Source organism: Neomonachus schauinslandi, chromosome X, assembly GCF_002201575.2.
Source record: "Neomonachus schauinslandi chromosome X, ASM220157v2, whole genome shotgun sequence".
In the NCBI taxonomy this organism is placed as follows: Eukaryota; Metazoa; Chordata; class Mammalia; order Carnivora; family Phocidae; genus Neomonachus; species Neomonachus schauinslandi.
Window position 1 is genome coordinate 114,895,759 of NC_058419.1, and position 52,199 is coordinate 114,947,957.

At 42.2% G+C, this 52,199-nt stretch overlaps 2 protein-coding genes across 4 annotated transcripts; both read left to right on the plus strand.

Moving 5' to 3' along the window:
• The first annotated feature begins 493 nt into the window (after positions 1-493).
• PIGA (phosphatidylinositol glycan anchor biosynthesis class A) lies at positions 494-11,030 on the plus strand. The gene is made up of 6 exons (XM_021680761.1): positions 494-550; positions 2,503-3,277; positions 7,554-7,686; positions 8,454-8,586; positions 8,741-8,947; positions 10,669-11,030. The coding sequence occupies exons 2-6, from the start codon at positions 2,560-2,562 to the stop codon at positions 10,933-10,935; spliced, it is 1,458 nt and encodes a 485-aa protein (XP_021536436.1). The 5' UTR covers positions 494-550; positions 2,503-2,559; the 3' UTR covers positions 10,936-11,030.
• Positions 11,031-15,570: 4,540 nt separating this feature from the next.
• ASB11 (ankyrin repeat and SOCS box containing 11) lies at positions 15,571-46,448 on the plus strand. 3 transcript variants are annotated; one of them, XM_021680736.1, is made up of 7 exons: positions 15,571-15,751; positions 23,962-24,041; positions 27,439-27,546; positions 31,166-31,316; positions 34,174-34,308; positions 35,853-36,044; positions 46,324-46,448. In XM_021680736.1, exons 1-7 carry the CDS (start codon positions 15,571-15,573, stop codon positions 46,446-46,448), a joined length of 972 nt encoding a protein of 323 aa, XP_021536411.1. The 3 variants fall into 3 exon arrangements, with proteins under 3 accessions (XP_021536411.1, XP_021536417.1, XP_021536424.1); XM_021680742.1 differs by having other exon boundaries at positions 27,490-27,546; XM_021680749.1 differs by lacking the exon at positions 15,571-15,751 and adding an exon at positions 16,698-16,815.
• The last annotated feature ends 5,751 nt before the right edge of the window (positions 46,449-52,199 follow it).

Genomic DNA, 52,199 nt, shown 5'->3' on the forward strand with positions numbered 1-52,199 from the left:
GAGACGCTGTAACTAGGTAACCAAGACGCGAACCCACTCGACCTTCCGCAGAATTCAGGTTTAGAAGTGCGGTGCATCCTGGGAGTGAGTTTTCTAAGTTCGGCTTCGCTTCCAAAGGCCACCAGACTACAACTCCCAGCAGCCCTAAAGGCTCGCTGCGAGTCACGCTGGGATTTCTGACTTTACCCTGAGGAAAGCTCCTGGTAGGCTGCTTGTGTCAGAAGAGACAAGGGACGGTTTCTAGAGATTCGCGACACTAAGAATTCATCTAAAAGGTTAAACCGAGGATTACTACTTTCGATGCAGAGAAAACTAGTCTTCCCGAACATTGCGAAAACATGTGCCTACGCGCGCTGACGTTACATCCCGCGCTGAAGGGTGGGGACTGAGCGGCGCTCCTGCACGTGATGCCAGCGCATCTTTGCGATTGGCCGCCTCGGGGGCGCGGCGCTCGGGCGCGGACGCCTCGGATTGGTGTTTCGGGGTAGCGGGGTGGGACTCTGGCTGCAGCCGCGGGAGGTCCGGACACTGGCGGCCATGGGACTCGCCGGTAAGTGCGCGTCTGACCCTGCGCCGGCACTGTCGGCCGCTTCCGGATGGGACTGGGCTGCACCCGTGGGAGTGTGGCCGGCGATGGAAGGGGCGAACCTGGCGAGGCTTAGAAGCTCGGAAGTCAGGGTCGAGAGCCTCTGGAGTCGAGTGGGGCTGAGGGGCGCTGGGGCGGCCGCGCTGGAGCCGGTTCCGCCCAGACTGAGGCGGGCAGGGTGAAGGGCTCTGGGACCCCCAGCCTCAGACCCCTGCCCACTGTCTGGCCATCCTCCTCCTTTTGGGCCTGGCGAGACCCTGCTTGACTCCAGCGGGGTCGCCGATTGAGCAGGGTCGTCCCTTCCTTGGCCCTGGCGCTCTCCGGTGACCTCTCAGTGAGTGAAGCCGGGGAATTGCCCAGGGTGTGGGTGTGGAAGCACCGTCCCCTTGACCCACGCCCCCGCAGGGTCTCCCTAAAGCTCTTTGGGAGCCTCTGCTGCTGACTGCCCAGGGACTCGTTGGCCATGGTGGGTGTAAATTTACGGCCATCTCGCATTTGCCACTTTAGTGGCTGGGTGGAGACCTTGGGCAAATCGCTCAACTTGTTCGGCTTCTCATTTGTAAAGCGAGGGAGGTATTCCTGGATCTCCAAGCCTCTCGTCGGCTTTAAAATCTAAGATTCTATGGTTGTTCCGTTTGTTCAGCTTTTACGCCATAAAGATGTTAGGTGTGATAACCCGATGGAAGTAGGCTGACTCCTCACAGAACGTTTGCAGGTTAATGACAAAACTTCAGATAATTTCATGTGGTTCTTTACCCCTTTTTTTTTAATCACTCATATTTTTAAATTGAATACAACCGGAAATTCATGTTTAGGTGACAAACCACAGTAAGAAAATGTTACTGAAACCACTTAAAAGTACAAAACTGAAGAATCGCAATATTTGGTAATCTTGAATCTTAATTAGTAAATTCAGGTCAACAAACACTTATTGAGTATTTCTGAGAATATATTTAAAATATAGATGATTTTGTTGGCAAGAAGAGATAATTAAGGGTTTACACAGGCTGTTACTTTGCATTTCCTGAGTTTGCAGGTGAAATCAGAAACTCAGACCTTAGGATGGCTTTCCATTGTATAGTTCAGTTTCCGGAAGTGTGGGGATCTCGTTTGTCAATCTGAGGAAGATTTTCACTAGCTTTCCAGGACACGCTTTAGCGTGATAGTACTGGGTACTGAGTGGGCATTTTGTGCTGATGAGGATCTAGAGGACCCCTGAGATCAATATTTCCTACGTTAGATGTAGAAAATGGCCCCAGATCCACTCCATCTCGAATTGAGCCTTTATCTTTAGACTTCAAACCAAAGAGAGGGACACTTCTGGAAGAAAGGCCTACTTAACTGAAAGAAAGGTTAAGAAAATGAAAGCAGTTTATTGCCATCCTTGAATAAGGAAGAGGAAAACATAGATGGGTGTCAGCAGCATGTGCTGTAGGTGATACTTGAAAAAGCTACTGTCAAAAAGACACTTCTAGCTCCAGGTATATTTTAGTATAAGCCACACAGTGAATAGCAAAATTGTATGAGATTCGTTGCATCAATGGCTAAGCTCTAGAGCCGGGTTGGCAAACTTTTTCTGGAAAGAACCATATATTTAATTATTGGAATGAACTGGTTTGTTAGCATAGCACATTCTTCTGTACTGTGATGTAACAAACTAATTTTTAAAAATTATGTGTAGCAGTATTTTTAAAGCAAAATGTAAGGGCATTGTGCAATCTAGTTTTGTTGTATAGCACAGAGTAAATACTAAGCAAGTAAATGTCAGGTGAGTAATTTCATTATATGCTTGTGTTTTATTTCTCGGGGGAAAGCTAGCAAATTTACATTAGCATAAAACAGTGTTTGTATCTGGATTTGGAAAAGGTAATGTATTTTGTCTCTGAGCTGAGATCTTGTTTTAATCTCTCTTTCAGGTACTAGACGACACATAACCGAGTTGCACTGAGGACAGATGCCTAAACCATCTCAGCATGGCCTATAGAGGAGGACGTGGGCATGGCCAGCCTCCCTCAGCTCTGCGCTCCCGTGTTAGCCCTGGAAGTCTGTCGACATGTAGGACCCGCACCCATAACATATGCATGGTGTCGGACTTTTTCTACCCTAACATGGGAGGCGTGGAAAGCCACATTTACCAGCTCTCTCAGTGCCTGATTGAAAGAGGGCACAAAGTGATCATTGTCACCCATGCTTATGGAAATCGGAAAGGCATCCGTTACCTCACTAATGGCCTCAAAGTCTATTACTTGCCTCTGAAAGTCATGTACAACCAATCTACAGCCACGACCCTTTTTCATAGTCTGCCGTTGCTCAGGTGCATATTTGTTCGGGAGAGAGTCACAATAATCCATTCACATAGTTCTTTTTCTGCCATGGCCCATGATGCCCTCTTCCACGCCAAGACAATGGGGCTCCAGACAGTCTTCACGGACCATTCCCTTTTCGGATTTGCTGATGTCAGCTCGGTGCTCACAAATAAGCTTCTAACTGTGTCTCTTTGTGACACAAACCATATAATTTGTGTCTCTTACACTAGTAAGGAAAACACTGTGCTAAGAGCAGCACTGAATCCTGAAATAGTGTCCGTCATTCCTAATGCTGTAGATCCTACTGACTTCACTCCAGACCCATTTAGAAGGCATGATAGTATAATAACTATTGTTGTTGTCAGCAGACTTGTTTACAGAAAAGGTAATGAAATGATAGCTACAATTGCACTGCACAGACTTTTTTTTTCTTGTAGAAAGCTGTTGAATACTTGAATGTAATGATTGTTTGGCTTTTCGTTTTGTTCTATGGTTTTATAACTACTTCTGCATTAAATATAGCAAAGAAAGGTCTAATATTGTCTTATACATCCAAAAAGAAATTTTTGGAATGGTGGTGAATGCTTCCCGCTCCCCCCACCTTTGATGCTTTAATAGTTACTTAAAAATAAAAACCGTAATCTGATGTTGTTTAATAGGTCAGGTCTTTTTAAAGTTAAAACAGCCGTGTAGTGTGGTAAGAAGTAAAAGGCTGAGCCCACCATGTAGCCCTTTCTGATGGCAAAAGTCATGTCTTTCATTGCAGGTATTTTAAAAACTCAGAAAAAGCACAGGGGTGAAAACTAAAATCAGCTGTAACTGTACTATTCAGGGATGACCCTTAGGAATATTTTGATTTACAATTCTCCTGTGTTTTATGCATATCCTCAAAATCAATGAGCTTGTCCCACACATGGCTGTTTTGCGGCTTGTCTATTTCATTTAGTCACAGATTGAGACATTAAGAACATGTAGGCAAGTAAGTAGTGAAGGCAGGGGGATTAGACAGCCTGGAGTCTGATCCTGGCTGCATCCCGTTGTGTGATTGAGGACAAGCTACTTAACGTCTCTGAGTCTCAGTTTTTTCCTTTGTATTATTTGGGCAACAAGGGGAATCTTGTAAGGGTTCGGTGATGGTTCCTCTGAAGTACTTAGGCCAGTTGGTATTTGATAAGTGTCTGCCGTTACCAAGAAGGATTTTTTTTTTTTAGTGCCTCCGCAGCACTTACTGGACACCGCAGTAGCATTCGTAGAGCCTCGGGTACTAGAAGCTTGGAACAGTCTGATTATTCAAAACCTAACTGGTCTTCTGGATGGTATTTGAAAACCTGTCCAGTAATCAAAATTGTCACTTCAAGTAGGGAATTATTAAAAAAATAACATGTACCCTTCCTTAAATACTTGAATTTGACTCAAAATGTTATTAACGTGCACGGAGTTGCCAACAGTCTGATGTCGGCTTGCAGGCGTAAGACTACTGGTCTACCACTTGGAGCTGCGTCAACTTTCTGGCACAATCTCCTTCAAAAAGCATAATTTATAGTTGCCAATTTGGGTTTTTTTTTTTTTTTAAGCGGGGTGAGAATGTAATGGTATATGAAATAATGTACTTCTATTTTATACAGTGGTTTAAGATACCCCCTGATCTGACTAGAGCTTTTTTCCGTAACCTTGCTTTGTTGGATTTTTCGAACCATTCAGCTTAGTTTCATAGAAACTTATTCTGTCAGTTTATGTGCTGTTTAACTAAATTACCCAATGCAATAAGAAGTGTAACTGGCATCAAACACGTGGACAAATGCAGCTGATTGTTGGTAAGCGCGAAGCTCAGCGGTGGGATCAGCAGCGTCCCGGTGTGTTAGGGACCGGCCTGAAATCCACGCATGGGCCTTGGTCAGTAGGCTTTATATTTGGAACAGAGCCTTGGTTGATCCAGCAATCCACTTAAGCAGAGGTTGGTGGGAAAACTGCTGAACTGCATTTTCTGGGGTGAAGGCATGCTCTTGTGATGTGCTTTCATTCCTGAATCAAGAAGATGTGAATGGACCAGCGTTCTCTGTTTGAATCCCTCTTGGGATATTGGTGATGTGTTTGTTGTAACTTAGAAAATGTGCCTAGTTTGTCTCTTAATCACACAGTATACCTTCGTGAGATAGCTAGCCGAGCAAGCGTATGATGCACGCATGGTCGAGGATCAGAGCAAAATGAACAATTTGTACAAAGATTAAACCTGTTACCTTTACTTCACTAGTGATGGTATTTTAACCAGCTGAGCTAACCACCAGCCACAGAGTGAAGGTATGGCCTGTCATGTTCTCAAATTCAGTACTTTGACAAATACTGAACCCTCTCCATATGCCAGGCACTGTGTAAAAAGTAACTTTCTCAGAAGGAACGGCCACATCCGTAGCCCAAAAGTGAGTAGCTGTATTTCTGGTCCGTTACTTATTAATTAATTAATTTCCTTAGGAGGTGTTCCTTTGGACCAGTTCTCAAAGGCCCACTGCCACGTATTGAGAGAGAGGATAAGTCCCAGTTCTTATCCCCCAGGTTTTCTGGCTACCTTCCTCCTCCTCTAGAGCCTGTTTTGCTCTCAGTCAGGGTTTCCCAGTGCCCTGTGCATGCGCAGGCACAGCCCACTTCCTGCTGTGGTGGTAATGACAACTTCCATTTATATTCTGCAGTTGATAAAGCCTGTGCATGGTACAGTACCTCACTTGACCCAACAACTGTAGGGTAGATGTTATCTGCATGTAACAGACAAAGAAACTGAGTCTCAGAGAGGGTAAGTAACTCGCTCAGGTTACACAGTAAGTATCAGAGATGACAAACATGAGTTCAGCTCTTGAGTTAAGGTCTCCTGTTCCCCTCACCTCTGGCCCAGCCTCTAGGTATATGTAGATTGATTAGATTCTATGAAATACTGTTAGACTGAGCTTTAAAAGCAGTTTGAATCATGATTTTCCTTTGTCCATTATTTTGTGTGACTATGGCAATTGAAAGCCCTTTTGTATGTTCCATTGTGTTAGACTCCTCTTAGAGGCAGGAGAGTATCTTTTATTGTTTGGGAAAACCTTTTATTCTTAGAATAATGTTATAGATCATTGATAATATTAATCACTTCTGTTTCTTATAAGGTAGTTGTCAGGATTAAATGACATAATGCACTTAAGGGACATAGCCCGATGTAGTAACCACTCAGTAAATGTTAGTTGTTATCAGCAGTTATGATTATTACTCTATATGTGTTGCATTTTTCATTTGAAGAATGGGTTCTCAACCTCTGTATTAGAAGGGAGAAGGAAAGGAAAGAAAGAAAATGAAAGAATTAAAGGAAGCTAAATGTTAAAAGTCATTAAGCCACCTTCTGGTTTATGTAGAAATCCAGTTGATGGATTTTGTAATTGTCTCGAAACAAAGATAGCTAAGATTTTAATGAGAAACCTTCACAATTCAGAAAAGCTGCATGTGAATTTATGTTTGCTAATGCAATCATATTTTGAAAATACTGGCCGAGTTTACTTAAATCCTTACTTTGAATTATTTAATAAAAATGACCCCGCATAAATGATTTCTCCCACCATCTTTTTTTATAATTCATCTGCCTGTACTTGGGAAGATTGATAGAAAAAGTGCAATTCTTATGTATGTGCTTGTGTATGTATGCATTTCTTAATAAACTTTTAACTGGGTTATTTTACATTTACTTTTACTTTTGAATGTGTCCAGTTGATAGTTGTTACTGAACTAAATTCCCAAATAGTGTCAACATTGCTGTCACTTTAGATAGCCACTTTCAGACTGGTAGGGCATGGTTTATGTTACTGCTTTCTAACCTGAGGTTGTGTTTATGTATTATAAGAAAAGTATTTCATTAAAGAAAGGAACCAAGATGCACCCTTCTGTTCTCTGGACTATAATGATCTGGCAGTTGAGGTCCTGCCACCTTCATTTACTCTCCTTCAAGGGAAGTGGGCTATGTACGGCAGGTTTGGACGGACTGCTCTTAAATTTGGCTGATGCTAAAAAAAAAAATTTTTTTTGACTACTACTATGGCGTTCGTTCTTTACAAGATCCTCTGTACAAACTGCCTTCTCAACAAAGTGGAGGCTGCAGTTACACTTTGTTGCTTAGCCCCTTCCTGTGGTGGGAAGTGGAACACATGTAGAAATTTTGTAGCTGAAAGAGACCTTGGACTTCAGATACATCTGGTCTCTTCATTTTCTATATCAGAAAACTTTCCCACAATCAAAGAACTTGCTCATAAAATGGCTGGGACAAGACGTAGATCTCCAGTCAGCTGTCAGGCTCTGTAGAAAACTTAAATGTTAGCTACGTCAAATACCTTTTTTAGAAGTAGGTGATGTGTAAACACAAGTGAATAACTTAAAGAATATTACGTTAGAATGAAACAGAGTAGTCCGGGTATTGGGTAACAATGGATGTCAGTGTATGTATCTTTAAGAATTGCAACTCTTAGGATACCACTGGTAGTTTGGATACTCCACCTTCCCAGGAAAGGTTTGAGAGTTTCTCTACTTAAGGAGGGCATAGCTAATACTTTTCAAAGTGAGTGGTTTCTCAGTTCTGATGAGTTGTTTTTTTTTTTTAAGTTTAAATGTTACAATTTCCAACATTCAACTTTATTTTATATTTTCAGGGACTGATTTGCTTAGTGGTATAATACCTGAACTCTGTCAGAAATATCCAGATTTAAATTTCATAATTGGAGGAGAGGGACCTAAGAGAATCATTTTGGAAGAAGTACGAGAAAGGTACCAGCTCCATGACAGGTATTGATGGATTCTGTATTGTCTTGGGTGAGAAAATATATTACCTAAATTCAGTTTTGGTTACATGTGTCTGTTAAGTGGGCAGCTTCTCCTACATGCACTTGATGAAAAAATGTAACACGAGACCTATTTTAAAAAAGTGTGTATAAAATGGGAAACCTTAATTTTAACAAATCACAATTTAATTTTTTTTGTTAGTCCAATATTATTTGACTTTTAGGGGCAATGGTTGGAAGTACCCTGGAAGGCACGTGCACGCGCACACACTCACACACACAAAACAACCACTTTGGAAATGTTTGTAGATTTTCAAGCCTTGCTGAGTTGTGATTTATATAGCATGGCCCAAATCATGTAAATTGTCCTGCACACACAGATTCAAATACTTCTCTTTCTCAGTAACTTAGAAAGGTGTTTGCTGTGAAGCATCAATTTAAAAGGGGCCTTTTTCTGTTTAGAAATGACTCTTTAATAATTACTCACCAAAGCATATTAATATCTTCACTAAATGCCAACTAATTTTGGAGAAGATGAAATTTGTATGCGTGACAAAAGTTAGAAATATGTTAGCTGCATGAGTTTTAACCAAATATCTTTAAAAGACTCTTTTAGATCAGAATTTGGGGATATTAATCTTTTGCGGTAGAAAACATCAGAACCAGCAGTGATCTAAGTATAATGTGAATAGCACACTTGGCTTCTAAATGATATTTACTTTCTAGCATGATTTTCACTCCCTTCTTTTCTTCTTTCATTTCAAAAACCAGAGTGCGTCTCTTGGGAGCCTTAGAACACAAGGATGTTAGAAATGTCTTAGTTCAAGGACATATTTTTCTCAATACTTCCCTTACCGAAGCATTCTGCATGGCGATTGTGGAAGCAGCCAGTTGTGGTTTACAGGTAAAAAGCTTTGAGGGCTTACATGTTGGGGTTCCTGTACTTGTTATTCTGAAAAATAAGCAGATGCATTCTGTAGTGACTTTTAATTTAAGTTTTGCTGATTTTCCTGAGATATGAACTATGGTGTATTGTATATTCTTTTTCTCTTTTTAAGGTTGTAAGTACCAGGGTTGGTGGAATTCCTGAAGTACTTCCAGAAAATCTTATCATTCTGTGTGAGCCTTCCGTCAAGTCCTTGTGCGAGGGTTTGGAAAAAGCGATTTCCCAGCTGAAGTCAGGAGCATTGCCGGCTCCCGAAAATATCCATAACATAGTAAAGACTTTCTACACCTGGAGGAATGTTGCGGAAAGAACTGAAAAAGTATGTCATGTGCTAAGCAAAGGGTATTTGAAGATTGTGTCTAAATTCTTGGCGTTTCACGTACACGTTTGCTTTTTCTTGTATAGATTTACCCTTTCTGTTGCTTAAGTATATGAAATCTCTTCAGATGAAAAGAAATGCACTGTGTACTACTTTTGGTGTATGCTAGGCTGAGTTTCTAGTCAACTCATTGCATTTGACATCTGAAAATAGCAGTAATGCCATCTAGACCTTTCATTAAAGTGGCCATAGAGGAAGTTACCGAATTTTCTAGAAGTCACAACCATTAAAGGCCAAACTGATACTAAAATCTACTCTTAGACATTTTCTTGAGACTGTTTCTGATTCTAAAGCATGTCGGTCTATTAGAAAATACATGGTTTTGCTTAGTCCGATGGCGGCAACTTTAACACTTGCAAACGTTTAATTCAGGCTCCTTCCCAAAACTCTTGCGTCACCTTGGCTAAGTACCTTGATTATCTATGGGAAGAGGATTTTTGCATCTCTGGGCTGACTGAGAACATAGTAAGTTAGGACTCAGAATGCACGTGACAGATATTGGAAATAAAAAGCGGCGATAGAGAATTTGTAGCTGCTCTCTTAATTCTACCTGTTCTGCACAGGCCGTTTCGATCCTTTTCAACTCCTCCTCCGTAGTTTAACTGTGCTTATTTAGAAAATTGATGAAGAAATTAAATTGGAGTTCACACTGGAAACATACTTTGTCAACTGTTCTAATTCACCAGTCTCAGCATAATTCGGACTGAAATGTATCCCAGATGTTTTGAGGGTAGAAGAGCTAGCTGGAAACAGCCGTACCTTTCCAGAGGCTGCTGGCCTGTAGAGCTCGCCCTGCACGTCCCAGCCTTCCTGAGTTCCAAAGGAGATGGCTCACAGGTCCACTGTGTGACAGTGACCACAAGTCATGCTCGAATGCAATCGAAACAGATAAATGCTGGCCTCGTTTATGTGTTGGAACTAAGTGTGTTTACGGATCTTTGTTTTTAAAATATTTCTGAATTTTGTGCTTAGCAGCGCTTCCAAACAGCAAGCCACCTACTACTGGTTCTCAGTGGTAAACGTTGTTTTGTTTGCCAAAAGTGTTTGACCTATGCCATCTACTAAAATTTCCCCTATCTTTTTCCCCTTCCTTTTATTTGGAGTCCACGAAATGGTTCTGTATACTCTCACCATCCGTGCTCAGCAACACGGCCTCCCGTGGCTGTGGAAAGAAGAGCCTCTCTGTACTCAGCAGCGCACTAGATTAGAGCTCTCTGATGGTGGTTGATGTCTGCCAGCTAGCCGTGAGAGCTGCTCAGCCGAATCAAGGAATCTTAGAAGGCCAGTCCTGCTTCAGGAAGTCACTGCTGAATTAACTATGGCCTCGACAGAGGTGACCCGAAAAGCGGTTCCAACTTCTCAGGACTTTGGAATTCTCGTAGTTGGTTAAAATTGATGGTGATCCCCTAGGGGACAGGAGCCCTGGCATATTCGTCTCTGTGTGATGCGGTGTCTAGCCCAGTGTTCTGACCAGGATCAGCACTCCATACGTGTTGAATCACATGGCAATAATTACTTTAATTTCATTAATCACGTCCTTACTAAAACAACAGCAACGAAATGTAAGCGCCTCCTGTTTGCATCTGTAAAGCATCCCTGGTCCGTGCAGGTCGTTGTTTCTTGTGGGTCAGAGTGTTCACTCTCGGCCTCTCTCCCGCCAGGTGTACGACCGCGTGGCAGGAGAAGCTGTGTTACCAATGGACAAACGACTGGACAGACTCATCTCTCACTGTGGCCCAGTAACAGGCTGCATTTTTGCTTTGTTGGCTGTATTCAACTTTCTATTCCTCCTTTTCCTGAGATGGATGACTCCAGATTCTATCATCGATGTCGCAATAGATGCCACAGGGCCCAAGGGCGCCTGGACTCATCAATATCCTTACAGTAAAAAAGGGGGCGAGAATAATGAGATGTCTAAACCCAGTTAGAAGAAAGCCTGGATTGTAAGGTTTTACACATTTGTAATAGTCCTAGTAAGACGATGGAAAATAACCTTGCTTTTTTCTTTTTTTTTTAAAGTTAATTTAGTAAGTTATGCTACCTCTATATCATTCAATGTTTTATTTTGAGGAAAGATAAAAACTTATGCAATTCCTGAGTGTAGAAACTCCTTGCACTTAACTTACTTAAGATTTAGGAGAGAACATTGAAGCCACTCAGGTATGAAATTTTTCAGACTACTGAAATCCCTCTAACAGATGTTTTAAAATTATATTTTGGGAGCTTTGGGTGCTGAAGGGCCAAATGTTTTCTGGGCATTTTTGGGCCAATTTTAAATGTTCTACCATCAATTAGACATTCACCAGATGTTTACAGGTTTTCTTTCGGGAAGTACAACAACGATATGAACTCTTTGAGTCCTGTTCAGACACATTTTAGTCATTGAGGTCATGTTCTTAGACGTTTATTTGGTACGCTCAGTGTTACAGATCGTCAGCAGGTTTCTTGAGCAAGATGGTCCATCAGTTATTGGCATGTTTTAAGCATCTCCTACTGTGTGTAGAACATTGAAGTAGACACTTCGTGCTGTTGAGGACCAGGGGCACATTCAGATGCTCTTTGTTTATCGCTCAGATGGCTCACTTCATTGTAGTCACAGTTGACGGAATGGTAAACTATCTAACATGCCAAAAATGCTCAGGCTTTCAATGCCAGGAAAAATGGTCGGCAGACTCCGATTACTTCTTCGATCTTGTCGTATGCGTTCTCCTAGGTAGAGCCTTCGTCTTAATTTGTGTGTGTGAAAAAGCTTCTTGCTTCTGGAATGCTAGGGACCAATACCACTGTTGGCGACAGCGCAGAGAAACCCTCCGCGCCTTCCCCGGCGTCACTGAGTCCTCTGTAAAGGCCTTCGTGTTTTCCGAGCAGGACGCACGAGCTGTGCCATCTCCAACTCAGCTGCTCCCCTCCGCTACCTTTGGTAGAAGTCACTTCCCTTCACTTGTGGCCTAGCTGCTGTCTGAGAAGTCTTGTCAGTGTGCAGGAGTCTTCACCCCAGTATGTTCTATTTATAGCTAATTGAGTCTGAAAATTGTAGGAACACAGTCTCTTTGTGGTTGTCTGTTGTTAACTGTAATCGTTGTTGCCCAGAGCCATGGGTTTTTAAACCCCAAATTATCCACATGGTGTGTCTTATTAACTCCTTGAACTCCTTAAAGTACGTTTTTGTGATAAAGGACTGTGAAATCCAAAGAAAGAGGTGCTTGTGGTGCACTGGGAAGCTGCTGGCAGGATTGGGGTTCTGTACAGGATTGGTTTCCTTTTGTTTTTAACGACAACGCTCATAAAACTTCTTTTTTAAAAAGTATCTTAACATGCCTGTTAACCGGTTGCCACTGATCTGTAAGAAATAACGATTTGTGTTTTGTGCCAAAACACAAATGCGCGAGTGCGATTCTTAAAACCTGGAAGCTAAGGGATCTTTTGTTAAAGAAAAATGGACTGACCCGAACCATTAAATCTTATTGGGATTTTTAATGCACAGAAACTGATTTATGTAAATATGAAATAAACAGTGCCAATATGCACGCTAAAGCAAGAAACTAACCTGTGTTTTTATTTATTCGCTTCAGCAGTTTTTAAGGGCATACTACTATTTGTTCTTACATTTTTGTTTCTCAGCGTATTTTTGAGATGGCCATTCATTTCAGATGGAAATGGGATGTCAACTTGCATGTAAAATATGTAATTTGTAAATCAAAATTATGTCCTTTGTTTTTAACAAAGGGAAGTAAATTTGCTTGTTCTAGTAAATCTTAATTTTCAGGCTTCCTGGATACCTTAATTGTAACTGTCAGTGTTGCACTGGTCAACATGTGGAACCATATTGTTCGACCCCGCTACTTACATTTATTTGAAAGTGAACTTGCAGTGATGAGGAATTTATGAAAAATATATTGTATTTCTTTTGATATTACAAAAACTAGCACATATGAAACTGGTTTATGAAAACACACTACATGTCCAAAAATAAAGACCAAAATGACATTTTGACAATTTTCTGAGTTTGTCTTCTTTGATGAAGAGAATATGATTTTACTCGCTTAACCGTGCCCCACTCCCACCCCCTCCCTCGTCTGCTTGCTCTTTCACTGCCATTAGATGTGTTGCTTGGTCTGTTAGTAAAATAGGAACTGTCCTTCAGATGATGAATTACTCTGTCATCTTTTCTTTCTAGAGTACGTTGTCTCTACTCATGGAGTAGCAAGTTGAATTGTGCCTCTGTGTCCTGATCCACACAAGCCCTGTTTTTCCCTGCGCTGGAGTTGTCGCATGAGACAAGTGAATACATCTAGAAGCTATTGTGTGTGCAAACTACATAATTACACTTTCTATCTTGTGAGCTATTTTAAAAGGAATTTGAATTTTGATTTCATTTACAGAAGCCCAGCTTCTCCCACCCCTTTTGTTGGAAGCAGTGGAAAGCAGTCCTCTACGTTGGTATGTTCTGATTTATCTTACGCCAAAACTCATTTTTGGCAAAGTCAGGGTATCACAGGTCTGTGTTTACTTTTGCACAGGATTTTTAAAGGCCTCTTCTTCTCCGCGTTCCTGAAAGAATATGGCGAGATGTTAAATTGTATCATCCCGTGGCTGGGCTTTTTTAAATATGAAATTCTAAAAATTCAAGTTCTGTACAAAATTTAATTTGTATTCACTAGTACTTTGGGGAGTTGATTTTCCCTTGTTCTTTATATTTGGCTATGGCTCAGTGGTTCTTAAGTGGATGTGGTAGGAGGCAGGGGTGGAGGGGGGCTGGCGATTTTGACCCATAGGGGACACGTGGCAGTGTCTGGAGACATATCTGGTTGTTAGCCCTGGATGGGAGTGGGGGTGTTGGCATTGAGTGGACAGAGGGCAGAGGTGCTCCTGGATAGCCTACAATGCTTTTGGATAACCGCGTGCCCCCAACAAAGAATTATCTGGCCCCAAATATCAGTAGTGCTGAGGCTGAGAAACTGTGGTGCCACAGAGGATTTCGTCTGTGAAGGATGCTGTGAATTAACCCCTTACTTCAGTGGCCTTTTGTGCCCATCTCAAATGTAATGCTCAAACGTAGTTAAAGATGGTCTCTCAGAAATAGCATAGACATCCATTTGAACCTTACAAAAAAGCCGAGCTCCTGATGGCCAACTTTTCTGGTGTATAACACAGAAAGTACAGTCATGTTTTAAATGAAGATTAAGGCCCGAACAAGATTGAATAACATCCTATAATGTCACTGGGCTGACTTGAGTAAAGGACGGGCTTCTTAGAGGGCAGTGTTCTTGTGTTCACAGATGCTTGTGTTCGCGGATTCTCCTATGTTGGCACTCTCTAGGTAGGAAGCTGTAGGTCGGGACTAAGCTGGGTCCAGAAACCCTGTATGTTGATCTCAGTTCTTGGGCTTGGGAACTGCACCGGATCCTCCCTGGTTCTGTAATTCACTGAAATGGACGCAGCTTATACTGTGACACAAGGCTGTCTGCTCACACATCAGCCTTTCCCCAGACTATAGGGAGCCAGTTCTCATAGAGGTCGTCATTCTAATTTGCCTGAGTGCTATGAGAAACTCCCATATTTTTTGCACAAAGCATTTAGTAAGTAAGATTTCTTTAGTCTGCTCTTGCAATTTTTTTTTTTTTTGGTTTGCCTTTTTCAATAGTTTGTAGAGATTTTTGAAAATCTAATATAGCCAAGAATGAAAGAGGAGACCTGGATTTTCCTCATCTAATTTTTGTAGGTGAGGGAAATGAACAAGAAGTTGATTTCCCTTGTATTGGCCCGCCGACACACGTTGAAGAGTTAGGGCTGGAAGAGAACTGTCCCCAACGAGGGAAGGTATTGATACATAGAATCTTTGGGTAATTCACCCAGAATGGAGGGCATCTTCTTCATCCATTTTGCTGTAACTCTTCCACAGTCAAGGAGAGCGCCCATATTCCAGTCCGAGGCACCACCTTTACTGACACTTGAAATGGGAAACGCATGATGGGCTTTGCCGGCAGACCTTGTCACGGATGAGACCATGAGAGCAAGTGGTCTAATGCTTTCAATCGGACACATCCACTTGGAGAGGCATCCAAGAGGGGCCCTTTACTAAATACTGCCTTAGAGTAAATGGTCTTGTTCAGATGGTCATATTTTAGATTGGAGCATTATCTCCCCAAAAACCTCAGGAGGAAGAGAAAATGAAATGGTCTGGCGTCAGTTCTTCCCACTTCAGATAACTTGCTCCATCCCCATGGGATCTGAGAAGTTTGTTTTCTCTCTCCAATAACTGCCTTCCCACATAATGTAGCACAAATTGGGATTTAGGAATAAAAAAGATCCAGCCAGGAATCCTGTGTGTTAAATAGCACTAAGGAATGCAGGTCTAAAAGGAAGTTTCTGGAGTTCATTCCACATTGCTATGAGAGACTGCACACGCAGCCGCCAAATCACAGTTAGCTTAGAATGTACGAGCGAGTTCTCAGTAACAGGAGCACCAAGGGCTAGAAAGTTGAAAATAGATGTCATATGATACCAATTATAACTCAGTGAGATTTTGCAGTACCAGGAACCTATACAGAGTGTAAGCCAAAATGGAAGACAGTCCTGTTTCCTATGGCTTTAAAAACATTTTTATTACAATGTTTGCTACTTTTTTTTTCTTCAAACTTTTAATTAAAGTTTGTTTGGCTCTCCTAACTCACTTCTATATCGTCAAAGGAAATAGAAAAGAAGCGGCTAGGATAGCAGAAGAGATCTATGGTGGAATTCCAGGTAAAAATACACGGATTTGCTCCTAAAACTTAAAAAAAAAAACAACCCTCCTAGATAGTTCATATGAATAATATTTCTAGAGGGCAGATTTTATTTATACTTTGGCTTTGTGTGGGTAGTTTTAAAAATTATTATTTAAAGTAGCAAATGATTTTGACTGCACCAATTTGAAGGATTTTCAGCTTTATTTTTTGCAAGTTTGTAGTTCTGTTAGTGGCTCTTATTTAAGAAGTAAATAGGGTAGTGGCTTTCTAAGAGTATTTGCAGAAACCTCATTTCTACTAACCTAAAGAATGACTTATATGGAATAATTTTCTTTAATATTTTTAAGCAAACTTTAACAATGCATTCTAACAAGACTAAGTTTCCTCAGGAAATAGAATGACCAGTAAATCTGATTTAAAGCAGCAAATGTGGCATGCTATATATATTTTTGTGTTGTCATTTGCAATTCGAATCCATTAGCTACTCATCACTGTCAGGAGAAACCCTGCACTAAACCCATTTATACACGGCGCTGTGCAAAGCCCTGCCAACAAAGGTTTTTCTAATATGAAATGCCAGCATTTGGGAAAAACATTTTAAAATCTCATGCTCTGTAGGGTTTAGTCTCCAGTTCTCTGAAGAAATGATTCACCTTAATTGGAGTGAATTGCCGCAAAAGTAAATGAATCAGATACACTTGTCACTGCTGGGATGGTCACTTGATAGAGGAGTATTTATTTGTAAACAGAGTTCACCATTTCCCTCTGTATTCTTAGTGTTCATAGGGGTTCCAGGATGATGTCATTCCTGATCTAGTATCCATGTCAATTTGTACCTGGGATTCTCTTTCAAAATAGACCTGTGCAATGTGATTCCAATACAGTAGATTAAGTTTGAAGACACTAAATGACGGTAGTCTCATCCCCCCCAAAAATAAGACCTCCAAAGGCAAAGCCTCAGAATGCTTCAGTTCACTGGGGGAAATGAAGAGAATCTTGAAGTTTCAGGAAGTGTCAGAAGGCCCGGAATGTGGAAAGAGGTTTCTTTCGGGGATTACATTTGTCACACGTTTCAGGGAGGTATGTTGCTTAGACTGTTTTAAAAAAAGTTTCTCTTTCATTTTGAATTAAGTGTGATCTGAAAATCTGTTTTCTAATTTAATATGTAAGTGTGGGCAGGGGCTTTCTAAGAGTTTCAGTAACACAGTGTGGATGTTCTTGTAGATTGATCCTCCTCACGGCTTAAATGAGGTAAAGTCCAACAAAGTCCATATTGGCAGGAGCATGTTAAGAATGTTTTGTCCTGTTGCTCACGTGCATTGTTTCTGTCTTTGTCATCCTGAATTAAGTACACTCTTAAAAAGATTCAGTAATAGTCAAAACCCATGTAAACATGGTTTGGATTTAGGTCTGGACCATAATACAGATTTCTTAAATAGAGCTCATTCATTCTTTACCTCAAATGTCCTCATTTGGTCAAGTTCCTAGGATAATATTCATTTAATTTGCAAGTAGCATGGTGTTATAAAGTCAAAAGCATATTTTTTGATTATCATTAATGAGGCGGGGGAGAATAGTACATGTCAATTTCTCAGTTTAATTTCCTTTCTATGTATACATATATGTGTGTGTGGATGACTGTGTTTCTGAATACACACACACACCCACACGTATATATAGTAGACAGTATATCCAGATGTGGTAAATAAGGCTTCCTATAATAATGTAGGCAGCAGCATGCCAGAAACAGTGTTGTTGTTTTTTTTCTTTTGACACTGTTAGGAGTCAGATGCTATATACTTAAAGCTAGATGTATTAAAAATAACGAACAGAATTTTGTGCCGGTCTTCAGCTCAAACTGGAAATTCTCTTTGCTGCTCACGGGTCAGACAAATGTCGGTTGGGAAAATATGTGACATTTAATCAGTAAGTTAGCTAATTGACTTAGAATAAGTCTCAGTCCAAGGTTAAATTTCTTGATTCCAATAGCATATTATATTCCTGTAAACTATCATCAGAGCTGTCAAAAACAAGGGGAGGGTAGTTAAAAACTCAGCCAGGACATAGTTTAGCCTGCCATAGGTCCTGGCACGCTTTCTTCTGGACTCTCATATTCTGGAATGCATCATTCAATATGTCTTTGTGGCTTAAACTATTACATTTGTCAATAACTTACCAGACTTGAGGTAAACTATGGCTGGCGGGTTTTTTGATTTTTCGGGCTTCTTTGTGTAATTGGTCAATTATAGATACCTATGTATTTAAGTTTAAAACATTGTCATTGGCCCTTGGTGCTGCATCTCGAGCACCGGATGAATCACTGGATCCCACCATCAGCCCATAGAGATTTCTGCAGGCATTTTCTCCTGACAGATGTGGTATATGATTTTTCCGCCTTTGCTTAATTTGGCCAGAATTGAAGCTATATTTAGTCCAGGGCTTGGTCATCAAACTTGATAAAAATAAGGTATCGAGCTACAGGTTGATCATCTGTTTTCATGACCCTTGGGCCAGACGTGGTTCAGGATTCAGGAGTTTTGGGGATACTGGAAAGACTGCACGGCGTGTACAGTGTATTATCTCACAGTACTCCCATAATCAAACATTTTGATATTTCTATTTCTGTATTATATTTGATATTTTACACTAAGCGGAAATACAAATGAAAAAGAATAAATTGCTTAACCTGAGTCCTCACCATGTTTAGCTGCCAAAGGAGTTTGCATCAAACTTGGGGGAAAGCTTGGTTTTCAAAATGTGGGCGATTTTACAACTGCAGATAAGAGATTGTGGAACTATTGTACTCTTTTTTTTTTTTTTTAATTTTATGTTAAGCCAAATGTAAAAGATTAGTTGGAGTCTGAGTGTGTAACACTTAGAATCAGTTGACCTTGTTCTAAATTCAAAAAGGACTCACCTTGATTTGATGGCCACACCTCTGTGTGACTCAACATCCTGATTCCTTTTTCCTGTCCTTCCCCTTCCACCAGGTTTTTCCTGCTTTTGGTCCATTCTTGCCTAATCCTCTACCTAGCTTTCTACCCTTGTTGAGTTTTGCTGGTTGTCTTCTCAGGCCTTGGCCCAGCCACCCTCTGCAGAGTGACCTCTCACAAGTGCCTGCTGGCTTTCCCAAATTTGGACACCCAGTCCTTGGCAGGGGCTCTGCCCACACCCCCTGTTACCTTTAGCCCACAGCTCTCCTGCTCGTGATGGGCTCAAGGGCACCTTCTTTCTAACACCCTACAGAAAGATGTTTGTTGACCATGGTGCATCTCCTGACAAGAACTGCGTGTTCTAGAGAGTATGCATTTTAACTCAGTTTTAGTATAATATTTTAGGTATCCCAGGAAATTATTATAATATGGGTTTTTGCCAATTACCTTTGTTTGACTTAAAATACCACTAATTCTGCTAGGCTCTTGTGTATATTTTGTTTCAAAATTGAGATTCCTTTTGAATTTTTTTATTTGATAGATGCTACAGGAGAAGATATTGGTTCATATGATTTTGGAACTTGAACTAAGAGAACAAAGATTGTTCCATGTGCACCAGAGATTATAACCAGTTAGGTGGTTCTTTAAAAATAATAAACCAGTAATCTTAAATACTTGTTGGACTTAGGAAGGGGAAAATTGCAAAAAAAAATTTTTTTTTAAATAGTCATAATAAGTTTTATCTTGAATACTTGGCACTCAGACAACTGTATTCCTTCGGAACTGATTTTGTTATTGAAATCTGTGGTTTTAGAAGTTGTCATGAAATTGTTATTCAAAGAATCTGAGAACTAGAGATATGAATCATATTCTGAGAAAAAGTCAAAGGGGGGGGGATGAAAAAGTACTTGAACATTTTCCATACACCTCATCAGGAACAAGTAAACATATTTGTCCAGTAAACTATCTTCCTAATGTGCTTGCAGCCCTGTGACCCAGGCAGTCTGCCAAGGGGCTAAAAATAGGCTGCCTTAGAAGAGAATGGTTGATTCCTACTTAGGCGTTCGTTTATTTGGAGAGCTTAGCTGATATTTCCTGAAAGGAATGGAAAAACTCCCTAGTTGCCAGCTACCTTTTATCCCTAATTTCTCACAATTAGCTCCAATTTGCAAAACAAGACTGATAAGAGTGAGAGGCTGCGTGTTGGGAATAAGAAGAGGAAAACAGGAGAGCCCACCATGGTGGAGTTGCTGGAAAGGGTTTTGTGTGAAAACTCAAGGTCCTTGGAAGCAAGTGCTGGAAAACAATGTGACTAGAAAGGTGACTTCCCTTGAGAGTGGTTTTGTTTCCAGCTGGGAAGCAAAAATGAGTTCTACATTGAAGGTGATGTGAATGGATTCATTTCATGCTATGTATGAGGAGATGGTGGATAGAGCTAAGCATCTTGGGCCGATAAATCGGCCTTGAAGTTAGGCGGGATTTAAAACTAGTAGTTCTTAACGCCAGAGCAGGGGGTGTTCTAAGTCACAAAACCTTGGAATTCGGTACTGTTTCTGCCACTTGCTGCAAGTGAGATCTCTTCATGTGGGACAAATGGGTTGGCATGCATTTTGGGGGTGCTCCCTCTCTGGAAGGCCAAGGGTGGGGGCTCCAGGAGAAATACCAGTTGAAATCAGGGGCCCCTGACAGGAAGGGAGCTTGGTATTTCCCTCTCAAGGTGGAAGTCCGCTCAGGCAACTTGCTGAGCTGCCCCCCGGGCCGAGCTGCCCCCCCCTGGGCCTCTCCTATAGGAAAAGAGAAGCGGAGAGCAGTCCTGTGGTGAGGGACAAGCCAGGGACAGCTCACCATTCCTGCTTTCATGGTGGAGTGGAAGATGGCCCCACAGGCTTCCCATGACGTCAGAGGCAGGGGTGTCAGAGGGTGCTGCATTAACAGGGGCACCAGGAGAGGTGGCTCAAGTGGACTGACCTGTAGACTAGTTGTTTCAAAATCTCTTTATTGAAGTACTTTGTAAATACAGACAAGGGCACAAATTCTAAGTGAACATCTGCATGGATTTTCACAAGGTGAACGTGATCAGGTTTCGGCTCCCAGGAGCCAGAAACTGCATATTATCAGCACGGCCCCTACTCTTTCCTCTTCCAGTCAACCCCCGCCCCTCCTTGGGGTCCTTCTGACTCCTAACACCCCAGGTGAGTTGGGCCCCCTTTCATACATTAGAGAAAGGGATCACACAGCACATGCTCTTTGGTGTCTGGCTTCCTTCACTCAACATTACGTTTGGAGATCTCTCCATTGTATGTGTGCAGTGGGTCTTATGGGACTGGTGAGTAACAGAAGTTACTAGAAATAGGACAAAGATGTGGTTAAGGTTCCTGCTTCTCAGAAGGAAAGGGGACGCCACAGCCCACCTGGAGGTAAGTTTTAAAAATAATAAAGCCATTTCATGTTAGTATTCTAATTTCATAATAGCAAGTTACCATGTAAACCTTGTTTTTATTTTTGAATCAAACACTTAGATAATATACCTTCAGGTGACTCGGGTTGACTGGCTTTTCTTGGAACAAAAGAATAACCGAGCTGTGGCTGTGGGTTTGCTTCTTACATTGGTCAGGGGGCTGAGTTGCCATCCGTGGGTGAAGACTGTCCTTCCAACCCCAGTGCCTGTGTCCATTGCCAAGAGCAATGAGGCAAGAGGGCGACGCGTCTGACATACAGTTCATGTTGAATGAGGGGGAGATGTATTAGAAGAAAACCAGGGCTGACTAACTGAGGATTATATGCATTCATTATCTCATTATTCTCAGCTTATGCAAATTATAAATGTCAAAAGAGATTTAAAAATACTCCATTCATCAGCTTTTCACTGACTCAGGAACAAGTGGAGATACGAGCACAAGATTTTTTCCCTGTTAACATTTTTATCTGTTTTTCTTATAAAAGCATCACACATTCGTATCAGGAATATGAAAACCCAGTGATTATATGTGTATACAGATAAACTTATATATAAATTAGTTCCAGTTTATATATGTGTGTGTATCACACTTTTTAGTTTTGGAACTAATTTCAAAGTGACAGAAAAGTTACAAGAGTGGTACAAAGAATTCCCACTTCTCTTTGCCCAGAGACCTGCATTCCTATTTAGCCAACTATCCTAATAATGTCCTTGAGAGCGAAAGGATCCCATGTGGGCCTTTAGATGTTGTGTCTCATCAGCCTTCTGCCATCTGCAATGGTTCCTCAGTCCCTCCTTGAACTGGTTACAGGCCACTTACTTTGCAGAATGTCCCTCGGTGAGTTGGTTCACAGTGTCCTCGGGGTTCGATTTGGGTTATGCATCTCGAGCAGGAATATTACACAAGCTATGGTGTGTTTTTATCGTTGCATTCCCTCCGACAGCACGTGATGTCACCCATTGCCCATGACACACTGTGCCAATCTGTCCCATCACTTCTGATGCTAACTTTGATTCGCTGGGTAAGGTGGTGTCTACAATTTTGTTCCACCATAAAATGGCCCGTCTTTCCTTTATAACTAGTAATTATTTTGTGAGGAGACAACTCGAGTCAGATTCGACAATTTCTTCTACATTTCCCAGTTGGTGTTCTACTGTGAGGAAGAGCTTCCTCCTTGCTATGTATATGTTAATTTATATCAGTGAGGACTTAGAGATTCCTATTTCATTTGATAGGGTATAATCTCCTACTACCATTTTTTATTTCGATGCTCAAGTCATCCCATGTTTGACCAGTGGAAGCCCCTGCAAGCCAGCTTCCATGTCTTTTTGACATGTCCCATCATTCATTGTGTTTCCGGCAAGGTGTTCGAGGCCCATCTTATATTTTTCCTGGCCTGGCCCCGGAATCAGCCATTTCTCCAAAACCTTGTTAAAGTAATATAAATATGAATAGAAACATAAATACATACATGTTGAAAATCACCTTTTCGTACCAGCTACTCCAATTTCAATCCAACCCCATAGAGTTCATTCTAGCCTTGCATCTTTTCATAACCCCAAGGGTAAGAGAAGATAAAAATTGAATTGCAATATAGGAAGAGCGCCTACTGAAATGTTTATGGCCCTTGTTCTCATCTGTTGGAGAAGTTCACTCTGTCCTTGTGGCCTCAAGCTATTTCACACTCACATAATCCCATCTTTGGCGGGGTTGTGTTTGCCAAGGTCACAGGTATAGAAAAACCCGAATTCTTGGCACCATCAGGATCCCCTAGAAAAGGTTGGTAAGATGGACCCTTTGTGTGAAATCCAAATTGTGTTACATGCTATTCGGTGAACGAAGAGCACAATTATGTTTGAAATTTTACAAACTGGAACAGGTGTTCATCCCAAACAAATGATCGCCCTTTGGCATGTTTAAAGAGGCTTACTTCTCAAATGCCCCTTGAAGCTGGTTAGTCTTGTTTACTAACAAGCGATTACAGGGGAAAAAAAATACTCACCCTACCATGGGTACTTATTAATCATAAGTTCCTTGAATACCTAACATTATGGATGTGTTTTATTGGCCTACTTTGAGACCAAAGCACTTGCTAAATACCAAATTACTAGACCCCCCATTTTACAGATCACGAAATTGAGGTCAAAATTAATTTTAGTAACTTGCCCGTCTCGGCAGAAAGGGGTTGAGGTCGGACTTGACCCCAGGCAGTGTGGCCCCACGGGCTCCGCACTTAGCTGTCACGTTCAACTGCCCAGAGGAAATTGTGGAAGACTGTGTCATCTGAAAAACCATACCTATTCTGCATCGTGGTAATAGATATGCCTCATGACCAAAATGAAACCGAGACAATTACCTAGGGCATTGAGAACCAACCCATTTCCCCTGACCCTCCAGCCTCCTTCGTGGGGTCCAGGCTGTTGAGTTTTCAGGGTAGAGGTGAGGGTGGGAGGCAGGAGCAGGATGAAAGCAGGGAGGCTCTGTAGAGCCTTCCCTGCAGATGAGGGAAGCTTTGCCCTTCACTTTGCCTTGTTTAGAGCTGTCAGATCCAGGCCCGGGGCAATATGTATTCGAACTAAATCTATTGCTTGTTAAAACTAACCCCCAAAGAGTGAGAGAGATGGTCTGTGCTCCCTCTGCACACACCACTAGACCCGTGAGCTGTACACTCAAGTGGCTTATCACCCTGAAAGTGGCTGATAATGAGAAAGCCCGATGTGTGGTACGAGCTGCCCTTGTCTCCCCCAAACCCCCTCCCATGGTGGGTGGGCAGTGGGACTGAACAGCCGGAAGAAGACTCCAGACCTTGACTCTGAGCTTGATTTGTGTTTCAGATTGCTGGGCTGACCGATCCCCACTTCATGAAGCTGCGGCCCAGGGGCGCTTACTGGCCCTGAAAACTTTAATTGCACAGGTAAGTAAACCAAAGACGTGTTCCTTTGTGCTTCCGCTATAATTGGCATCGTGCTTTCATAGCTTTGGCTGTGGCGGAAGTCTTGCTCACCCCATCTGGGGGCCCGCACGGCCAGTCTAGGTGTACATATCCTCATTTTTTTTTTTTTTTGCCCAGCACCCTCTCCCCGTTCTGGGCCTGCCTTCACCCCAGAGGCAGTTTCCCTGTGACAGGGACAGCAGATGCCCTCACATTTTTCTTGCATTAACTCACCCTATCCTCTCCCGGTGTGCCTGACTAACAACGGCCCTGAAATTGCATTCGTCAGCTATTACCACATAACAAATGACTTCAAAAACACAGTGGCTTAAAACAACAAGCACAGATTCGTTCACTTTCTGTGGGCCAAGGGGCAGCCTGGCTGGGTGGTTGTGGCTTGGAGTCTCTTACAGGCAGCCAAGTACCAGCCAGGCCCGCAGTCACCTCACAGCTTGAGGGGGGAGGATCTGCTTCCAACCTCACTCATGTACTCGTGGGCCGGCTTTAATTCCTTGCACAAGGGCCTCTCCACAGGACTGTGCCATGAAATAGCAGCCAGCTTCCCCCAGAGAGAGTGCGAGAGAGTACCTAAGAAGCAAGTCTTAGTATAACCTAATTGCCAAAGTGATGTCCCATCACTTCTGCCATATTCTATTCATTAGATGGGAGTCAGGGAATCCAGCCCACACTCAAGGGGAGGGGAGTACACGGTGAGCCAAAACCAGGAATCAGGGATCACCAGGAGCCATTTTAGAGACTCCCTACCGGGATGATACAGTATCTCAAGAGCAAACATTACAATAGGTTGACATGGGTAAATCTTACTCCTTTGGGAAGATTTATTAAAGTCTTAGTTATTAAGGCTACTTTATTTTTATTGATGACTATCCCCAGCACCTTGAACAATGAATAACGGCTCACTAAATATTTGTCAAATGAGTGAACGAAAGTGTACATGCTCCATTTACTTTGTTTTAGAGTCTACGTGTGTATAGAGGAGGTGATTTATTACATCTTTTTTCCACATTCTAGCTATCACCGAAACTGGCTTCTTTATCATTTTGAATTTAAACAGCTGGGTGCACTGTTCTGTGTGTGTGCGTGACGCACACCCACATATGCATACACGCACACCTTTTTTTTGGCTTCCTCTTTCACGAGTTGGGTTACTTCTTAAGAAAGTAGAGGCAATGGGGCGCCTGGGTGGCTCAGTCAGTTAAGCGTCTGCCTTCGGCTCAGGTCACGATCCCAGGGTCCTCGGATCGAGCCCCGCGTCGGGCTCCCTGCTCCGCGGGAAGCTTGCTTCTCCCTCTCCCACTCCCCCTGCTTGTGTTCCCTCTCTCGCTATGTCTCTCTCTGTCAAATAAATAAATAAAATCTTAAAAAAAAGAAGTAGAGGCAAAAGGAAAACAGTACTGCCCAGTAATGATCAAATGGATTTTGTACTTGATTTTTATCACTTGCTTATTTATTTTTAAGCACTTAAAATTTGATTATTTTTGATATGTAATATATTCACATAGTTCGAAAATTAAAGTGATATTAAAAGGTGAAAAGTCTTGCATCCACCTCCTCCCTCTCAGCCCCACACCTCAACACTTCTATTAGTATTTTTTTTAAGTAGGTGCCACACCCAGCATGGAGCTCAGTGTGGGGCTTGAACTCACGACCCTAAGATCAAGACCTGCGCTGAAATCAAGAGTCAGACGCTTAGCCGACTGAGCCACCCAGGCGCCCCTTATTAGTATTTTTTTAATAAACTTTTAACTTTGGAATAATTTTAAAGAAGAGTTGTGAAGAGAGTGCAGGCAGTTCCCACATACATGTCACCCAACTTCCCCTGGTGCTAGTATCATACATAAGCATGTACTTCAGTCAAAGCTAAGACATTAACATTGGTACAATAGTGTTAACTAAACTACAGACTATTGGAATTACACCTGTTTTCCCACAGAGTCCTTTTTCTCTCCCAGGCTCCGATCCAGGATCCCACATTGCCTTTACTACTTCATTATTTTTATTTTATTTTATTATTTTTTAAGATTTTATTTATTTATTTGAGAGAGAGAGAGAGTGAGAGGGAGCATGAGAGGGGAGAGGGGCAGAGGGAGAAGCAGGCTTCCCGCTGAGCAGGGAGCCCAATGCGGGGCTCGATTCCAGGACCCTGGGACCATGACCTGAGCCGAAGGCAGATGCTTAACCAACTGAGTCCCCCAGGTGCCCCTTTTTATTTTTAACTATACTCCATAAGCATGTTGGTTTCTGTAAACTGGTGTGCTTAAATGTGTGAGGAGCGTGCTTCAGAGAGAAGTTCAACTTTTTCACAGTGCATGGCCTGCTTCTTCACCCTTACACCCTAGTGAAAAATGTTTTATTCTATTTTATTTTTTACTTTATTTCACATACAGTGGGGTGGAGTAAAGCATTAAACCAGGCATCAGGAGCTCCTGACTCTGAGTCATCTGGCTGTCATCGACTGCTGGGGAGCCTTAAGTCTTATTAATAATTTGAGCTTTCTGCCTCTCCATTTCCTCGTGCACAGTGGAGGCCATTCACTCTAGATGGTCTTTCAGGCCGGTCCAGCATTACACATGCAGAAATGCAGGGATGCTGACCGCTTGCCAGCCAGATGCAAGTTTTTTTCTAGTGCACTGCTGCCACCTTGTGGACTAGCCTGCTTTTTCTTATTTTCTTAAAAGGAAATCCTATATAGGCAAAGGACAAGATTTTTCTAATTGTATTAAATACCCAATTTGAAATCTATAGCACAGCTCTCGAGTAATGACATCATACTCAGGACACGAGAGTGGACAGGACCAAGAAGGCATAGAGAGGCCCTAAGATGAAGGGACCGGCAGTCTTGGGCGTCAAGGGAGGTCTGGCAGGAGACGGTAGGGGTTTGAGGTTTGGGGTTCAGGGTCACGCACTAGGTTTTGGAAGCTTTCAACGGGCCAGTGAGGAGGCAGGAAATCAGAAGCAGAACTGGGCTGGGAAGGGGGACCTGGCAGGGACCTAACTTATTTCCCAGACAGAAAGTGGTCACCATGGGGCGGGATGGGGTGGGGGCAATGGTAAGGGCCAAGTTGTGAAAATCAGGGCATGAGGTCAGAGTGGGCCAACAGCTACGCTGATCTTGTCATCTGTCACATGGACTCTGAGACGAGGAAGGCGGAGGGTGGCAGGAAGAGGACGGGGACGTGCTGGGACTGGGCTGGGATGAGGGTTGGGACGCAGCGGAGTTGCGGCCCCCAGCAGTGCTGCTCCTGTGGTACTCGCGTCCTAGGAGATCCGTGTGCCTTGACTCTGTACTCTGAAGTCCCGGAGTGGCTGCCATTGCTATCGCTAATGCAGCCTTTAACCCCTTCTCTCCAAATTCTAGGGTGTCAACGTGAACCTCGTGACCATTAACCGGGTCTCTTCGCTCCACGAGGCGTGCCTTGGAGGCCACGTAGCCTGCGCTAAAGCCTTATTGGAAAAGGGCGCGCACGTGAGTCCTGCCCCCCCTGCCCCCCGCGGCTCTGCCCAGGTGCACCTGCTAGCGTCTACAGAGATGCTACCTTCCAGACGGTGCACCCCCTGGGGGTGTAGGCAGGTCTGGCCCTGTCTGCATGCACGTTCCTGAGCCACTGACACACTGCGGGTCCCTCCCCTCTTCAGCCTCTGTGCCCGTGGGCGAACATTCCAATGAGGTAATTCACAGGAATCTTTGAAAATTGTGATGCTAAATTTCAAAAGAGCAACTGGAACTGAAGTTATCTGAAAACCGATCTTGGGAAATTGATTGGGAAACGTTGGAAAGAACACAAATTAAACGAACAACAACAGAAACACTCTTAATGCAACACCCTAAACCAACTGTTTTCCTTGAGCAAAATCATCACATGAGCTTTTAGTAAATAATACATTGAAAAAAATCCAACAGAATTAACTTTATCTTATTTTAAAATTCTACCCTTATTTCTCTTTTTCTTTTGTATATTTATTTTTTTATATATATATATATTTTTAAGATTTTATTTATTTATTTGAGAGAGAGAGACACAGCGAGAGAGGGAACACAAGCAGGGGGAGTGGGAGAGAGAGAAGCAGGCTTCCCGTGGAGCAGGGAGCCTGATGCGGGGCTCGATCCCAGGACTCTGGGATCATGACCTGAGCCGAAGGCAGACGCTTAACGACTGAGCCACCCAGGCGCCCCTATTTTTATATTATTTTTTAACTCCAGTGTAGTTAACATACAGCGTTATATTAGTTTCAGGTGTACAATATGGTGATTCAATGCTGCCACACATCACCCAATATCCTTAGTTCAAGGCTAAGGAGTAGCTGAGGTGCTGTGTGTAATAATCATATCACAGTAGAATTGTAAAATTAAAACTTTTGAAAATCTCAGTGACGTTTATTTAGTTTCCAGCTATCATTTTGTTGCTAATTTTTAAAAAAGATTTTATTTATTTATTGGACAGAGAGAGAGAGAGAGAGCACAAGCAGGGGGAGCGGCAGGCAGAGGGAGAGGGAGAAGCAGGCTCCCAGCTGAGCAGGGAGCCCGACGCGGGGCTCGATCCCAGGACCCTGGGACCACGACCTGAGCCAAAGGCAGACACTTAACCAACTGAGCCACCCAGGTGCCCCGCTAATTTTGGTTTTTAAATTCAGTCCCTGTGTTCTTTGTTTCATGAGCTGCAATGTTTTTAAATGCTTACAGGAGATTTTCTTAGCATTTTATGTGGAAGTTGGGTTTCTACATGTAGAACTGAATATGAAAGTCTTTCTTAGGCAAAGCGATGTTCCTGATGCCATAGTGGTCGTGTATTTTTATTAGGTTACCACTTAGTCAATTCACGTGTAATGATGAGGGTGAGGTTGGGTGTAGGCCATTTCCCTTTTTTAAAGATTTATTTGTTGATTTATCTATTTATTTTAGGTGGGGGGAGGGGCAGAGGGCGAGGGAGAGAAAGAAACCCAAGCAGACTCTGCGATGAGTGCAATGCGGGGCTCGATCTCGTGACCCTGAGACCATGACCTGAGCCCAAACCAAGAGTCGGATGCTTAACCAACTGCACCAGCCAGGTGCCCCAGAGGACCCTTTCCTTCTGTTGGTGGAAAAGAGCAAACAACATCGGGTTGTAGAGGAGTGTGTGCTGGTACAACACTGGGAGGTTTTGTGGAGGACAAAGAAAAGAGTAAGACACGGTCCCTTGGTTTTGGCAATCTTATGAGGGAAGAGTTGATAAATATTGTATTATTTAACATTTAAATCGGAAGGAGAGGAAGAATCAAAGAACGTTGGTCCATCAGTAGAAAATTCCTCACAATTGGCAGCCCTGTGGATGCCTCAAATTCAGTGCATCTGAAACTGTGCTTAGGATGTTCTTCCCTCAGGGACCAGCCCTCCTCTGGCCTGCCCAGTCTCCAAGACCCGGCGAGACACAGCCCCGCTTTCCCCCTTTCCAAACCTGGGCTCAGTCTGGATCTTCCCTCTCCCCCGCTAACTAATCCCCACAGCCTGCTCATTTTCTTCCGAAATACTTCTCAAGTCGCTACTCTTTTGTCTTGCTCCTAGAGTGATCTAAAGCTCCCATTACTGTATCAAAATCATCTCTGTCTCTGTGGGTCTTCCCTGATAGAATTCAACCGATCCTGGAGAGGCAATTGTCTTCCTTGCCTTTGCTTCTGAAACACTGGTGCCTAATAGGTGCTCAATAAATGTTTGCTGACCTGAACTGAGAAACTTAGGAAATCAAATTTGAAGGCTTTGGGACTGAGGATGAGGATGCTTCTCAGTAAAAACAAATCAAATGAAACCAGCCCCACCAAATCTTTTTCGGGAAAAATGTAAATAGGTTAGAAATCCCTAGACTATATGAATTCACACACATTTTGCCCTGTCCTTGTCTGTCTCCGCCACCTTAGCATCTCCTCTTTAACTTTCCAATTTAACAGGGGCTATCCTGGCACTGTGGAGAAATATCTTTTGTTGTTTCTTTTTTTTTTAAGATTTTATTTATTTATTTGAGAGAGAGAGAGAGAGAATGAGCGGGGGGAGGGGCAGGAGGAGAGGGACAAGCAGACTCCTGGCTGAGCGGGGAGCCATACACTGGACTTGATCTCAAGACCCTGAGATCATGACCTGAGCCGAAATCAGACGCTTAACCAACTGAGCCACCCAGGCGCCCCCTTTTTTTGGTTTCTGAAACAAGAAAATTTAGGATCCTGATTATCACAAGCATATATACTCAGTTGTTAAGGCAAATGGTTTGACATCAAGCCTTCATTGTCCTCCATTTCAATCCTGTCAGAGGCTCTCCACCCGAATGACTTGGTTCCCTGATGTTCATTCCAATCTATTGCTAATACTCAAAGATGGCTCCCACATCCTTGGAAGGCAGCAAGGGTCGTTGGAAACACCATGTTGATGGCTATTTTCTTTGTGACTTTGGCTTGATCTCGATCTCTTTTTTTTTTTTTTTTTGCAAGCACAGATTTGAGGACCTGGTTTCTCCAGCATTTTTGGTTCCTGCCATGTTTGTTCATGATTGGGAGCGGGAGTCAGATCCTTATTAATGGGAAGTGAAAATAATTGTTGTTGCAAATGCTTAAATGCTTACTGGGCACCAGGCAATGTTCTAAGTGTTTAACACGTAACAACTCACTTGATCCACCCAATAACCTCATGAGGTAGATTCTTTTATGATTCTCATTTAAGGAAACTGAGGCACAGAAAGTTAGTATTCCAACCAAGATCTCTGACCAGATAGAAGAGAGGGTGCTGGGACTTGAACCCAACCAAGCTAATGATTCCAGAAGCCATGTTCTTAACCACCAAGTAGGGCAACCCCTCAATGATTAGGAGGCTCCTAAGAGGCTCTGGAATACCCATGAATACATTTGAAAAGCTTTCTCCCATTTTGCCCCACTTGCAATATTACTTATAGGTAAGACTTGATAGGCTACTGGTATCTAAAAATCGTAATTAAGTGTAATGATGTAGCGTTCCCTCGTTCATTCACCGGCCTGGGAAATTCCTCCCTGCAGATGCACAGGAGTACACGCTTGGAAACGGTGAGAGAAGAATGACAAATCCCCTGGGTCTCTTTGCTCACCATTAGGTCAACGGAGTGACGGTTCACGGGGCCACGCCCCTGTTCAATGCGTGCTGGAGTGGCAGTGCTGCGTGTGTCAACGTGCTGCTGGAGTTTGGAGCCAAGGCCCAGCCGGAGGCACACTTGGCTTCACCCATCCACGAGGCAGTCAAGAGAGGTAACGGGGCCATCCCATTGCACACGCCGCATTGGTGGGCTCACTCCGATCTGCACGAGTCAGTGGTACAGGGGTCACCGTGCAAGGAACACCCAGACCTTCACCGGTAGTCTGTGTGTTGCTTAGAATCCCAGAGCTGCAACTTCAGAGCCCCTCAATCTTCAGGAAATACCGGTGGGGCATGCAACTGCCCTTCTTGGGCCCTGGGAACAGTTTTCTGTCTCAGGAGTCGCATTTCCTAGGGAGTCAGTCTCTCGGCAGCCCTGTCTCGAAGCTCTTTGCTGGTGTTTTGGGGGCAGCTGGCCCGGTCAAGCCTGCGGGGGTGACTTCCATGAGTCGTACTTTTTGCTTATGTCTCTGTCTTTACTAGAAAAGAACAGCTCTTTTCCCAAAGCCCATAAAACATCAGCCACTAAAATAAATTATGAAAGCGTCTGAAAGCCAAGGCTGATAGGAGCCCTAATGGAAGATTAAATATAACTGTCCACGGCAAGCAATATACTCTTTTGAGATGAGCTGCTGACTTCAAGGTCATTAGTTATTGCAAAGAAATTGCAACTTTAAAAAGCATGGCATTAGAAACCTGGAAGTTGATTCTAGACTCCTGTATTCTCAGTTACTTTTGAAATGAGCGAAGAGAGTAAAGTGAAGGTCTTTAAAAACTTTATGCATCCGCTAGACATGAACAAGAAGAGATCACTGAAAGGCCAAGGCCATTTGTCAAAAGTCACACCGAGAGAGCAACATTTCTGTTACTCAGTGGTGGAATTATTCTATTATATTGAGATAAATAAAATGGGGAAGTTAGAACACTGTAGAACAGTGATCTTTGCTGGTCTAATTGGGGATGAAAGTCTTTATTTCCAAAGGCAATAATGAAAGATTTGCCCCAGGTTAATAAACATTGTCACTTGGTAATTTTTTTTTTTTTTTGTAGCAGATTATTTTTTTTCTGTGCTTTTATTTTTTTCCCCATGTTTTAACAGTTGAAGTATAATTAACGCACAGTACTATATTACTTTCAGGTGTACAAAACAGTGATTCAACACTTCCATACATCACCCAGTGTACTCTTCATCCCCATCGCCTGTTTCACCTAGCCCCCCACTCCCCTCCCCTCTGGCAACTGGCAGTTTGTTCCCTGTATTTGAGTCTGGTTTTTTTTGTTTTTTGTTTTTTGTTTTTTCCGTTTGTGGATTACTTTAAATGAAACAAAAGACCCAAATCTCAATGTATCTATGGTTTTGATGTCTTACATGTATTTAATAAACATTTATTGATTAATAACTGATGCTGGTCATTTTCCAAACTCCAAGTACATCCTTTAAGTTGAAGGGAAATGGTCTACTTTGGAAATGATCTAAAAGTCTTAAAAAACTTTTTTTAAGGTTGATTTGAAGTAAAAGTTCATCCGTTTGTTGCATTTCCATCCGAACATTTAAAAATAGATAAATATTGGGAATGGTTTGAATTACTGAGGTAATTCTGCAGTACTTGGATGGTTTTACGTTGGAGTGTTTGCTATCTATGTGCCTACAAAATATATACATACTTATCATAAACACATCAATTCATGTGTCTATGTATTCTTTTCTGTATCTACAAGCATGTTAGGGACCATCATCCACAGGATGGAAGAACAAATAACAAATTCATTATTTTAGATGCTGTTATATTAGTGCTAATCATTTATATATTAATTTTGTAATTAATGAGTGTTGTGAGTACTTAAATTTAACTCAGACCAGGCTCAGTTTCTTCTGCAAAGAAAAAGAAAGAAAAAAAATTAAAAGGACAGGAATTATTTAAAAATGTTTATTAGATGCCCTGTATTTACCAGGCAGTTTTAGGTACTGACTAGATATTTTTTCTGGATTTTTTAAACATCTGCCAACAGAGTAGGTCAGTCTGAGTCCATGCTTTGACATATTGATGCTATAATCCCAGTATAATATTTACTTATGTGAACAAATAGTTTGGATCCATAGGATCCTCATTTGTACATTTTAATGCATATTTTTATTTAATTTAGCATTTGTGATAAATCAACCAGGTTTGAGAAGAAGCTTGCTTTTATGTTATCTTATAAAAAAAAGATTAGTGAAGTGATGGTAAGATTTTTTTTTAAGAAAACACTTAAATCTTCAAAGAGAACACTCTTTATAAGCTCCCATCAATTCCTCAGAAGTATTTGGTCCTGATCAAATCATTCGTATGCTGCAAATTAATCAAGTCTATTCATTGGGCAGCCTCTCCAAGGACAATGCTTGTCTACATACTTCTTGTTAGCCACTGAATTTGAAAGTGCAGTTAAATATATCCTATATTTGAGGATTTGAAAGTGCAGTTCAATATATTCTATATTCAAGGCTTTTTATTCTCAGAGGTGTCTTCCAGGTTAACCAAAATAAGGAGGTGCAACCATACATGGGTGAAGAAGAGAATGAGAGATTTGTAATGGAGAGGGATCAGGGCTGGGCCTTGCATTTGAGTGCTGGCTTTTTCAGGGTAATAATGGGATGAGTCGTTCACCCCTCTGCATCCTGCAGCCTCTATTTATAAACTGGTGGCTTCACTGTAGAGAGTGATTTCAGCTGTGCTCCTTGGAGCCCTTAGTCTAGTTGGAGGTACCTCAAGGGCTGCAAAGGGGAATTTAAGTGGGGAAGTATGGGCATGCTTTTCTTTTTAATGGTTTTGATTTTGGAGTTTTCTAGGATTTCTCCCCCCACCAATTTTTTTCTGCTTAAAAAAAAATCTAGGTTATTTCTAAAGCCCATTACAGATAAGCAATTCTATAGTTCTATAAATAGTCAATATTTCCCTTACTTGAGTAAGGTTACCTTTTTTTTCCCACCAGGTCATAGAGAGTGCATGGAGATCCTGCTGGCAAATAACGTTAACATTGACCAAGAACTGCCTCAGCTTGGAACTCCCCTGTATGTGGCCTGCACCTACCAAAGGGTAGACTGTGTGAAGAAACTTCTAGAATTAGGTAATTTCCAGAAATCTTTTTATGAGAGGAACCTATTAACTTTGTTGGTTTTCCATGGCTTTAAAGACAAAGTTCTTGGGTGCCCGGGTAGCTCAGACGGTTAAGCGTCTGCCTTCGGCTCAGGTCATGATCCCAGGGTACTGGGATCGAGTTCTGCGTCGGGCTCCCTGCTCAGTAGGGAGCCTGCTTCTCCCTCTGCCTCTCTCTCTCTCTGTCTCTTATGAATAAATAAATAAAATCTTTTTTAAAAAGATAAAGACAAAGTTCTTGTCAGGCTGGACAAAATTCTGACAGTATTTGATGTTTGAATGCTTGAAACAACTTTTCCAGAGAAATGAATGTCTGCTTCCTTTGATATTGGCTCCATTTACCTGGTATGGTTCTCCTTGGTGGTTTCAAGAGAGAGCAAGAGTCTCTTTTCCATAAGTGCTAGTGGGAAAAAAACAATTTTATTTCATTGGCTCTTTTTGAGTCACATGCCCATCTCTGAGCCAATCATAGTGGCCAGAGGAGTACAATGCACTGATTGGCTTAGGCCTAGATTTCAGTCTACACTGAAGTTGCTGGGCTTCACTGGAAACACATGAACTGGGAACCACAGGGGATGGTTCCCCAGAGGGAAATCTAGGTGTGGTTATCAGGAAGATGCCCAATAGCAAAAATAACAGACATTTGCCATAGACTTTTTTAGATCAGTCCTGCTAAGATCCTTAGTAACCTTTTTATTTTTATTTTTCATTATTTTTTTAAAAAGATTTTAAAATTTATTTGAGAGGTGAGGGGAGGGGCGGAGGAAGAGAGAGAGAGAGAGAATCTCAAGCAGACTCCCCTCTGAGCATGGAGCCCAATGCTGGACTCGATCTCACGACCCTGAGATCATGACCTGAGCCAAAATCAAGAGTCGGATCCTTAACCGACTGAGTCACCCGGGTGCCCCCTCAGTAACCTTTTTAATTCTAAAAGGCATAATAAAAACTGGGAGTCCAGGGAAAAGTAGAATGTCTTGAACTATTATTTGGTAAAAGATTCCCCAAATGTAGCTACTGCCATAAAGGTAGAGTCTGTACTATGAATCTTTAAATCAGAATTTTTATCTCTAAGATTTTTTTTGTCTTTTTCATCCCCCATCATTTACTACTCCCTGTAGTAGTTCAGAAACCTTTTTTTTTTTTTTTTGAGCCCAGAATAAGAGAAATACTAAAGAAACTTCACTTTCCCCTTTGCCAAAAACCAAAGTAATAATTCTGAGTAGAAGGAGCTGCAAATATTTAATTTTGTTCGTCACACAGTTCATACGGGAAAGCAAGTAACATATTTTAAATGACTAAAAATTTCTTTCTTCACTTTTCTCATCAAAATAGTTTGCGGTGGTCTGAGTAGCCATCGCTGAGGTTCTGGGCTTAAGTCGTGTATTTCCAAACATCTGTCAAGCACGTCATGACATTGCAGATACCTTTGCAGATATCTCTAGCTACTGTATTTGCAGCTCCTGGTATTTCCACGGTAACGTTTCGCGTTGGCTTGTGGTCATCTGCTTTCTTCAGGAGCCAGTGTGGACCGCGGCCAACGTCTGGACACTCCCCTGCATGCGGCGGCGAGGCAGTCCAGCGTGGAAGTCATCCACCTGCTAGCTGACTACGGGGCTCCCCTAAAGCGCAGGAACGCCGGGGGCAAAAGCGCGCTGGATCTGGCCGCTCCCAACAGCAGCGTGGAGCAGGCACTCCTGCTCCGGGAAGGTAAGGAAGGGCTGGGTGGGCCTTTCTCCTCCATAAGCACGTCGGCTCTCTCTCCTTCCTGTCTTATCTCTGGACTGTCTTACCTTTGGCCTTTTCTCTGTTTAATTGGGCGTGTGGCAGGCCGCAGGTGTCACTTGCGTCGCTGCCGAGATTTTATAGGCTGTATCTATTCACTTATCACAGAAGGGCATTTATACGGCTGGTATGTCCCTGTGGATTTTCTGTAACGAGAAAATAATCAGAGAACTTGGTTTTCACCATGAGGAGCTTGAACTGCTGCACCTGTCCTGGCGTAAGCGTGCAACTGAGTACACCAAAACTGTGCTTTGTCATATTCGGGGTAATTAGCGATACTTGAGCTAGAGGCTGTAGGGTGGACACAGAGTGCGTATTTCGGACGCGGGACTAAACAGCGAAATTGCTTGCCAGATCGGTTTCTCCAGATCAGGGAGTAGGTGGATCTGTGCCCTCCATTGCCTCACTCCCATTTCCACCACGGGCTAACGGAGCTACAGACGCCAGAGGAGAGAAGGCAAGTCTCTAAAATGCGCTGTATTCCAGATTCAAAAGCGAGCCATGCTAAGTCCATACAGAAAGAGAATATTATCTGAGCCTATACTGATCATTTGTATGCTTGGGAGACTCTTAAAGAATAATAGTAATTATTCAGCGTTATGCATGTGTCAGGCGCTGAGCTAAATTTGAAAAGTAGATGAATCTCCCTGAATTGTGGAAACTTAAAAGCAGGGAGAACTTTAGAGTAACTTGTGCTAGCCCAGTTGCAAATGGGAAAAGAGCAGCCTAAAGATACTGGCTTGCAGAAGGTCATATGTATGACTCCTCAGAAGAACTAGGATTCCAGCCAAGCAGTTTGACCCCGGAACACACACTCTTAATGTTATGCTGGCCGAATCCTGAACCTTCTGAAACAGTTTCTGGGGGAGACAGGTTTTACTTTACTCACCAGTTCCATTTTATGAGACCACCCTCACGTCTTCTATACCTTCCAAGTGGAAAGCTTGGTTCAATAATTGTAGGCATACTTTCTAGGTCAGTGCTTCCTGAGTTCTGCCGTGAGTACAAATCACCCCGGGGTCTCATTAAAATGCAGATTTGGATCCAGGAGTTCTGTGGTGGGGTCTAGACTCCGTACACCCACCGGGTTCCCAGGTGCGGCTACTGCAGCAAAAATGTTTCCAGGTCCAGGATTTAGATTTGTTTTTTCTTTTTTTTTTTTTTTATATTGTTTCATACAAGCTCATTTTCTTTTTTTCTATTTATTTATTTATTTTTATTATTATGTTATGTTAATCACCATACATTACATCATTAGTTTTTGATGTAGTGTTCCATGATTCATTGTTTGTGCATAACACCCAGTGCTCCATGCAGAACGTGCCCTCCTCAATACCCATCACCAGGCTAACCCATCCTCCCACCCCCCTCCCCTCTAGAACCCTCAGTTTGTTTTTCAGAGTCCATCGTCTCTCATGGTTCGTCTACCCCTCCGATTCCCCCCCTTCATTCTTCCCTTCCTTCTATCTTCTTCTTCTTCTTTTTTTTTTAACATATAATGTATTATTTGTTTTAGAGCTACAGGTCTGTCATTCAACAGTCTTGCACTATTCACAGCGCTCACCATACCACATACCCTCCCCAATGTCTCCCCACCCTATTCCTCCCACCCCCTCATCACTCCACCAACCCTCAGTTTGTTTCCTGAGATTAAGAATTCCTCATATCAGTGAGCTCATATGATACATGTCTTTCTCTGATTGACTTATTTCACTCAGCATAACACTCTCCAGTTCTATCCACGTCGTTGCAAATGGCAAGATTTCATTCCTTTTGATGGCTGCATAATATTTCATTGTATATATATACCACCTCTTCTTTATCCATTCATCTGTTGATGGACATCTTGGCTCTTTCCACAGTTTGGCTATTGTGGACATTGCCGCTATAAACATCGGGGTGCACGTACCCCTTCGGATCCCTACATTTGTATCTTTGGGGTAAATACCAAGTAGTGCAATTGCTGGATCGTAGGGTAGCTCTATTTTCAACTTTTTGAAGAACCTCCATACTGTTTTCCAGAGTGGCTGCACCAGCCTGCATTTCCACCAACAGTGTAGGAGGGTTCCCCTTTCTCCTCATCCCCGCCAACATCTGTCATTTCCTGACTTGTTAATTTTAGCCATTCTGACTGGTGTGAGGTGATATCTCATTGAGATTTTGATTTGGATTTCCCTGATGCCGAGCAATGTTGAGCACTTTTTCATGTCTGTTGGCCATTTGGATGTCTTCTTTGGAAAAATGTCTGTTCATGTCTTCTGCCCATTTCTTAATTGGATCATTTGTTATTTGGGTGTTGAGTTTCAGAACTTGTTTATAGATTTTGGATACTAGCCCTTTACCTGATAGGTCATTTGCAAATATCTTCTCCCGTTCTGTCCGTTGTCTTTTGTTTTTGCTGACTGTTTCTTTTGCTGTGCAAAAGCTTTTTATCTTGATAAAGTCCGAATAGTTCATTTTTGTCCTTGCGTCCCTTGCCTTTGACAATGTTTCTAGGAAGAAGTTGCTGCAGCTGAGGTTGAAGAGGTTGCTGCCTGTGTTCTCTTTTAAGATTTGGATGCACTCCTGTCTCACATTGAGGTCTTTCAACCATTTGGAGTCTATTTTTGTGTGTGGTGTAAGGAAATGGTCCAGTTTCATTCTTCTGCATGTGGCTGTCCAATTTTCCCAACACCATTTGTTGAAGAGACTGTCTTTTTTCCATTGGACATTCTTTCCTGCTTTGTCAAAGATTAGTTGACCATAGAGTTGAGGGTCCATTTCTGGGCTCTCTATTCTGTTCCATTGATCTATGTGTCTGTTTTTGTGCCAGTACCATGCTGTCTTGATGATGACAGCTTTGTAATAGAGCTTGAAGTCTGGAATTGTGATGCTGCCAGCTTTGCTTTTCTTTTTCAACATTCCTCTGGCTATTCGGGGTCTTTTCTGATTCCATACAAATTTTAGGATGATTTGTTCCATTTCTTTGAAAAAAGTGGATGGTATTTTGATAGGGATTGCATTGAATGTGTAGATTGCTGTAGGTAGCATTGACATCTTCACAATATTTGTTCTTCCAATCCATGAGCATGGAACGTTTTTCCATTTCTTTGTGTCTTCCTCAATTTCTTTCATGAGTATTTTATAGTTTTCTGAGTACAGATTCTTGGCCTCTTTGGTTAGATTTATTCCTAGGTATCTTATGGTTTTGGGTGCACTCGTAAATGGGATCGACTCCTTAATTTCTCTTTCTTCTGTTTTGTTGTTGGTGTATAGGAATGTCACTGATTTCTGTGCATTGATTTTATATCCTGCCACTTCACTGAATTCCTGTATGAGTGCCAGCAGTTTGGAGGTGGAGTCTTTTGGGTTTTCCACATAAAGTATCATATCATCTGCAAAGAGTGAGAGTTTGACTTCTTCTTTGCTGATTGGGATGCCTTTTATTTCTTTTTTGTTGTCTGATTGCTGTGGCTAGGACTTCTAATACTATGTTGAATAGCAGTGGTGATAGTGGATATCCCTGCCGTGTTCCTGACCTTAGGGGGAAAGCTCTCAGTTTTTCCCCATTGAGGATGATATTCGCTGTGGGTTTTTCATAGATGGCTTTTATGATATTGAGGTATGTACCCTCTATCCCTACACTCTGAAGAGTTTTGATCAAGAAAGGATGCTGTACTTTGTCAAATGCTTTTTCTGCATCTATAGAGAGGATCATATGATTCTTGTTCTTTCTTTTGTTAATGTATTGTATCACATTGATTGATTTGCGGATGTTGAACCAACCTTGTAGCCCAGGGATAAATCCCACTTGGTCTTGGTGAATAATCCTTTTAATGTACTGTTGGATCCGATTGGCTAATACTTTGGTGAGAATTTTTGCATCCGTGTTCATCAAGGATATTGGTCTGTAATTCTCCTTTTTGATGGGGTCTTTGTCCGGTTTGGGGATCAAGGTAATAGTGGCCTCATAAAACGAGTTTGGAAATTTTCCTTCCATTTCTATTTTTTGGAACAGTTTCAGAAGAATAGGTATTAATTCTTCTTTAAATGTTTGGTAGAATTCCCCTGGGAAGCCATCTGGCCCTGGGCTTTTGTTTGTTGGGAGATTTTTGATGACTGCTTCAATTTCCTTAGTGGTTATAGGTCTGTTCAGGTTTTCTATTTCCTCCTGGTTCAGTTTTGGTAGTTGATACATCTCTAGGAATGCATCCATTTCTTCCAGATGATCTAATTTGCTGGCATAGAGTTGCTCATAATATGTTCTTATAATTGTTTGTATTTCTTTGGTGTTGGTTGTGATCTCTCCTCTTTCATTCATGATTTTGTTGATTTGGGTCATTTCTCTTTTCTTTTTGATAAGTCTGGCCAGGGGTTTATCAATCTTGTTCATTCTTTCAAAGAACCAGCTCCTAGTTTCGTTGATCTGTTCTACTGTTCTTTTGGTTTCTATTTCATTGAGTTCTGCTCTGATCTTTATTATTTCTCTTCTCCTGCTGGGTTTAGGCTTTATTTGCTGTTCTTTCTGCAGCTCCTTTAGGCGTAGGGTTAGGTTGTGTATTTGAGAACTTTCTTGTTTCGTGAGAAAGGCTTGTATTGCTATATACTTTTCTCTTAGGACTGCCTTTGCTGTATCCCAAAGATTTTGAATAGTTGTGTTTTCATTTTCATTGGTTTCCATGAATTTTTTTAATTCTTCTTTAATTTCCTGGTTGACCCATTCATTCTTCAGTAGGATGCTCTTTAGCCTCCATGTATTTGAGTTCTTTCTGACTTTCCTCTTGTGATTGAGTTCTAGTTTCAAAGCATTGTGGTCTGAAAATATGCAGGGAATGATCCCAATCTTTTGGTACTGGTTGAGCCCTGATTTGTGACCTAGGATGTCATCTATTCTGGAGAATGTTCCATGGGCACTTGAGAAGAATGTGTATTCTGTTGCTTTGGGATGAAATGTTCTGAATATATCTGTGAAGTCCATTTGGTCCAGTGTGTCATTTAAAGTTTTTATTTCCTTGTTGATCTTTTGCTTAGATGATCTGTCCATTTCAGTGAGGGGGGTGTTAAAGTCCCCTACTATTATTGTATTGTTGCCGATGTGTTTCTTTGCTTTTGTTATTAATTGGCTTATATAATTGGCTGTTCCCAGGTTAGGGGCATAGATATTTACAATTGTTAGATCTTCTTGTTGGATAGACCCTTTAAGTATGATATAGTGGCCTTCCTTGTCTCTTATTGTAGTCTTTGGTTTAAAATCTAGTTTGTCTGATATAAGGATTGCCACCCCAGCTTTCTTTTGGTGTCCATTAGCATGGTAAATGGTTTTCCACCCCCTCACTTTCAATCTGGGGGTGTCTTTGGGTCTAAAATGAGTCTCTTGAAGACAGCATATCGATGGGTTTTGTTTTTTTATCCAATCTGATAGCCTGTGTCTTTTGATTGGGGCATTTAGCCCATGTACATTCAGGGTAACTATTGAAAGATAGGAATTTAGTGCCATTGTATTGCCTGTAACGTGACTATTACTGTATATTGTCTGTATTCCTTTCTGGTCTATGTTACTTTTAGGCTCTCTCTTTGTTTAGAGGACCCTTTTCAATATTTCTTGTAGGGCTGATTTTGTGTTTGCAAATTCCTTTAGTTTTTGTTTATCCTGGAAGCTTTTTATCTCTCCTTCTATTTCCAATGACAGCCTAGTTGGATATAGTATTCTTGGCTGCATATTTTTCTCATTTAGTGCTCTGAATATATCATGCCAGTCCTTTCTGGCCTGCCAGGTCTCTGTGGATAGGTCTGTTGCCAATAATGTTTCTACCATTGTAGGTACATATCTCTTCTCCCGAGCTGCTTTCAGGATTTTTTCTTTGTCTATGAGACTCGTAAGTTTTACTATTAGATGTCAGGGTGTTGACCTATTTTTATTGATTCTGAGAGGGGTTCTCTGTGCCTCCTGGATTTTGATGCCTGTTTCCTTCCCCAAATTAGGGAAGTTCTCTGCTGTAATTTGCTGCAATATACCTTCTGCCCCTCTCTCTCTTCTTCTTCTGGGATCCCAATTATTCTAATGTTGTTTCATCTTATGATATCGCTTATCTCTTGAGTTCCGCCCTCATGATCCAGTAGTTGTTTATCTCTCTTTTTCTCAGCTTCTTTATTTTCCATCATTTGGTCTTCTATATCACTAATTCTCTCTTCTGCCTCATTTATCCTAGCAGTTAGAGCCTCCATTTTTGATTGTACCTCATTAATAGCCTTTTTGATTTCAACTTGGTTAGATTTTAGTTCTTTTATTTCTCCAGAAAGGGTTTCTCTAATAACTTCCATGTTTTTTTCAAGCCCAGCTAGTATCTTTAAAATCATCATTCTGAACTCTAGTTCCAACATCTTACTAATATCTGTATTGATTAGGTCCCTGGCAGTCGGTACTGCCTCTTGTTCTTTTTGTTGAGGTGATTTTTTCCATCTTGTCATTTTGTTCAGAGGAGAATAGATGAATGAGAGAAGAAAATGCTAACAGGGTAACAATGTCCCCAGAAAATATACACTAAACAAATCAGAAAAGACCTGAACCTGGGGGAAAAGAAAGGGAAAGAAAGAAAAAAGAAAAAGAAAAAAAAAAGAAGAAAAAGAAAAAGATAAAAACAAAACAAAACAAAAAAACAGAATATGATCATATATGATCAGGCTGGTGCATAGATCAGTGCCACATGCTAGATTTGGGGCATATTTTGGTCTGTTAGAAGAAAGTGCCTCCCAAAATTTTAAAGAAAGAAAAACTTATATATGTACAAAAATAAGGGTTAATATGATGAAGGGATGGAATATGACTGTAAAGATGAAAATTATAAAAGATTTTATAAAAGGAATTGATAAGAAGTTGGTTGAGAAAAGAAAGAAGAGGATTTAAAAAAAAAGAAAGAAGAAAAAAGAAAAAAAAAGGGAGAGAATGTGATCAGGCAGGAGACTAGAACAAAGCCATACAGTAGAGAGTTAGGGTATATTTTGATCTGTTAGAAGAACTGTATCTCAAAATTTTAAAGAGAGAACAACTTATATATATATACCAAAAATAAGGGTAGCTACTATGAAGGGATAGAATATGACACTAAAAATGAAAAATAAAAAATATTTTTTAAAAAAGGGATTGATAAGATGGTTGAAAAAGGGAAAAAGAAAAATTCAAAAAAAGAACAGTTAAAAAAAAATTAACTTTGAAAGACTAAAGAATCATGGTAAAAAAGCCATGAATTCTATGTGCAGTATTCTCCTAGCGCTGGAGTTCTGCCATTGTCATTGATCGGTAAACTTGGTCTTGGCTGGCTGTCCTCGCTGATCTTCTGGGGGAGGGGCCTGTTGCCGTGGTTTCCAAATGTCTTTGCTGGAGGCGGAATTGCCCCGCCCTTGCCTGGTCCGGGCTAAGTAATCTGCTCGGGTTTGCTCTCTGGGGCTTTTGTTCCCTGCGAGCTTTCCGTACAGCTTTGGAGGCGGAGAGTGAAAATGGCGGCCTCCCAATCTCCGCCCCAGATGAGCCGAGAACTCGGGGCCCCGCTCCTCAGTGAGCCCCCAGAGAAAAGCAGTCAGTCACTCCCGTCTCCCCGTTCTCCGGCCACACTCTGTGCTCCCCCGGCCTGTGACCGCACGTTTGTATCTCCGGCACCCGACCCCGTGTGGAGTCTCCAAACCCAGCAGATCCCTGCGGTGCGCTCCCGCACCTCTCTTCCCGGGGGAGGAAGGGGAGTCTCCCCGGATCTGCCACTTGTTGGGTCCCTGCTGGAGGAGCAGTGGCCCGACTGTGCCGCGGATCACGGTTTATGGCAACCCCGAGCTGAGAGCCTGCGCCCCGGCTCCGTCTCTGCAGCCGGCTTCCCCGCTCCCATACCTGGGAGCTCTGCTGCACTCAGGCACCCCCGGTCTTTCTGTGACCCCGAGGGTCCTGAGACCACACTGTCCCGGAGGGTTCCACCCCCCACTTAGCCACCAGAGTGACGTCCCTTGGCGGAGCAGACTTTTAAAAGTTCCGATTTTGTGCTCCGCGGCTCTATCACTTGCCCGTAGTGGCTGGCGGAGGCCCCTCCCCCACTGTCTATCCTCCCGAATATCGCCTCGGATTCACTTCTCCGCATGTCCTACCTTCCAGTAAGTGGTCGCTTTTCTGTTCAAAGAGTTGTTGCTATTCTTTTCTTCGATCTCCTGTTGAGTTTGTAGGTGTTCAGAATGGTTTGATCCCTATCCAGCTGAATTCCTGGGACCAGATGAAATCCAGGTCTCCTACTCCTCTGCCATCTTCCTCCGCCCCCCCATTTAGATTTCTTTTAAGCGAGTTTTTCTGTCCTCTGTTGTCATAAATACAGCTACTTCATCCAGAAGGATGAACACCAGCTCTGTCAGAGTTCACTCTGGTATCTGAGTTTCTGTAGGCAAACTAGACAGTCTATCTGCATTACTGTTTTCCAGAGGAGCTTTGGGTGACAGGTAGAGATGCTTTCCATTCTTGCTTCCCAAGATTTTAACTGAGGGCAATTATTTGCTCTTTCTATCACATGGACGCTCCTTGGAAACATCAAATCAAATGTGACCTGGCTATTTGCATAGGCAGTGTGCCATTTCTCATGGGGTGCAGGATCCTATTACAGTAGGATTTTCTTTTTTTTTTTTTTAAGATTTTTTATTTATTTATTTGAGACAGAGAATGAGTGTCAGAGAGCATGAGAGGGAGGAGGGTCAGAGGGAGAAGCAGACTCCCTGCCGAGCAGGGAGCCCGATGCGGGACTTGATCCCGGGACTCCAGGATCATGACCTGAGCCAAAGGCAGTCGCTTAACCAACTGAGCCACCCAGGCGCCCCTACAGTAGGATTTTCTTGACAAGGACAACCTTGTGTCATCCAGTAACCACACAGGTCTAATTGAAGATCTCTTTACCGAGACAGTCAGGTTAGGGAATAATGGGAAATTACAAACGCCTCGGTATAAGTAGTGTTCCAGCCCAAACCTCATTTGTCCTACTCAACCATATTTTGGCTCCCCTTACTTTCCTTCAGCCACTCAAAGCCATGGGTGTGATGATTCTATGAGCCTCCTTGAGACTGAGGTTCCCGGGCATAATGGGGGTTAAGCAAGTTGGGTCCTTTCTCTAGATCCTCTATTGAGCTGGGAGCCTGGCGCAAATGGAGGGTCCCTCCCAGTAGGACTTGGGACCCAGCCAGCACCAACTCGTGAGCAGCTAGAGCCAGGAAGTCTAGGAGGCCTCTGTGACCATACAGACCCCAACACCCGCTCGGCAGTTGGCCCTTGCTTGGCAGCTCTGTCTCAGGCTCCTGCCTGCTCAGTGCTTCCATTCAGGTTTTCTCCTCAGCCGATATTATCACATTCATTGGCACATACAGTGCATGAATGGAGTGCATTCCCTTTATTTATTTTTCAAATTTTTAATTTAAATTCAATTTAATTAACACATAGTGTATTACTAGTTTCAGAGGTAGACTTCAGTGATTCATCAGTTGCATACAACACCCAGTGCTCATTTCATCCCGTGCCCTCCTTAATGCCCATCCCCCAGTTACCCTCTCCCCCCACCCACCTCCCCTCCAGCAACCCTCAGTTTGTTCCCTAGAGTTAAGAGTCTCATGGCTTGCCTCCCTCTCTGTTTTTGTCTTATTTTATTTTTCCTTCCCTTCCCCTATGTTCATCTGTTTTGTTTCTTGAGTTCCACATATGAGTGAAATCATATGGTGTTCATCTTTCTCTGATGGACTTATTTCACTTAGCATAATATTACCCTCTAGTTCCATCCACATCGTTGCAAATGGCAAGATTTCCTTCTTTTGGATGGCTGAGTAATATTCTATTGTATACATACACCACATCTTCTTTATCCATTCCTCTGTCAGTGGACATCAGGGCTCTTTCCATAGTTTGGCTACTGTGGACATGAAGTGAATTCCCTTTAGGCCTCACGCTTCATTCCTGGCTTGCCTCTGGTTAGCTTCACTCTTCAATATCACTAATACAATTACATTTAGAGGGTCAACTTAAATGTGTCCCCACCCGGGGGGGGGCAAACTGGGGTCCCTGTGTGTATTTAATGTCTGCTCCATCACTCTGTAATCCATGTAGAGATCCAGCCTCTCTTAAGCTTGTAGAACATTTCAGCCTCTTCCAGTCCTCTGGTCTCCCCTTCTCCCCCACCCCCACTGCCCTGAGCTTCACACATTTTAATTTTTTCCCCAGGCCCACCTGCTCTTTCCCAGCTCTGCCGCCTGTGTGTTCGGAAGTGCTTGGGTCGAGCATGTCATCAAACCATCCGTGAACTCCATCTGCCGGAGCTGCTGGAAAGATTCCTGCTATACCGGTAGCCCCAGCTGGCCGAGGGAAGATACTTGGAAATAAGCAGGTTGTTGCCTGCTGTATCCAGGGTACCTAGTGTAGATGCCCAACCACTAGACTCTATCTATCTTTGAATGAGCTAAAGCAGTTAGTGTAGGTCCCCGATGAACTGGAACACTTGAGGAGTGGAAACTCCTGGTTAATGCTCTCATTAACCAAGGGGCAACCAGGAGCCTTTTTGTCTTTAGCTGTTGTTGTTAAGAAACTTTAAAAATCTGTGAAGGGGCGTGAAAATAATCTATGTTTGAAGATTCACGCTCTTTAATTATCTAAGGGTCAATATTCTGAATATCATGCAGACACATGTAAATCTGGGCGAATAAGATTATGATGAGTGTACATAATTCAAGATGTGTTCCTGATTTAGTTCCTCCCTCCTTACCCCTTTCTTTCTTTGCTTCTGTGAATAAACCTCTGCTATAATTTTGATTTCCTTGCTATTTATATATACACACATACATATATATATATGTATATATATATATGCTGAATACATTAAAAACATCACAGTTAGCAGAGACTTCCAGTTACCGAGATCCTGGCTGATAAGAGAGATGTTGGAAGAGATTAGCTCACCCAGAAGTTGGAGTCTATCACTCATCACTTCTGATATTAAATGCTGTTCCTTGACGTAAACACTTCTAGGCTCGAGCAACACTGGGTGTTCCCAACTAGCTGAACCCACAGGCACTTTTTGATGCTTGTTGCAACCCAAGCATCTAAAGCTTATTTTCAAAGTCAAGAGCCTCAGGGTTTTTGTCTGACATGTTAATGCCAGTCACTGAGATGGGCTCAACGCTGGGTCAGTATTATTTCTGTGAGTCTGGACCCCAAGTAAGCTTGATGATTATAATAGAAAACACAGCCTTCCCCTCCCCCTCTCTTTTTCTTCTTTTCCACTCCCTCCCCTTCTGCTTTTCCCACTGCTAGCCTTTCTTTATCTCCTCCTCCTTTTTGTGAATTCAGAACATGGAAATTGGATAGATTTTTAATTGTTGTAAGTACTACTGTCATGGTTCAGTGACTAGAGTAATATTAGCTTCTAAAAAGAAAATTTTCTCTCAAATGATCCTAAGTTTGGTCCAAATATGTATTCCCCCCCCCCCCCCCTTTCTCTAGCCCTTTGATTCTCAACTAGGGACAATTTTGCCCCCCCGCCCCAGGGACATTTGGCCAAGCTTGGAGACATTTTTAGTTGCCACAACTGAGGGAGGGGTGCTATTGACATCTAGTAGGTGGAGGTCAGAGATGCGGCTAATCATCCTACTGTGCACAGGGCAGCTCCCCACAGCAAGGAATAATCAGGTCCAAAATGTCAGTAGTGCCGAGATTGAGAAACAGTGCTCTAAAGCTGGGCTATTCGGTACAGGAGCCACAAGACCCATTAGGCTGTTGAGCAGTTGAAATGTGGCTGAATTGAGATGTGCTGTGGTATTAAAAAAAATACCGTGTTTTGAAGATTCAGTACAGAACATGTGAAATATTAATAATTTTGATGTTGATTACACATTGAAATGATAATATTTTGAATGTATTAGGTTAAATAAAATTCATCATTAAAATTAATTCCACTTCTTTTTACTTTTTAAATGTGACTACCATACAATTTTAAATTATACATGTGGCTAGCATATTTCTGTTAGTACAGTTCGAGACCTTTTTCTGATTTTCACAACTTGGGAATATCAAATAAGTTAATTAGTTAACTATCTGGGGAAAAAAGATTAAATTAATTTAAATTCCTATTTAACATCACGTTCCAAAAACAAATCTTGGTTTTTTTGAAAATGTTAAAAAAATTTCAAATGCTCTAAAATACTAGAAGAAAATGTTCATGAATGTCCATGAAAGGGAAGGTCTTTTCTAAGCCTAATATCAAAGGCAGAAACTTTAAAAGAAAATACTGATAAATTAAAATACGTATCATAGATATTCAGTAATTAAAATATGTATCATAGAACATTCAGGAATTGGAGGCTTTCTGTCTTCAAAGTGTTCTCCTGAGTGCATTTTTTGGTCAATGTCTGAGCTCTGTGTTAAGCCCCAGGATGTCCTAGGATATTTCATCCGTCTATGGCCCTGAGGAACGTGAGGATCCTGCTGTTCCATCTACTTTCTGAAACTGCAGACCACGGATTTCACAAATCATTTGTATGGACCTCCCAGCTCTGGTAGGTGTGTTTTGTGCATGTGTGTGGAGGGGGGACACTCTAATTCTGAACTGAGTCCCAAGAGACCACTTACCAGACCGATCCTTCTGATTCCAGAAGGATGTGGATACAGAACAGGTCCAGATCCCTGGGTCTTGGAGCTGTTGCGATGTTTTATGATTTATGAATATAGAGATTGGACATGAAGTAGTCTTTAAATTCCCTGTGAGTCCTACGATCCATCAAGCTAGAATGAGGCCACCAGATGGAATCTTCTGGTTTATATGATATTAGATTGCTTGCTTTGGGGGGTTCTTAATACTAATCTAGATTATTTCATTTTTCACAGGATGTGGGATGTCTTATTCCCCAAATGGTGTAATTTTCTACAATTTCAATCATATTTGAAGTGCTGTAGGATAACTTTTCAATTAATTCATTAAATACATTTTTACCTGGCATCTGTTATGTTCCAGACACTAAGCCTATGAAAAAGATAGACAAGGTCCTTGCCCTCGACAAGCTAGTAAGTTACTGGAGGCAACAGGGAGTAAGCAACACATACATACATATCATCCTGTCAGGAAAGTGATAAGAAAAATAAAGCAGGCTGAGGTAAAGTGTGATGATGAGAGCTACTGTTTTAGATAAGGTGATTAGGCAAGACCCTGGCAGGGTGACTGAATTGTGAAAGAACTCCTCAGGCATGTGTCTAAAATTTATTAGTTTATTTTTACTGTGAAGGTTTTAGTGACTTTTTTCAGTATATCACATTTGTTGTTTTGTTTTGCTTTCTTTGCCTGGTTTAACGTCATGATCCTGTTATAAGAGTATTTTTGATTCCTGCTTTTCCCCCAAACCATACTGTAATGATCTTCTAAGTTTCAAACGCTTCAAATCTACCCTCTTAAATGGTTGCATCCTATCCCTTAGCTATTTCCATATTGCTGGAATACTTAGATTACTTCTAATTTCTTGCTGTTACAAATACCACTAGAGTGAACTTCATTTTTTTAATAAATCTTTTTAAATGTTTGAGGTAGTTCTTAGAAGATGTTCAGAAGAGGTATCTACCGATTAAGAAAACCGTTTAAAATAATAGTTGGGGCGCCTGGGTGGCTCAGTCAGTTAAGCGTCTGCCTTTGGCTCAGGTCCTGATCCCAGGGTCCTGGGTTCGAGCCCCGCATGGGGCTCCGTGCTCCAGGGGGAGCCTGCTTTTCCCTCTGCCTGCTGCTCCCCCTGCCTGTGCTCTCTCTCTCTCCCTCTTTCTCTCTGTCAAATAAATAAATAAAATCTTTTAAAAAAAATAATAAAATAATAGTTAAAAATAATTGGAAATATTACACAATAAATCACTTTAAGAGAAAAATATTTTCATAACCATACAAATATCCAGTATTACCTATCCATGTACCACGTGTCTCTCTAAGGAGACATGTAATACATCAATCTCTATACCCTGTGTCTGTCTCTCATCTATCTACCCATCCATCATTTATCTGACTCTATCCCTCATCTGCCTTGAGCCATTATTTTAAAGAAAGTAAGCTTGCCTGTTTTATTTGGAGACTTAAGCCTCAACTCTTTCAACATCCCTTAAAGTATTTAAAAGGTTAGGTATGTCATTCAACATCTCTGGTTTTCCTGTGTCCTTTGTTAAGGGACGGTTTCTCCCAAAGTGATTCTCCCTGATATTTCTAATATCACCTCGTCAGAGAAACCTGAGGTTTACAGATACTTTTCTCAGCCACAGCGCTCGTGGTAGAGACGACTTGGCATGCCTGAGGCTGGCACGGGGAGGGAGGAAGGGTGTATGAACAGCTTGCTAGGGAAGGGCGCTTTCAGCGTTGGAGGACCTCCTGAGCTCACCCATCCCAGACCGCCGCCAGCAGCTGCTTTCGCTCAGGGTCAGTAATCTCCCTTCTTCAGCCGAGTCGGCACTAGGATGAGCATATGGGACACACTTTAGCCTGTAAAACATGCACACTAGATTTTTAATTTTTATCTGGTACATTTTCCCCCATCACTGTTGTTTTGAAACTTTCCCAGCTTACAGAAAAATGACAAGAATAATACCACGAACATTTGGATACCTGTCACCTCAGTTCACCCATTTTTAGCATTTTGCCACATTTGCTCATCTGTGTGTACGCACACATGTGTATATGTGCGTGCACACGCCTGTAGAATGTATATGTATATAAACCATGTATAATGAATACATATACCAATAATTTTTTTAAAGATTGATTTCTTTTTGAGAGAAGGAATCTCAAGCAGACTCCCCACTGGGCACAGAGCCCAATGAGAGCCTGATCCACGACCCTGAGATCATGACCAGAGCTGAAATCAAGAGTCGGACACTAAACCTACTGAGCCACCCGGGCACCCCTGTACAAATAATTTTAAATGGGCCATTCATGAATAAACTGTGGAAGTCATGATTCTTCCCCAAGACCAGCATTAGCTGAGGCCGAGTGTTGCAAAAAATATAAGGGGGGCACCCAGAAACTCTATCATTGAAATAAATATTTTAGTGCAATGTTTAAAAAAATTCGATGTTACAGAAAAAAGCCCACGATGACCAAAAATATCAAAAATTTTAATAAAGATGGTCTGTTGTTTGTCTTACAGGCTTAACACAATTGTGCAAGGAGAGGAATGTTTCCAATCAGCTGGAGGTCCTGGGACATATGAGGAATGACAGTGGCTTGTGAACAGATTGGGCAATGAGGGCTTTATATATACTCCTGTGTTTTGACTGTGGAGCTTGCATTAGCTTTTCCTCTTTGATGCACAATGTGTCCAGAGGGGCAGGCATTTCTCCCTCTGCAAGCTGCATGTGGCTCGGACCTAAGCACTTCAGCAGGCACCTCCTAGGAGCACAGAGATTCTTTTGTATCACCTCCGTGCAGTAATCACATGCAGGAAGCTCGACAGTGATGCACTTGTGACTATGTGATATGAGTCCATATTTAACTTTCGGCGATTGTGCCATTGATGTCTTGTCCCCCCTCTCCCAACACACCCCCAGGCAGGATCTGATCAAGGATCATGTACTGTTGTCTCCTTCGAGCTAGAAATCCTCCCCATCCCCCCCTTTTGTCTTCTGTGCCATTGGCCTTTTTGAAGAATCCAGCCCCATTGTTATGCAGACTGTTTCTCAATTTTGATTTGCCTGATGGTTTTCCTCAAGAATGCTGCACTCTGCCGGTTTAAAGAACTCATCCTTGTTCGAATCTGGCTGTCCTGCTAGATGGAGTGGGAGTGAGTGCACTCCCAAGTAGCAGCACCAGCTCGCTCAGCGCCAGAGCCAGCTATGCCAGAACAGCGCAAATAGCTCGGCTTTTTGCGGGAAGGGCAGACCATTCCACATTATCAGAGGAGATGTGTACCTTTTGGGTTTTAAAGGTTTTGTGCTAGAAAAATGGCTGGCTGGAATGACAAGAGGTTTCTGCTCCTGGGCCGACTTTGACTGCTTGGAGGTGACTTTCAAGGCTCCCCAAGGCCTGGCAGGGGGGAGAGTCTGGGAGTCCATGAGTGACGTCAGCTGTGGACATCTGGGTGAGG

Bases quoted from the DNA above. Each gene is read 5' to 3' on its own strand.
- PIGA (XM_021680761.1), top strand. From the start codon at position 2,560: ATGGCCTATAGAGGAGGACGTGGGCATGGCCAGCCTCCCTCAGCTCTG. The intron at 7,687-8,453 runs GTATTGATGGAT...TTCAAAAACCAG, and splicing joins AGGTACCAGCTCCATGACAG to AGTGCGTCTCTTGGGAGCCT. The intron at 8,587-8,740 runs GTAAAAAGCTTT...TCTCTTTTTAAG, and splicing joins CAGCCAGTTGTGGTTTACAG to GTTGTAAGTACCAGGGTTGG.
- ASB11 (XM_021680736.1), top strand. From the start codon at position 15,571: ATGGAAGACAGTCCTGTTTCCTATGGCTTTAAAAACATTTTTATTACA. The intron at 34,309-35,852 runs GTAATTTCCAGA...TGCTTTCTTCAG, and splicing joins GAAGAAACTTCTAGAATTAG to GAGCCAGTGTGGACCGCGGC. The intron at 36,045-46,323 runs GTAAGGAAGGGC...TTTTTTCCCCAG, and splicing joins GGCACTCCTGCTCCGGGAAG to GCCCACCTGCTCTTTCCCAG.